At 49.0% G+C, this 72,089-nt stretch overlaps 2 protein-coding genes and 2 pseudogenes across 2 annotated transcripts; 2 read left to right on the top strand and 2 right to left on the bottom strand.

Annotated features, from left to right (window-relative positions):
- Positions 1-22,686: 22,686 nt before the first annotated feature.
- LOC134222054 (histone H2B-like) lies at positions 22,687-27,952 on the bottom strand. The gene is made up of 2 exons (XM_062701203.1): positions 27,632-27,952; positions 22,687-23,371 (listed from the first exon to the last, which is right to left on the bottom strand). Exons 1-2 carry the CDS (start codon positions 27,950-27,952, stop codon positions 23,036-23,038), a joined length of 657 nt encoding a protein of 218 aa, XP_062557187.1. The 3' UTR covers positions 22,687-23,035.
- Positions 27,953-28,043: 91 nt separating this feature from the next.
- Positions 28,044-28,444, top strand: LOC134227391 (histone H2A-like; annotated as a pseudogene).
- Positions 28,445-44,237: 15,793 nt separating this feature from the next.
- Positions 44,238-44,645, bottom strand: LOC134222053 (histone H3.1-like). Its single transcript, XM_062701202.1, has one exon. It carries the CDS (start codon positions 44,643-44,645, stop codon positions 44,238-44,240), a length of 408 nt encoding a protein of 135 aa, XP_062557186.1.
- Positions 44,646-44,845: 200 nt separating this feature from the next.
- Positions 44,846-65,523, top strand: LOC134222052 (uncharacterized; annotated as a pseudogene).
- The last annotated feature ends 6,566 nt before the right edge of the window (positions 65,524-72,089 follow it).

Here is a 72,089-nt window from a genome sequence, read left to right as displayed (position 1 = left end):
CCAGTTAAGTAAATCTGACTAAGCTGTTTTCGACGGTTTCGCCAAACCGTGATAAGGGTATGCGATATTTCACATAGCTTTTAAATTGATGAAAAGTAAATTAACCCAACAATTCCTACATGCAACATTTTTAATTTATGTTGATTGCTTAAATTACTTTGCGTTGAGTAATTGAATATATTCGGCCTTGTTTTTACAATATCTCACTACCATCGGTATTTAAAATTGTTTTAGGAAGGTGTCGGCACATAAGGCTGTGCATATCCTTCCATCCCATCGAGTTGAGCATATATAGTAGATTATGCTCAATTGTTTGCGCCGGAAAATCCGAGTAAATATATCGACCATTTCAATTTAACGGTCAAAAGTAACATGAATTATACTGTCAATAGTGATTTTATGTCACATTGACCCTTAATAACGTACTTGTCGTTCCATTACGTTAAGAAAGGTAATGAACGTTTTCCCTGCGTACAATAATTGCCACTAATAAAATTGAAATATGATGCTCCGTATGTGAATCGAAGGTGTCGGCACATAAGGCTGTGCACGCGGAACTACTACGGTTAGTATATCAGGCGAACTATACCGCGAACCGTCACACCGTTCTACACTCCTCCGGACTGTATTCAAAAAAAGAGACCTCACCCTATTCGGGGAATGGTATTTATATCTTTTTCCCACGGCATATGACTCGACAAAATTGAGCAATGACAATGACGAACCACAGCAATAGAAGACTACGACGCATGGTCCAATGCACCGAGTTCATCATTGACGTTTGAGACGGGCGCTGTTTACTCAGAATGAATACTTTTTCATTCATCGAGTTCATGCAAGTGTTCATTTTTAGTAAACAGCGCCCGTCTCAAACGTCATTGTGTTCATTCGGTGCATTGGACCATACGATGATCTGATGATGGACGAACGACGATAACACAGGCACAAATCTTATATCTACGCTCACGTATTGAGCTGGCTGATGTCCCATACTACTTTAAATATTCACTCCGACACTGGCTGCATGCTAAGCCTTAACAATTAGGTTCTGCAGCGTCTGTATCTAACCTCAAACTGATGACTGATTAGTAGTACTGCGGGTTGGACTCGGGGGCAGCCAACCAATCACGAACTCGATCCTTGTCGGAGTCAGTGGAAAGTACTACTGAACTGTCAAAAAAGTTCATTCGACGAGGACCAAATTCATTCGTGACGTCATGCTGCAGAACCTAATATGGTTTCACAGTGTGACGTCACACGTATGTAGCCACGGCTGCGTCCTGGTGAATTCATTCGATTAAGTTGCGGGAGATAGGATGAACCTCATGAACCTACCACCGATAAATGTCAAATTGAATTCATTCGATTAAGTTTTTGAGGTTATGTTTGTTTGGTGTAAAACCTTATGCACCGAATGAACACAATGACGTTTGAGACGGGCGCTGTTTACTAAAAATGAACACTTGCATGAACTCGATGAATGAAAAAGTATTCATTCTTAGTAAACAGCGCACCGCTCAAACGTCAATGATGAACTCGGTGCATTGGACCATACTCGTTTTACTCGCTCGTAGTGTTCGAAAAAAAAACAGACAGTGAAAATTTAGTCAAACGATTTGTTTACTATCTATTTACTATGCAATTATCCTGGTTTGAGATGGGCCGCAGGCCAGATACCTAGATTTTTACCGTTCATGTCCTCCAACTCATAAGAGGACGAGCCAATTTTGTTTTTAACGCGACAGGGAAGAAATTGTGGGCCGTATTTCGAGTTGTAGTGCTCTCCAGCATTGGAAATCTTCATATTTCTACGATACACGAATTGACCTTCTGCGAACGACTTAGCGAACGAACGATGACGTAGATTATAATGTTGACGAGATGTTTGATGTGCTTTTACCAAGTTTTGGCTGACTAACTCGTAGATTCTGGCAAACATTTTTTTTCTACGCTCGTTTTGCTCGTCGGACGTGAGATTGTTTTCGTGACGTGTCATTTTGTGATCGATTCCAGACTCCGAAAGCTCGTGTCCGTGCGTGACGAAGAAAGGTGTGAAACCAGTCGAAGCGTGCACACTTGTATTGAGCAGCATCTCTATTTCAGCAGTTCGAGTATCCCAGAGCCGTTGGTCCTCTTTCACGTAGGTGCGGATGGCACCGTTAATCGTACGATTTACTCTTTCCACAGGATTTGCCTGAGAATGGTACCTGGAATTGAGCCAATGCGTGATTTGGAACTGGTCCAGGAGCTCTTTGAACTCCTTAGAGGTAAAACAGCTACCGTTATCGGTGATTATTATCTCCGGCGCCGAGTTTCGGAGGATCCATTGCTCTTTGAGGATAGTGCAGAGACTCGAACTGCTGATGCTTCGAACTGGTTGGATCAGCACCCACTTTGAAAAATAGTCGGCCACTACAAGGATGTGCTGATTTCCTTTGCGACTTCGCGGGAGTGGACCGACATAATCAGCGGAAATGATCTGCCACGGACCACTAGCCATTCTCATATTGCCCATCTCAGGTGCAAGCGGTCGTGAAGAGAGTTTTACCTCTTTGCAAATCCCGCACTGCTGGACGTAGGTACGAATTTCTCCCGCCATCTTTGGCCAATAGTACCTTTGACGGATTCTGGAAAGGGTTCGCTCATATCCTGGATGAAAACAAGTGTCGTGGCAGTCGTTCAGTATTCCGGGAATTTCCGACTTTTTCCGACTATTTTCCACTCGAAACGGGAATCGCACGGGTAATCGCACACGGAGACGAACTTAAATAAACGATCGTTTTCAACCTTAAAGTCCACGTAATCTTCTGGCTGACTCAACACTTTGTCCACCATGGTGGAGTACCAGAGCGAATCGATGGAATCTACTGCGGCAATTAGACTTCTGGACAACGCGTCAGCAACGACATTGTGTTTGCCTTTGCGATGCATTACAGTCATATCGAACTGTTGCAGATTCAACGACCATCGACTGCATCTGGACCCTACTTTCCATTTGGTTTTCAAAATGTGAGTCAGCGCAGACTAAGGTGAGTGAAATGGTACCCCTCGATATAGCCGCGGAAGGCATCGATTGCCAGGATTGCAGCAAGCGCTTCTTTTTCTGCGGCGTGGTAATTCTTCTGCGGCGTCGTGAGTTTGTGCGAGAAGTACGAGATGACTCACTCGCCGCCCTCATGTAGCTGCGTGAGAATTCCTGCCACAGCGACATCACTTGCGTCGGTTTGAATTACGTATTCCTTCGTGAAATCCGGGCTCTCCAAAATTGGAGAGGAAATCAGAAGTTCCTTGATCTGAAAGAAGGCTTCTTCGGCGGCATCGTTCCAGTGAATCACCTTTGAATTGGTTTTCAGTAAATCACTCAATGGAGCAGTCACTCCGCTGAAGTCCACGATGAATCTCCGGTAGTAGTTCACCATTCCTAGGAATCTCCGGAGCTTTGTAATTGTTGTTGGCCGCTCATATTCGACAATGGGGCGTATTTTGTCTAGATTAGTTCGCAGACCGTTAGTGCTCAACAGATATCCTAGGAATGGGACCTCAGAGACTACAAAGCGAGACTTCTCCAGATTGATGCTTAGGTTGGCTTGGCTTAGACGACGTGCAATTTCAGTGAGGAGCTGTACGTGATGCTCAAACGTTTCTGTGCCCACGACGATATCGTCGAGGTACACAAAAACGTAAGGTTCCAGTATACCATGGCCAAGAACGCTATCCATTAGTCGAGCCAGAGTGGCGGGACTGTTTATGAGACCAAATGGCATTCTGGTATACTGGAACAACCCTTTGCCCTGCACACTGAACGCCGTGTATTTTCTCGATTGTGGATCGAGAGGGACTTGTAGAAAGGCCTCGGAAAGATCGATCGTCGAAAGGAATTTCGCTTTTGGGAGCTGGCCAAGAATACACCTGAGTTCAGAATAATAGCAGCGGAAGCCGTTTTTCATACAAAATGGTCAACTTTGGCAAGCTGTAACTGTCACCGATTGAGCTGAAATTTTGGCAGTGAACTACAAATATGATGAATTTTACACATAGTAAGTATCAATTTTTTCGAATGACGCGTTCAAAAATTACGCACTAGGTCAAATTGTTCAAAATAATAGCAGTTTTCGTTTCGGAAATATCAATAAAACAATTGATTGGAATGTTATCAATTTGAATTCAGGTGCTGCGAGACACTAAGTTTAAAATTTAAAAAATATAAGTTGTTGAATTTGACATTTGAATTGGCCAATATAACAAAAATGAAAACTGCTATTTTTTTTAACAATTTGACCTAGTGCGTAATTTTTGAACGCGTCATTCGAAAAAATTGGTACGTAGTATGTATAAAATTCATCATATTTGTAGTTCACTGCCAAAATTTCAGCTCAATCGGTCATCGGGGTACAAAGTTACAGCTTGTCAAAGTTGACCATTTTGTATGAAAAACGGCTTCCGCTGCTATTATTCTGAACACAGGTGTACGTCCAGGGTGGGGCAAAGGGTATGCATCACGCACAGTTCACTCATTGATTCTGCGCGCGTCTAAGCAAAGCCTTACCTTGTTTGGTTTGATTACTGGAACGCAATTGAGGGACCAATCCGAATTGCTCCTCTCGAGGATCCCAATGTCTAGCAGCCTTTGCAGTTCGACCGCCACCAGCTCTTGGGTTTTAGGCGACATGCAATATGGAAACCGCCGAACGGGTGGTTGATTTTTCCATTCCTCTTTCAGAACTATTGTGTGTGTTTTTTTTTTCTTGAGCAAGGGTAAACGGAAATCTGCAACCAGACACCTGAGGAGGTACTCAGGTAGTGTGGGGATGGGTATGTCATGTAACTCTTACCCGACCCACTAAAACCAAAACCCTTTCCCCTTTCGTACCCCCGGCCCGCAATTAAGCAATACATCAGGGGGGGACTATTGAGAACGCTCACGCCTATGCTAACGCACTTGACGTCAATACACACAACATCGACTTCAAGGGTGGCTACCTCACCACCCGTCGATCGCAAGCTATGATAGTAACCTAACGGTCCGTATCATAATCTCACGTTGGAGACGAGCACCCCGACAACAGCCACCGCACGTGAACCGCAATGACCTCTATATCTACATACTGAGGTCCCCGCAGCCCACCCGCGACATGTTGGTTGTCGGGGTGAGCAAAGTGTTCACTGCATCACAGGTGCCCTTACTGCACTCGTTCGTTTTGTTCAAGACGCCACCACCGCTGCAGTTTCGACATAATCTGTTGAAATGCTGTGTTCACCGCATTCCATATAGCTTCTTCCCGGCACATCCTCTCGACGAGGTTGTCCGGGGTTGTATCCATACCACTAATAAGCAGCATGGTATTGCGTTCTACCTCGAATCGCGGGCATGCGAACATCACATGCTCTGCCGATTCTACCGCACCTACACATTCAGGACACTCCGCAGAATCTGCGAAGCCAAACCTGTGTAGGAATTTCTTAAAGCAGCCATGTTCAGACAACACCTGTGTTAGGTGGAAGTTGACTTGACCATGGTTCCTATCAACCCAGTTGGACACATCTGGAATCAGTCTGTGGGTCCAACGACCTTTGACTGCGGTGTCCCATGCTCTTTGCCATTTAAGCAACGAAGCTGCTCTCTTGGCACGTCGCACTTGCACCGAGTCCCTTTCGTTGTAGCACTCCACATCCTCCTCTAAGAGTATGTCGATCGGCATCATTCCAGCTATAACGCACACCGCCTCATATGATATGGTGCGATATGCGCTCGCGACACGTAAACACATCAGCCGGTGTACTCTGATCAATTTCTTTACATTGTACTCGGCTTTTAGTGCTACGGCCCATGCCGGCACGCCATAACGGATGATAGACAATGCTACGCCAGCTATCAGCCTACGCACTTGACTATGCACCGCCGATCTGTTGGACATCATTCGTGATAAAGATTTTATCGCCAATGAAGCCCGCTGACATGCATAATCGACGTGGCTCGTAAAATTGAGCTTATCATCGATCATCACGCCCAGATGCTTGAGAGACCTCACGGAGTTAACTGTGCAGGTCCCTACTCTTATCCTCGCCTGTTGCAGCCCATGACGGTTATGCACTACCACGACTTCCGTCTTGTGATGTGCAAGGGACAACCGCCTCGAGTTGAGCCATTCCTCCACTCTGCCAATCGCGTATGAAGCCTTCAGTTCGACTTCGTCGAGAGTGTCACCTGCTACTTCTAGCATTACGTCATCCGCGAAGCCTTCTATCTTTACTCCGGCCGGGAGACTTAAGCGCAATACTCCGTCGTACATAATATTCCACAGAACCGGTCCGAGGATCGATCCCTGTGGAACACCCGCGGACACTACGATCGACTTTTGACCGGCATCAGTGTCGTATAACAACACCCTATTCTGAAAATAGCTTTTCAGTATCCTGCACAGGTAATCCGGAACTCTCAATCGGTGCAGGGAGTCAGCAATTGCTGCCCAGCTAGCATTGTTAAACGCGTTTTTTACATCAAGTGTAATCAACGCGCAGTACCTAATACCTCTTCTGTTTAAACCTCTCGCTATCTTGGCCGTATCCGTTACCGCTCGAATTGCTTCGATGGTAGAACGGCCCTTACGGAAGCCATACTGGTTGCTAGATAAGCCACCAGCACACTCTGTATAGGCCGACAATCTATTCAGAATGACCCTCTCTAGCAGCTTTCCAGCTGTGTCGAGTAGACAAATTGGTCTGTATGCCGAAGGATCCCCCGGCTGTTTGCCAGGCTTCAGTAATAGCACCAATTTCTGCCGTTTCCATCGATCTGGGAAGTTTCCTTCATCCATGCATCTCTGGAGGCAGCTCCTGAACATATCTGGATTGGCAAGAATGGCGTGTTTAAGGGCCAGGTTTGGAATACCATCCGGGCCTGGCGCCTTATTGAGCTTAAGTTTTCTTGCGGCTACGATAAGCTCTTCGTTAGTCACTAGCGGTACCACGTCAACTGACTCGTACGGAGTAGCGGGCCAGTTCGATGATTCATGCCTCGGAAACAACCCGTCGACTATTTTGGCCAACATCCCCGGAGATTTCTCAGGTGGCGTGGTATTGGTCCTAGCCATCACCATCCTGTATGCATCTCCCCATGGATTGTCGTTTGCCATCCTGTACAGCCGCTTGAAGCAGGCTCTCTTACTACATTTGATCTCGTAGTTCAGAGCTCTGCTCGCTGTCTGGAACACCCTGCGTCTCTCGACCTTTTCAGCGTCTGTTCTGGCACGTCGCAGCCTTCTCTTTGCTCTGAGGCAGGTTCTACGAAGGTCTGCAATTGTGTCAGTCCACCAGTACGCAGGTTGCCGGTTTCCGGGAGGTTTGGTCCTCCTAGGCATCGTCACATCGCATGTACGGGTTAGTACATCGATTAACTCGTCGCCACTTAATCCCGTTGTTCGCGTCTCCCATCGTAGTGATTCCTCCAAGAGTTCTGGGTTGAACTGCCATCCTAGATCGGCTTTGCCGATCCGCCTTGTGGTTGCTACGGGGGTATACCGGATCATAAAACGAATTTCCTAATGATCGCTGGAGGTATGCCCCTCATGAACCTCCCATTCTGGCTCCACCGTCCATCCCGCGCTGCAGAAGGTCACATCGATGCATGAATCACCGCTCGGTCCCCTGAACGTTGGCACTTGGCCTTCGTTCAGCAGGACTACGTTTAATACCGCTAACGACTCTAGCAGGGTATGACCTCTGGCGTTTGTGGACCGGGATCCCCAGTCCACTGCCCACGCATTGAAGTCGCCTGCTACAACTAACGGTTTTAAGCCAGTTAGTTTTGCTGCAAGAATATCTACTACCCTAGTAAACTGCACTATACTCCACCTGGGAGGACAGTAGCAGCTACAAAAGTAAACACCGTTTACCTTTGCTATAACGAAACCCTCATCGTCAGGTGATGATATTATCTCCTGGATGGGATATCGCCCGCAAGTCCAGATGGCCACCATCTGAGACTTATCCGCAATCCAACTACCGTTACCGGCAGGGATGCGGTAAGGATCGGACAGCAAGGCTACATCAGCTTTACACTCAGTAACCGACTGTTGTAGCAGCAATTGAGCCGCCTCGCAGTGGTTCAGGTTAAGCTGTGTTACCTGCGTGTCTGGATCCTTCTAGAGGCCGGACAAGCCTGGACACCGGTGAGGTGTCTGTTGTCTGTACCCGGGGGACAGATCAGACACCTTGGTGCAGCCTGACAGGTGCGAGCTTGGTGGCCTTCAGCTCCACACCTACGGCATAGCTTACTGCGATCAGGTCCTTTACAGTCATAAGACTTATGACCGTTGCCAAGACACCTGAAACAGGTCTGAAGCGGTTGGCTTATACTTAGCGGACATACCGACCAACCCACTTTCAGTTTAGCCTTATCCATTACCTTTTTGGCCTCAGCCTGAGGTACTTGGAATGAGGCAACCGAAGCTTTTGCGTAACCGAACCGTAGATTCCTGGATCTCGACATTGCACTGATCTCTCAGTGCGTCGACCAGGTCTCTAGCCTCGGTTACTTCATCCAGGCCCTTGCACTGGATGTTCGAAACTGGACATAGGGCTCTTACTTGAACCCCATCGCCCAGGACTTCCTCCGTCAACTTTTGTACTCAGAACTCTTCTGAGCAGCATCCCGCTTCAAGACGAGAATCATCTCGCCTCTCCGCGTCCTTCGGATGCAGTTGACATCCTCTCCTAGGCCAGCGAGTTTGTCATTAACTCTCATGGCCTTCAAGACTTCGGCGTAGCTCTTGTCGTCAGTACTGACGATAATCGCCTCACCTCTATCTTTACGCTTACCACTGACATTGTAAGGCTCACCCGTCGTCTTCTGGGCTCTACCCTTCTTAACAGTGGCGCGTATCGCTCCGCCTGCCGCTTTCTCTGCGGTCTGCTGTCGTTGTCGTCTCGCCTTCTTGGGGTTCACGACTTCCCTCCAGGGTAGATCTTCCTCCCGGCGAGCTTCAGTGGTCCTCACTGGTGGAGGCACTGGGTTCAACGGCTTGGGATGGCCATCCTTCTGCTCGACCTTCTTCCTTTTCGCTGACTTCGGGGCTGCGGAATTCTCGACAGCTGCTTTCAGGTTCGCCTCCTGCGTAACCTTACTCAGCTTCGGGGTCGCTCCCGTTACAGCCATCCTTTTGCGGAGTTCCTCGACCTGGCTCTCCGCCAGTCGTTTGCCCTCGGACAAGAGACGAATTTTCAATTCTGCCTCCTCTTTGTCCTTATCCGCCTGCTTCCGCTCCTTGACGAGTTTGCGGAGCTCTTTCTACGCACTCTTACTGGCCTCTAGTAGGGACCTCCACTCCGTTTTGGCCTCAACTACTAGGGCACAGAGTCTTTCTCACTTATTATCGTGAAATTGCTTCCGCTATCAAGCAGTGCGTGGATGTGGAGACCATAGATTCTGACTGACACATGCGGACGGCTATCGCCTTCGTATGGGTATGTGATTTGGCAAACATCGGTGGAATCTGCGTACAGATTGGGTGGAGCGGGCTCCCAGAAAAACGCTGGAGTACGCGCATGGTTAGAATGGGGAAGCTTTACGCTTGTGGACCTGGCGGACGGCGATTTTGGTTCGCGGCCGGCCCGTTTTTTAAACAATACGGGCAGAAGTCCGTAGGTTAACCTCGAAGACCACACGTACTACAGAAAGTTCCACGGGGTTCACATAACCGTGTGATGGCCGAATCTACCACAATTGTAGCAGGTGTTATCCGGTGGAGGAGAATGGTTATTCACTACCTCCTCCAGAGTAAGTGATGGGCGTTGCTGTGCCCTGGACGATCCTGCTACGGGGGAGCTAGAAGCGATATTCCGCATTTGAGCATTTGAAGACTCAGAGTGCTGATTGTTTGAACGTTGGGGCTTGGTGGTAGAGATATATGGAGGATTGGATGGACCGCGATTGTTCCTGTTTGGGTTAAACGATACCGAAGACCCGACGCTCGCTGTCTGACTGGATCCATGAGATTCAGGCTGGCCAGAAACGCTCTTTTGTTTCTTTTTCCCGCCTGTTTCTTTGTTGCTTACCGCTTGGACGGTTTTCTCCGTGCCGAAGACTTTGTTGTAAGCGGAAAAGTTCAAAGCGTCGAGTTTCTGACCAGCCGCTACTAGGGTCTCCAAGTCAGCGATAGGGAGGAAGGTCATCTGTCGCTTGTAATCCATCCTCATATTTTGTTGAAGAATTTGCATCTTTTCCACGTCCGAAATTTGACCACTCATCGTGCGAAATAGCTTCTCCATCTCGAAATAGAATTCGTGGAACGACTCGTATTTCTGTTGACGTCTCTGATAGACTTTCATCTTAATCAGAGCGTCAAGATCAGGATGCATGTACGTTCTACGTAGTTCGAAAACGAGATGTTCCCAGTTCATGAGCCGACCAGTGGAACGCTGGGACATGTACCATTTCAACGCTGATCCAGTGAACAAGTGTACCGCAGACTCGAACAACTCTCTTTCCGAAATACACTCCGCTTGCGATAATGCCTGAACATGCTCCAGGAACTCATTCAATTTCAGACCTTGGTCATCCCCGCTGTACTTCGCTATGTTCCACTTGGAAACTGGCAGAGTATGGCGAGTTTGGTATGGCACTGAATATTGATGCACAGGATAGGGATTAGGAAATCGTGTTTGGCTAGGAACAGCTTCTGATGTTTGTGCGAACTGGGGGTGAAGGGAACTAATTGCTGGTCTGTTGGGATCTTGATTATTGGGAATCATGTGTTCATAGGAGCATGGTTAAACGTATTGGCAGAGCTAGTTGCTAGCGATGCTGTCCTATAATTTTGACCGCAATTACTAACTGATGGAAAAGGAATTTGGGGGTGTGAATGAGGCCAGGAGAATGAACTAAGATGGTGGATGGGATTTGGGTTATTTCCTCTGGAATGTTCTAAAGGCATATCACTCTCAAGCGAAGTTTGAGTTCCCACATCCCTTCCGTTCCTGCGCTGTAGCTCAAATTCAAGATCTGCGATTCTGGCCTGCAGGAGTGAATCCAGTCTAGATCGTCTTGACTTAAAACAGTCATACGACGAGTCGATGTGTTCTGTGTTTCGTCTGGATCTTTTCACCCACCTGCGTTGTATCAAAACATTCCTCACTCCCTTCTAAATTCTCAGTTACTATCGTTGACTTATTGTGAAGTGATTTAGTGCACTCTGGCTGAAGAATACTCACCAACTCTACCAGCACATTTTGTAGATTGCTGTGGAGATTTGGTGAGTCTTTAGCTGAGCTCAAAATCACTACTATACGAGCTCCCACGTGGAGTAAACGAGCAAGATACAACTCCCTATCATTTTCACTGCTAATCATTCCCCATTTTGTTTTCAGTTCGGTGAATTTCTTCATGCATGTCTTGATTTCCTGTTTCACCTCACCTTTTACAACACCTACTGTACCAGTACCTGACGTTTCCTTCTCTTTCTTGAGACTGTCTCGTAGCCATTTTCTTTTCTGAGTCAAACTCAGATTGTCGTCTATTGCAATTGATCGAGATTCAAGCTCCCAATCGAGTTCATCAACTTCAAGAAAGTCTACTCGCATGGTATGATACCATCCAATTAGTAGTTCGCTAGCTTGGTCAAAAGTAGGACAAGCAAAAGCCATTTTTGCTTTCTTTATTAAATATGAAAAAATAACTTTTGCAATAAATAATAAGTGTAAATAAATAAATCTGTAATAAATAAATAAATAAGTTGTAAATAAACGTATCTAATAAATAAATAAATCTATAAATTAATAAAGTTATAAAAAAAAAAAAAAAAATCTATAAACAACAAAAATAAATATGCAGAAATATGTTTACACTATACTAAATAATTAAATAAAAAGCATCTGAATAAATATATCACAGGAAACACACAAAAAACACAAATAAAGTAGACTAACACTGTTGTTTCCTTTTGATAAATACGAAAATAATATAATTTAACACACTATTTACATTGAAAATAGAAAAAATAAGAATTTATTGCTAGTTGACAACTTGTAACACTTGAAATGTACGAAGTTCCAGATAAAGTACTCAACAATAAAGTGGCTTGAATTTTTAATTTGCAACTCAACTCAACACTTGAAACATGCAGCATTTACGTATTTGGTTATCATCACTCGCAACAATCCTCAATTTTTCAATCTTTGAGAACAAATTTTTGTCCACTTATTCCACCTGACGACCACGCGATTATTGAAATTAATTTAATTAATTGAAATTCTCCGGGAGACCGATTAAAAAAAAGGGTTTTATTTCAGGCCATGAAAGAAAACACTTTTTTTTAACTTATAAATTTTTAACGTTGAGCGCCAATCCAGCTTTCCACGCTCGGTAATGGCTGCTTGTCGGTGTTTTTTTTTTTTTTTTTTTTTTTACAAGGGAGAATGCATTTACACACTAACCCAGTACACGTGCATTGTAGTTGCCAAACTACCACACGGAAGTGTACTGGAGTGTCGGACTCGACCATACCGGTAATACCGACTAAACTCCCTTGGGCTCCACCATCGTTTCCCCCAGGAACTACCTCTCAGTACTACTTCTGGGGGATGGCAGTACTAAACGTACTCGCTCGTTCTCGCTCACACAGGCACCCGTCCCGTGCGAGACTGACTTGGGTGCTCGCTCTATCGCACCCTCAAACACACCCTACATACTCTGTTGCACCTCTGTCATGCCGTGCGGGTCTAACTTGTGTGCCCACCCTTCTCATGCCATGTGGGTCTAACTTGTATGCCCACCCAAACCCTTGATTCATGCTCATACACTCCATGCTTGCACACACGCTAACGCTCCTATGGGTCTGACTTTTTGACTTTTTTTGACTTAAATTCGATTTATTTTCATTTTCTTTTTGTGTTCATACAATAGTGTATCAGTTTAAGTGTTTGGCCACCTGGCCCTTCATCTTCATTTGGTTTTTCTTGCTTGTTTTGTAAGAGTAATTGTTTTGTGTTCAATTTTTACATGTTAACCTTGAGGAGGCATTAGTTAATTTTAAAATTTGATAACCTAACTAACTATTTACACTAATATTTACAATAATAATTTGATAACCTAGATTGGAACTAGCGCCCTAATTGCACCCTGATCCGAATGCAAGCAACGGACCCTAAACTTTTCTTTACACTCACCAAAGCGTTCATGTAAGGTTTTTATTCCGGCCAGACGGTGGACCTCGGATGTTCTTGTCCTGGGAGGGGTGTTGAGGATCATCCTCAGGAATTTGTTTTGGACCCGTTGAAGTTTGAGGTGGTGGGTTTTAGCGCAGCTCTCCCAGACCGGCATGCCATATTCGATCACAGGGAGGATGATTTGCTTGTAGACAGCAAGTTTATTTTTCAGGGACAATGACGACCGGCGGTTGATCAAAGGGTACAGTAGTTTCAACAAGACGTTACACTTTGTCACCGTTTTGTCAACCTGCTGCCTGAAAATAAGCTTGCTGTCGAGGGTCAAGCCAAGGTAGTCGGCCTCATTGGCCCATTCCACAGTCGTGCCATTGAGGATGATTTTACAGTCCCCAGGCGGAACAAGTTTAGGGATTTGGAGTGGGGAAAATGATGACCTGGGTCTTCGCCGCGTTGATACAGATCTTCCAGCTGGTGAGGTACTCTGTCAGGGCATCCAGGCCTCGTTGGAGTTTTGCCACTAGCGCTCTGATCACTCTACCGTTGTAGACGATGGATGTGTCATCTGCGAACAGAGACAGAATGCCGCCTTCTGGAGGTTCTGGCATGTCGGAGGTGAACAGATTGAAAAGCAGGGGCCCGAGGATACTGCCCTGGGGAACGCCTGCGACGATGTTGTGCGCATTGGAACTCGCTCCGCTGATTGAGACCCGGAATGTCCTTGCCGACAGGTAATTGTTGATGATTTTCACCAGGTAGCTGGGAAGATTGTAGCGTTGTAGTTTGTACACCAGGCCATCATGCCATACATTGTCAAATGCCTTCTCGACATCGAGTAAGGCCATGGCGGATGTTTTCGAGACAAACTTGTTCCGTCTGAGGACGTTGGTAACTCGGGTCAGTTGGTGTACAGTTGACCGACCGCGTCGGAAACCAAACTGTTCCTCGAGCAAGATGTTGAGATTTTCGGCAGACTCAAGTAACCGATATGGGTCTGACTTGTGTGCCCACCCTTCTCATGCCGTGCGGGACTAACTTTTGTGCCCACCCTTCTCATGCCGTGTGGGACTAATTCTATGCCCACCTTTATCGTACCATGTGAGACTGCTCACCTCTTTCATTCGGTTCGCGCTGACACATACTACTCGAGTCATTCGACCTAACACTCCCTCTGGCATCCCTTGTGGGACTCTTCGCTTAGGTTCCCACTTCTGACATACCATGTGAGTCTGACTCACCTCATTCATGCCATATGAGACTAGCTCAACACGACTCAACTCATTCCTTTCGTACCATGTGAGACTGACTTGGATGCTCCCCCACACTCCTCTGCCACGCCGCGGGGTATCAGTAGTCGTAGGAACCAACATTCCTGCGCTACTCCCAGCGCGGCGTGTGCAGTCCATACATACACCTATTCATTCACCCTTCTGCCATGCTTCGAGGCCTCTCGCACTCATCCAGTCCGCCACAGTGCTGATCGCGTGTTCTGCGGTTAGCTCTACTTCGGGGATTGACTCCCCGTAGACCTCTAGGGTTACATCGTCAGCAAAGCCGACGATCTTCACACCAGGAGGGAACTTTAGCTTCAGAACCCCGTCATACATCAGGTTCCATAGTACCGGACCCAGGATTGACCCTTGTGGGACTCCTGCGGTAATAGGAACACTTTTCTGACCGGCATCGGTCTCGTATAGCAGCACACGGTTCTGGAAGTAGCATTCCAAGATCCGGTACAGTCCCACCGGCAGGCTAAGCCGGTGTAACGAGAGCGCGATGGCATCCCAGCTTGCGCTGTTGAATGCGTTCTTCACGTCCAGTGTCACCAACGCACAGTATCGAATTCCTCGCCTTTTCCGTTGGATCGCTACCTCTGCAGTCTTGAGGACTGAATTGATAGCGTCCACCGTGGACTTACCCTTCCGAAAACCAAACTGGTTATTCGACAGGCCATCCGTACCCTCTGCGTACGGGGTGAGCCTGTTGAGGATGATCCTCTCGAGCAGTTTACCCGTCGTGTCGATCAGGCAAATTGGTCTGTACGCCGATGGGTCACCCGGAGGCTTCCCGGCCTTCGGCAGCAGTACCAACTTCTGCCTTTTCCATCTCTCAGGGAAACAACACTCATCCAGGCATCTCTGCATAACTAGCCTGAACATGTTCGGGTTCGCTATGATCGCTGCCTTAAGTGCACTGTTTGGAACTCCATCGGGGCCTGGAGCTTTGTTCATCGCAAGGGTGTTAGCCACTGCGAGTAACTCTTCGTTCGTCACCGGAGCCACCATTTCGGCCACACTCCCAGCGCCTTGCAGCGCAGGAGGAGGCCAGGGACTTGTGGCTCGGGACGGGAAGAGTACTTCGATAATCCTCGCCAACCGGTCCGGTGACCGTTCGGGGGGTGAAGAGCCCCCTTTGGTCTTGGCCATCACGATCCTATAGGCGTCACCCCACGGATTCGCATTGGCACCCTCGCACAGGTTGTCGAAGCACGCTCTCTTGCTGCTCTTGAAGCCTTGTTAAGGGCCAGTCTCGCAGCTTGAAACACTTCCCGGCGGACCGCTCTTTCCTCCTCGGTGCGGGCTCGTTGCGTCCTACGTCTAGCCTTGAGGCAGGCTGATCGTAGGGCTGCAATTTCGGCACTCCACCAGTATACCGGGCGTCTGCCATTTCTTGGCAGGGCTTTCCTCGGCATAGTAGCGTCGCACGCGCGTGATAGGACAGCTATCAGCGCATCCCCGCTTAGACTGTCGGTGTTGGCCTCCAGTCCCAGGGCCGCGGTGAAAACTTCGCTGTCGAAGTGAGTGGTCTTCCACCCACGGACCTGACAGGGATCACCCGCCCTCGGACGCTGCACACCATAATTGATCTTGAAGCGAATTGCTAGGTGATCACTATGGGTGTAGCCCTCGTCTACCCTCCAGTCTAGGTCCGAGACCAGACTAGGGCTGACAAACGTTACATCTATCCATGACTCGACCCCATTCCTACGGAATGTGCTACTGGCTCCGTCATTGACAAGCACTGCGTCGAGTTTTGCAAGTGCCTCGAGTAACGCTTGTCCCCTCTGATTGGTGCAGCGGCTGCCCCATTCCACTGCCCAAGCATTAAAGTCTCCCGCTATAACGAACGGGCTCCGACCTACTAGGTCGGCCGATAGCCTGTCGATCATCTGGTTGAACTGTTCCATTGGCCACCTTGGTGGGGCGTAGCAGCTACAATAGAACACCCCGTTGATCTTGGCTATCGCGACACCCTCCGCGGAGGAGTGTACAACCTCTTGAACGGGGTACCTTCCCGTTGTGCAAATTGCCGCCGACCTAGACCCGTCCGCCACCCAGTTGCCGTTGCCGGCAGGGACGTTGTACGGGTCGGACAGGAGGGCGACATCGATCCTCGACTCCGAGACCGCCTGCCACAGCAGCTGCTGGGCAGGTGCACAGTGATTCAGATTCAGCTGTGTTACTTGCACGGCTTTTTCCGATTGGCTTCTCCGAAGGGACACGCAGGCCCGACCATAGCATGGTTCCGGGCCTGCTTCTTACTGGCGCAGATAAGGCACCTAGGTGCCTTGTCGCATTCCTGTGCTTTGTGTCCCTCCTCGCCGCAGCGACGACACATCTTGCTTCGGTCTGGGCCCTTGCAGTCATAAGACTTGTGCCCGGACTCAAGGCACCGGTAGCACCTGTCCACTGAAGGTGGCTGGAGCACGCTTACTGGGCATACTGACCAGCCGATCTTCAGCTTCCCTTTCTCGATGACCTTTGTGGCGTCAGCCACCGGTAGTCTGAGATAGGCTACCTGCGTACCAAAGAATCCCCCTCTTAGACGTACAGAGGACCGCTCAACCTCTGTGCCGCACTGCTCTTTGACGGCAGAGACGACGTCTTCCGCGGTCGTGACCTCATCCAGCTGCTTACACTGGAGGGTCACTTCCGCACCCAACGACCTAACCTGAGCGCCGTCACCCAAGACCTCCTGGGCAAGCTTTTTGTAAGCCAACCCGCTGGATTGCGCGCCACGCTTCAGTACCAAGATCATTTCACCGTTCTTGGTACGTCTAACGCTGCGCACGTCCTGGCCCAGGGCCGATAGGCTATCGGCCGCTCGCAGCGATTTAAGGACATCGGCGTATTTGTCCTTGTCGGTTTTCACCAACAAGGCCTCGCCTCTGTCTCTCACTTTCTTCATTGGTCGAGGGTGTTCGACTTCCGCCCCTACTGACCAGTTGCCAAGGATTCGCATCCCCTTCGGCGGGTACCGATGGCTGGCTGGGGCCAGCTTGTGGCTCAGCAACTTGTGCCTGTCTAGTGCCTTTCGCCTTCTTGGGCATACGCCCTTCAGGCTCCGGTGCACCATCCAGGCGACGCTTCGCCTTAATGGTAGCGCGTTTGGGTCGCTTCTTACTTGGCGTTTTCTTTCCCTCGCTGGCCGTAAGGGCGGTCGCCTCTTTCGCCGCAGTAACACCGCTAGGGGAGGAGAGGGCCTTGGTCTGCGTACCTTTGGCTACCCTCTCTGCTTCCGCTACACGCCTGATATAAGCGACCTGTTCTTGTCTTGCGACACGAACAGCTCGCCGGAGCACCAACAGGCTCTGCTTAAGCTCCTTGTTGGTGTTCTGCCTGCCGCTTACGAATTCGATGATCTCATCGAGTTGCTCGGCCACCACCCGTATCCCGGGTAGTGGCTCGTCAGGCGCGCAGGCAGGGCTACTCCCCACCACCGCTGGATACTCTTCGGTGCTGCCAATAGCAGCAGCCGTCACTCCACTTGCCCCCTCTTTAATAGGGGACCTCGCTAGGCCCCTTTTGGCAAAGGGGTCCGTCACCTCCAACTCCAAAGATAGGTTTCGTTCAATACTCATTTCTTATGGGTCCCCCTTGCGGCTGCCGCCGAATCCTACTGGAGTAGTCGCCTTTAGTGATCCCATGGTTATCTATGCCTGCCTTGCGGCAAGCAGGGAGGCCATGCGAGGGTTGACACTTGCGTGTTCAGAGCCAGATCAGCGCAAGTCAGGAAAGGGCATCTGAGCCTACTCTCACCCAGTAGGCAAAACTGGATGGCAGGATTGGGCAGCGTGCTACAAGGCCCGCCACGGTTTTATGGGACGGAAGACAGCCTAGCCATTAGCCCACTCGCCGTTTCGAGTCAGTGTCACCCGACCCTACTAAGAGAGTAGAATGTCAGACTGCCAGCCCTCACTTCACAATATAACAATATCCAAATACGAAACCAGTACACGCAACCAGTATGCCATAATCAGGGTCTTACTGATATCAACCCTGATGTGCCAGTGGCACTCTCTGGGCTTGTGCTTTTGAAGCGGCACACAGTCGCTTTGATAGAGTCTGCTTACGGGCACTTGTGGTTTTTTGGGAGGGATTTTAGCAGAGCCCACTGCTAAATCCCACCACGGCCTAGGCAGTTCTCCCTGACTCACAGACAGCTGGGGAGGGGTCGTCAAGCCCTTGGACATGGTCCATGCTGTCCCTGCTGTCCCTGCTGCCCCCTGCTGTCGGTGTGCGAAAATCAATCGGTCACTGTACTGTTTGACACTAGCTGGAGGAAAACTCACTGCCGAAAAGGCCTTTTTTCCCTTCCCCTCACCCAGGAACGCCAGAGGGCTTTCCTCCAGCTAGTGTCAAACAGTACAGTGACCAATTGATTTTTTCCCACCGATAAGCCGCCATTACCGAGCGTGGAAAGCTGGATTGATACTAAGTGAAACTTTGTGGAAACCGGTTAAGAACCCCTGTAACGGTTTTACCATAGGAGCAGTGGTCCTCAACACGGTTTCACTTCAGGGTTGTTTTCCAACTCGATTCTCCCGGATATTTCTTCCTATAATTGGTGGCAAGGCGGACTATACAGAACAAAATGGCGGAGAACAAGATTTCTTTTAAACAATAAAATTAACACAACAAAGTTAGGATTTAGCAGGCCATACAAATTTAATTAAACTAATTTGGACACATTTACAATTTGGGGTTTATGCTTTATTTAATTTCTTTTTGTTTGAGCTCACTGTTGCGGCCGATGCAGGAACCGTTGGCATGCTTGCTGGTTGGTATACAGGACCATGTTGCGGGACTCCTTGTAGAATATCTGCTTCAAATTTCTTCTTCTGTTCTTCTTTTCTTTTCTTACATTCCCACACTGGACAAGGGAATCACTATACTGACGGTTTGGCTGTCATAGCGTTAGCCACAGTTCCGAGTCCGGGGGGTGGTACGAATTTTGCGCGCACTATTAGTGGTCGTATCAAGCGAGCTCGCACCTTTAGAAACGAACAATCACAGTCTTTACGGAATACCACTAGTATTGTTCGTTCGACCACTGTCCTTTGTGTCACTTTGTCACTGCAGTTTAAATGTTCACCACTGCTCGCTTGATTTCATGGGTACGTTGTATGGCCAAAACGAAAAAAACGCGACTAGGATTAACTTTTTACATTTGGTGCAAATTCCTAATCGTTTGTGGTGGCTTTCGAAATTGACCCGTACTATTTAGCTATTTAAGGTATTTTTAATTTAGTGGTATTTTACTATTTTAGCTTCACCTTTTAGTTCGTAAGTTTTATCTAGTTTAAACTTTAGCTGTTAAGTTCTCAAAACTAGTCACTAACTTACGCGGAACTACTACGGTTAGTATATCAGGCGAACTATACCGCGAACCGTCACACCGTTCTACACTCCTCCGGAATATATTCAAAAAAAGAGACCTCACCCTATTCGGGGAATGGTATTTATATCTTTTTCCCACGGCATATGACTCGACAAAATTGAGCAATGACAATGACGAACCACAGCAATAGAAGACTACGACGCATACGATGATCTGATGATGGACAAACGACGATAAAACAGGCACAAATCTTATACCGTGGACCCCCGATAATTTGAACGGTACCTCATTCAAATTAACGGGGTTCATTTTTAATTTGAACTTCTGGTTACTCTATTTCCATAAGAAAAACTGGTTTCTGGCCGCTCTCTTTGCTGGTTTGTTTTGATTCTGCGTTCCGTTTTACGATGTTCAATTTTTCTTTTCTCGATTCCACGTGCTAAATGACGTTTGAACCATTTTTAATTTGAACGATGTTCAAACTAACGGGGTTCAAATTAAAAAGTGTTCAGATTAAAAACGGTCATATTACCGGGGGTCCACGGTATCTACGCTCACGTATTGAGCTGGCTGATGTCCCATACTACTTTAAATATTCACTCCGACACTGGCTGCATGCTAAGCCTTAACAATTAAAAAGTCCCTAACACTTGTTTCCGCTTATCAATTTAAATAAATATCAAAATAAAAATTAAGAAAAAACTATGCCTGAATAAATAAGTAAATAAATATCAAAGTGCAAACAAAATAAATATATAAATAAATAAACTTTTTAATAAATAAATAAATAAGAAATAAATAAACTTTTTAATTAATAAATAAATAAGAAATAAATAAATAAATAAATGAATAAATAAATAAATGAATAAACTAAAGTTGGAGTGAACGAAACAAACAAAATAAATAATAAATCTGGAGACATCAACCAAAAGCTACTGAACACAAAATAAATATCACTCAAACACTACAAAAAGTGGAGACAGACATTTATTTAATATTCAGACATTTATGACAACACAAAACATTTATAACAATTTTTTTTGGAGCTAAACCACTAATTGGCCTTCCCACCAAATATTTAATTGTGACCCGAAAATGAACGGTCACAAGTCTGCCGAAAATCTCAACATCTTGCTCGAGGAACAGTTTGGTTTCCGACGCGGTCGGTCTACCGTGCACCAACTGACTCGAGTTACCAACGTCCTCAGACGGAACAAGTTCGTCCAGGTCATCGTTTTCCCCCACTCTAAATCTCCTAAACATGCTCCGCCTGGGGACTGTAAAATCATCCTCAAAGGCACGACTGTGGAATGGGCCAACGAGGCCGACTACCGTGGCTTGACCCTCGACAGCAAGCTTATTTTCAGGCAACGGCAACGGTGACGAAGAGTGTAACGTCTTGTTGAAACTACTGTATCCTTTGATCAATCGTCGGTCGTCGTGATCGAATACGGCATGCCGGTCTGGGAGAGCTGCGCTAAGACCCACCATCTCAAATTACAACGGGCCCAAAACAGGTTCCTGCGGATGATCATGCACACCCCTCCCAGGACAAGAACATCTGAGGTCAACCGTCTGGCCGGGATTAAAACATTACATGAGCGCTTTGGTGAGTGCAAGGAAAGGTTCAGGGTTCGTTGCGCCTTCTCGGACCAAGAAGCGATTAGGGCGCTTATAGTCAATTAGGTTATCAAATTTTATGTAAATATTAGTGTAAATAGGTAGCTAGGTTGTCAAATTTTGAAAATTAACGAATGCCTACATAAGGCTATAATGTAAAATAGAATTTCAAAACAAAACAGACACTGTACAAATAATAAATAAAAATCAAAGCTAAAGGGCCTAAAGGCCAACCACTTCATAATTGTACACCGATGTAAAACACAAAAATACGATACATAAACGGAAATTTAATTGAGTCCTAAAGCCTTACCTCGTTTATGGTTGCAAACGATAGTGCATCGGTCAAGAATACTTGAACCGATGTTATAAAAAATCTGGTAAAAGTCTAAATCAGTTAAAATATTATTTTTATGTTTAATATATTTTGAGGGAAATATTGGCCTGTGCAACATTTCAGAACGAATCAACCATCAGCCCAAAACGTCAGGCCCATATATTAACTGTCAAAGGTTGAGTCAAGTGCCCTGCGGTGTTTTGCTAGTGCGTTTGAATCCTTACGTCATACAGGACCGAAAATGTCGAGGAAGCATTTTTCAGCTATTTTCAAATTAAACAATGTTCCTTTCAATTTTGAGTCAAAATAAAACTGACGCGTTCAGGATGATTAACTTCATCGTTCCCTGAAAGAATATCGAAGATCGGCACTTCATTCTGGGCGCCAATGTAGGTTAAAAAAAAAAAACAAAAGTTAAGTGTCAACCTTGTTTGTGACTTTAGGCGGACTGAAGCTCTTTCGAATTTATTGTTCAACGTTGCACTCGAGGGCGCAGAGGAACGGCACTATCATCACACAGCCGCATATGTTCCTGGGCTTTGCGGACGATATGGAGGCTGTTGTCCCACTGAAGAGGGAAACGGCGAGGATAGGCTTAGCCATTAACGCTACCAAGACAACGTACATGGTGGGAGGTAGAGATAGAGAAAGACCTAGTGGTGTTGGTGCAGAGGTTGTGCTTGATGGGGATGTGTTAGAAGTAGTTGAAGCATTTGTTTACCTTGGCACGCTTGTGACATGTGCCAATGAAGGCTGCTGCGTATAGGGCCTTCTACGTAACCAGCTTAGGTCCTGCAACATGCAGACGGAAACGAAATTTGCTCTATGTAAAACTTTGATTCTACCAGTGGCCCGGCCCTTTTCTGGACATGAAGCATGGACGTTAAAAGCGGCGGACCGGAGAGCTTTCGGGTTTTTCGAGCGAAAAGTGGTGCGCACAAAAAAAAAAAACGAAAAAAAACTTGACTTGCCTTGGCGCCGAATCGTGAGCTGTAGCAAGTATACAAAGAAGAAAATACTGTGAATCGTATAAAACACTACAAAATACTACACGGCAGACCTCAGTGGGCTGGTCACTCAGTGCGAATGTCGGAAGAAAAAGAATAGCGAAAATAATATTCCAACAGAGAACCGGATAGGGGCCAGTAGGTCGGAAAGGAAACGTCACAATGTCAAAACATCGTTCTCTCTCTCTCTCTCTCTCTCTCTCTCTCTCTCTCTCCTCTGTGAGTGCCGCTGGGGCCCTGAAAAGGGCCGTTTTGGTATCTGTGGGGGTACGTCTCCGAAAACCTCGCTTGTTCACTTGGAGCTGGTGTACTTGGTGACGGCTTTGGTGCCCTCCGAGACAGCGTGCTTGGCCAGCTCGCCCGGCAGCAGGAGGCGAACGGCGGTCTGAATCTCGCGGCTGGTGATCGTTGAGCGTTTGTTGTAGTGCGCCAGACGGGAGGCCTCGGCCGCGATACGCTCGAAGATGTCGTTTACGAAGCTGTTCATGATGCTCATCGCCTTCGACGAGACGCCAGTGTCCGGGTGGACCTGCTTCAACACCTTGTAAACGTAGATGGCGTAGCTTTCCTTCCTCCGTAGTTTCCGCTTCGGTTGTTTGTCGCCCTTGACAGTAGTAGTAGTAAAATTCTTCTTTATTTACACAATTTTTGTTCTACAATTATTTTTAACATGTACAGGGATCGGCCGGCTTGGCCCTCCAACTTCAATTTTAATTATTATTATTATTATTATTTTTATGTTTCTACTTAATTTTTAAAATATAATGTATCATGACGGCCTTCAGCAGGCGCTAGTGTGTTTTTTAAAATTTGATAACCTAACTACTATGTACACTAATATTTACAATAAAAATTTGATAACCTAGATTGGAACTAGCGCCCTAAGCGCTTGTTGGTCCGAGTGCAAGCAACGGACCCTAAACTTTTCTTTACACTCACCAAAGCGTTCATGTAAGGTTTTTATTCCGGCCAGACGGTGGACCTCGGATGTTCTTGTCCTGGGGGGGGGGGGTGTTGAGGATCATCCTCAGGAATTTGTTTTGGACCCGTTGAAGTTTGAGGTGGTGGGTTTTAGCGCAGCTCTCCCAGACCGGCATGCCGTATTCGATCACAGGTGATTTGCTTGTAGACAGCAAGCTTATTTTTCAGGGACAATGACGACCGGCGGTTGATCAAAGGGTACAGTAGTTTCAACAAGACGTTACACTTTGTCACCGTTTTGTCAACCTGCTGCCTGAAAATAAGCTTGCTGTCGAGGGTCAAGCCAAGGTAGTCGGCCTCATTGGCCCATTCCACAGTCGTGCCATTGAGGATGATTTTACAGTCCCCAGGCGGAACAAGTTTAGGGGATTTGGAGTGGGGAAAATGATGACCTGGGTCTTCGCCGCGTTGATACAGATCTTCCAGCTGGTGAGGTACTCTGTCAGGGCATCCAGGCCTCGTTGGAGTTTTGCCACTAGCGCTCTGATCACTCTACCGTTGTAGACGATGGATGTGTCATCTGCGAACAGAGACAGAATGCCGCCTTCTGGAGGTTCTGGCATGTCGGAGGTGAACAGATTGAAAAGCAGGGGCCCGAGGATACTGCCCTGGGGGACGCCTGCGACGATGTTGTGCGCATTGGAACTCGCTCCGCTGATTGAGACCCGAAATGTCCTTGCCGACAGGTAATTGTTGATGATTTTCACCAGGTAGCTGGGAAGATTGTAGCGTTGTAGTTTGTACACCAGGCCATCATGCCATACATTGTCAAATGCCTTCTCGACATCGAGTAAGGCCATGGCGGATGTTTTCGAGACAAATTTGTTCCGTCTGAGGACGTTGGTAACTCCGGCCAGTTGGTGTACAGTTGACCGACCGCGTCGGAAACCAAACTGTTCCTCGAGCAAGATGTTGAGATTTTCGGCAGACTCAAGTAACCGGTGATGAATAGCTTTTTCGAATAGCTTGGATAACCCTGAGAGAAGGCTGATGGGTCGATAACTTTTGGGAGAGGAAGGATCCTTCCCAGGCTTCCGGATGGGGATGACTTTCGCTGACTTCCAGGACGATGGGAAGTAGCTGAGCCGGAGACACTGATTAAAGATCAGTGAGAGGTGCTCAAAGAACGGAGCACTCATGTGTTTGAGCTCGAGATTCAGGATGCTGTCGAAGCCTGGGGCCTTCATGTTCTTCGACGATTTGATATAGGCCGTCAATTCGCCAGCTGAGATCTCCAACTCCTCCGAGAAGTCGTTGGGAATCAAATGGATGTTGTTTGCATGCTCGTTGACGGCTGCTTCGTGAGGACTGGTGATGTTCTGCCCAAGATTGTGTGAGCTGACGAAGTGACGACCTATTTCAGCGACCTTCTCTGCAGGAGTTATCAAGCGATCCTTCGAGCCATTATTGTCTAGTGGGATCAAAGGTGGAATGGGCCGAGGCTTGGATTTTAGAATTTTGGTCATTTTCCAGAACGGCTTAGCATAATCTGGGAGAGTGCGGATCTTATTCGAGAAGTCGTTATTTTGAGGTCCACCATTCTGGCCTTGATAATTTTGTGATTCGATTGCAGCGTGCCTTAAGCTCAGGCAGTTCAGTACGCTGAAACTGCCTGCGAGTGACATTCCGCAATCGAATCAAATCTTTGGTGAGTGTATCGATGTTTAAGGAGTTGCTTACCTGCCGAGCCGTCGGTACGTGTTGCTCTCGGGCCGCCGTGATCGCCTCCTCGATAGCGCACAGCTGGCGGTCGATACTTTCCGGCGTCTCCGGACGCACCTCGTAGTCAACGGTGTTATCGACGCACTGCTGGAAACGCTGCCAGTTCACTCGGTGGTAGTTCCGCCGTAACTGCTGGTGCCGATTGACCGAGGAGCCCAGTTCCGCCACCACCGGATAGTGATCCGAACTGAGCTCCTGGTATACAACCGGCTGCGAGACGTGGTCACTCAGGTTTGTTACGTAGAGGTCGAGCGTTGCGTGGGCACCGGACCGACTCAGCCGAGTGGGGAATCCGGGCTCAGGATCGTGTAGTGGCCTTCCTCCATGTCGTTGCTCCAGATGGTGCCGTTTCGATTGCCGCGACTGTTGCCCCAGGCTTGATGTTTGGCATTCAAGTCGCCGGCAATGATATACTGGCCTTGCCTCCGCGTCAGCTTGACGATGTCCCTCCGAAGGGCAGCCGATGATCCATCGCCGGCTTTGGCTTGCGTTGGACAGTACGCCGCGATGAGCGCGATTGTGCCGACCGAAGTGGTGATTTCGACACCGATGGCCTCGATGACACTGAGCTGGAAGCTTGGAAGCAGACGACAGTTGATGTTGTAGCGAAGAGCGATGGCCACACCACCTCCCTGGGCGGCCGGTCGAGTCGCACGATGCGGAAGTCCGGGATGTTGATGTTCACCTCCGGTTTTAGGTGCGTTTCGGTGATGAACGCCACGTCTATTTCCTTCTCCTCAAGGAAATCCTTCAGCTCGATTGTTTTGCTCTTTAGCGAGCAAGCGTTCCAGTTGACCAGGCCCACCCTAGCAGCCATTTTCAATGATGAACATGCCAAGTGTGAAGACCTGGTCGAATCGGGTTTTGCAGCCGCGCAGTCGAGTGGCGAGCTGCGCGAAGATCGGCATCAGTTGCTCCGGAGTGTACAGCGGGGCAGATTCTTCCGGTGGGACGGCTTCGTTCTCCGACTGCCGACGGAACCCAGGAGGAGGAAGCGGGGGCCATTCGCTGGTGGATGGTGACGACGATGTTGGAGCTTGGACCGATGCAGCTGCCGCTGCCAGTCGCTTATGCGGCTGTAGCGGTGGGAGTATTGGAATCACACGACGGGGAGCAGGTATGGCTGGAAAGTTCACCTCGTTGATTACAGGAACACGGTTCTTCTTCGGCATGGTCCTGGTGGAAGCCTTCTTCCGGATTTCCAGGAACTCGGCTCGCTTTGGGCAGCCCTTTGTGGTGGCCCGATGTTTGTCGCCACAGTTGGCGCACTTGGGATCGGCCACCTCCATTTTGTCGCACTCGTCAGTCGGATGGGGTTCGCCACACTTGTTGCAGCGCGGCTTCATGCGGCAGTTCCTGGTGCCGTGCCCGAAATTGAAGCAGTTGGTGCATTGCGTTACATCGCGGTGCACTGGCCGATATCGCTCCCAGTCAACGACGGTGTAATTTATAACGCCAACCAGCTTCAGGTCCTTCCAGGTAGTGGAGCCGTGCTCCAGATGGATCAGGTAAAGCTGGTCGCGATATTTCCTCGCCTTGTCGTGACGAGCGATCTTGTGGACGGCTACTGGCTTCAGTCCGCAACTTTCAAGCTCTGCTTGGAGCTCTTCCTCCTTCATGTCGTGAAGTCCTCGCAGCAAAGCCTTGAGCGGCTTCGTGCCGGGATGGTCATGAGTGTAGTACTCATACTTGTGGACCTCGAGGAACTCCACGACGGATTGATGATGGTCCCGGTTGGCCGGCATCACTTTCACGCCCTCGCTGCAGAGCCGAAAAGTACATTTCAGCCCCTTAGCGATCAGCTGGCGAATTTTTGGGCGTAAATCCGGCGGATCGCCCTTCACAAACACAGGCGGGCACTTCTCCTTCCGCTCCGGTTGCACCTGCGGCAGCTGCGATTGCTGCTTCTTCCTCTTTTTCGGCGGATTGCCGGCATCATCAAGCGGCAACGGCGAGAACACGTTGCTCTGCAAAAGCTGCTTGGAGGGGTTACCCGCGCCTCCAAGAGCAGTGCGCTTAGGCACTTTTCCAGCGACCGAATCGGCCACCGTGTCTCCCATGACGGGTCCGGGAGAAAATAACGCCAACGCGACAAGCGAAAACGTAAACAGCGAAAGAACGAGAAAAAACACTTAGAAAAAATGCGCGAGCAAAAAACACGTCCGTACGTGTTGCTGTCTCGAACTGGAATGTCGCCCTTGACGATGTTTTTCTGAGCCTTGGTCCCGCTCCCGCTGCCGCTGCCCGTTGCAGCCGTTGCCGCCTTTTTCGCTGCCTTTCCGCCGCCGCCGCCGCCGGTTTTCGGTGCCATGCTTGGGTGGTACTTCGGTGCGTCGTTCGTTCTTTCGAACTGCCATCGGCTTGCCAGTATCCCAGCGCAATGCAGACCGAGGGACCGCCCCTTCGGTGTTCGGTACCATTGGTGACCGCTTGCTGGCACCGCCTTTCGTTCGCTCGATGCCAGTGCTGTTGCGCAAAACCAGTGCCAAGGCATCTTTTCCGGCATCTCTCTCATCCAGTCAGTCATCCAGCCACCAACTGAGCGCGGCGATCATCAAATCAGGCGCAACCAACCAAACAACCAACCAACCAAAACGATGTCTGGCCGTGGCAAGGGAGGCAAAGTCCGGGAAAGCCGAAATCCCGCTCCGTACGCGCTGGGTTGCAGTTCCCGGTTGGTCGCATCCACCGTCTGCTCCGGAAGGGTCACTACGCCGAACGTGTGGGTGCCGGTGCCCCGGTCTATCTGGCCGCCGTGATGGAGTACCTGGCAGCGGAAGTGCTCGAGCTAGCAGGAAATGCCGCTCGCGATAACAAAAAAACTCGCATCATTCCCCGCCATCTGCAGCTGGCTATCCGTAACGATGAGGAGTTGAACAAGCTGCTTGCTGGCGTAACTATCGCCCAAGGTGGCGTCTTGCCCAACATACAGGCGGTTCTGCTGCCGAAGAGGACCGAGAAGAAGTCGGCCGCCACCACCTGAACACAACAGCCCAAACCCAACCCAACCCAACTACCTGAAAGAAACCGTCCTTTTCAGGACGACCAGTGGCCAATTTCCCAGAAGGAAAGGAAGTGCGAACGCATCCGGGACTTTTGTTATATGTTTTGTGACTATCTTCATTACAGGAGGCGCAATCATTGCAGGGCTGTTACGTTTTACCAGACACCTGAGAAGGGGGCAGCAGGGACAGCAGGAACAGCATGATGTCCAAGGGCTTGACGACCCTCCCCAGCTGTCTGCGAGTCAGGAGAACTGCCTAGGGCGTGGTGGGATTTAGCAGTGGGCTCTGCTAAAATCCCTCCCAAAAACCACAAGTGCCCGTAAGCGGACTCTATCAAAGCGACTGTGTGCCGCTTCAAAAGCACAAGCCCAGGGAGGGAGTGCCAACTGGCATGTGGAGTGTCCCTACTTCGGTAGGGTAGTGCGTGAGCTGCTTCGGCAGGGAGTGAGTGATCTGTTGTGCTGAGGCAGGAGTGTCATAGCGAGTCGCCGCCGCTATGGCCACCTCGAAGCGCAGCAGAAGTCTGAGTATGGACTGCACATGCTAAGGTAAGAGTGTCGTAGCGTAGTATCGTTGATTAGTCCCCACATACCGCTATCGACACCTCGAGGCATGGCAGTGGAGTGTTAGAATAAGTTGTGGAGTGTACCTACTTCGGTAGGGTAGCGCGTGAGCTGCTTCGGCAGGGAGTGAGTGATCTGGTTGTGCTGAGGCAGGAGTGTCATAGCGTGTCTCCGCCGCTATTGTCACCTCAAAGCGCAGCAGAAGTCTGAGTATGGACTGCACATGCTGAGGCAGGAGTCGAGGTATCCCATCGACACCTCGAGGCATTGCAGTGGAGTGTTAGAGTGAGCACCCGAAAAGGGTCACATGGAGCGAATGGTCTTTGGAGAAGCTGCTTCGGCGGCAGGGTAGCAGTGGGTTGTACCCACACACCTACAGTTGTGCACATGTGGTGCATGGGGAGTGTCCCTGCTTCGGCAGGGTAGCGTATGGTCTGCTTCGGCAGTTTTGTGATTGATCTGCTCGTGCTGAGGCAGAGTGTCGTAGCGCAATATCTGTAGGCCCAGGCAGTTACCGCTATTGACACCTCGAGGCATGGCAGCGGAGCGTCCGGGAGAGCATCCAAGTAAGACTCAAATGGAGTGAATGGGGTGCGAGCACCCAAGTCAGTCTCGCGTGGGACGAGTGCCTGTGTGAGCGATAATGAGTGAGTACGCTTAGTACTGCCGTCCCCCCAGAAGTAGTACTGCGAGGTAGTTCCTGGGGAAACGATGGTGGACCCAAGGGAGTTTAGTCGGTATTACCGGTAGGGTCGAGTCCGACACTCCAGTACACTTCCGTGTGGTAGTTTGGCAACTACAATGCACGTGTACTGGGTTAGTGTGTAAATGCATTCTCCCTTGTAAAAAAAAAAAGACACCTGAGAAGGCAACTCAGGTAGTGTGGGGATGGGTTTGTCATGTAACTTTTACCCGACCCACTAAAACCAAAACCCTTTCGCCAGTCCGTACCCCTGGCCCGCAATTAAGCAATACATCATGGCGAGTTGTGGCGCCTGCCTAGGATGTGGTGGGGTTTGACAGTGGGCCCTGTTAAACCTCTATAAAAAGCTGCATGCATCCGCAAGTAGGCTCCGCCAGAGCTACCGTGTGCCGCTCAAAGCGCACAAGCCCAAGTCCTGGTGTTAGGTGGGACAAAAAACAGCCCTGACAGCCGCCTTTAAAAACGGAAAGCGGAACAGACAAAACTCGATTTTCCGGAGGAAAAAGCGCCAGCAGGAAGATCGAGACCGTGGAGAGACGGAGGAACTGTACCGCGCTAATAACGCACGAAAGTTCTATGAGAAGATGAACCGTTCACGTAAGGGCCACGTGCCACAGCCCGATATGTGTAAGGACACAAACGGGAACCTTCTTACAAACGAGCGTGAGGTGATCCAAAGGTGGCGGCAGCCCTACGAAGAGCACCTGAATGGCGATATGGCAGACAACGATGGCGGTATGGTAATGAACCTAGGAGCACGCGCGCAGGACATGCGACTTCCGGCTCCGAATCTCCAGGAAATCCAGGAGGAGATCGGCCAGCTGAAAAACAACAAAGCCCCTGGAGTTGACCAACTACCAGGAGAGCTGTTTAAACACGGTGGTGAGGCACTGGCTAGAGCGCTGCACTGGGTGATAACCAAGGTTTGGGAGGATGAGGTTCTGCCGCAGGAGTGGATGGAAGGTGTCGTGTGTCCCATCTACAAAAAGGGCGATAAGCTGGATTGTAGCAATCCCCAGTTCGAGACAGCAACACGTACGGACGTGTTTTTTGCTCGCGCATTTTTTCGAAGTGTTTTTTTTTTCTCGTTCTTTCGCTGTTTTTCGTTTTCGCTTGTCGCGTTGGCGTTCTTTTCTCCCGGACCCGTCAGGGGAGACTCGGTGGCCGATTCGGTCGCTGGAAAAGTGCCTAAGCGCACTGCTCTTGGAGGCGCGGGTAACCCCTCCAAGCAGCTTTTGCAGAGCAAGGTGTTCTCGCCGTTGCCGCTTGATGACGCCGGCAATCCGCCGAAAAAGAGGAAGAAGCAGCAATCGCAGCTGCCGCAGGTGCAACCGGAGCGGAAGGAGAAGTGCCCGCCCGTGTTTGTGAAGGGCGATCCGCCGGATTTACGCCCAAAAATTCGCCAGCTGATCGCTAAGGGGCTGAAATGTACTTTTCGGCTCTGCAGCGAGGGCGTGAAAGTGATGCCGGCCAACAGGGACCATCATCAATCCGTCGTGGAGCTCCTCGAGGTCCACAAGTATGAGTACTACACTCATGACTGATGTATACCCACCTTTATAGTATATACTGTGGTATTCAATGTATCTACGAAACTGAGGAATATAGATTTGGGTCGATCTGAACGAGCGAATCAGTTTTAGATCAGACTGCCTAGAGTAAAGAAGTGTCTTCATCTCTAATATACCGAACCTCCTAAACTTCCAAACTGATACTTAATAGTGGCGACGAGACGAAGGCATTTTACCATTGTTCGCGTGTGAAGTTCAGTTTCGTCATTGTACTAAGTACAAGTGGTCATCACATTGTCTTTAATTGAATTAGCAGCCATACTACGAGTGCAGTATCCATAGGCCGAGAAACAATAGAAGCGGCTGCTGAAACACGTGCTACGTGGCTATCGTTCGTTTCGCGCCAACGGATTGATTGGATCAAGGATAATACTGCAGAGTGCGGATAAAAAAAAAAGTTGAGCAGTGTAAGCTTAAAAGTTAACTTTTCAATATAAATTATTAAAAAAAAAAAGTGTTAATACTAACTAGTACTAATGCGATATTAACAGACATACATTTATACAACCTTACGTAACACCATTTTGGAAAAAGTGTGATATATAGGTATATTCAATAGAGAGCGAGTGTAAAGAGCAAAGTGATCAAGCTAAACCAAAAAGTTGATTTAGCTGTTGAAAGAAAATTGCTAGTTTCTATTATTAACGGTTTCTTCTCTAATTCATCTAGGTACTGAAATCAAATTCAGGAGTATTGTTGGTGGTCCGTAAATCATCACGTTTAACTTCCAATCCAATCCAAGTGCTCACACCATTGAACCATCTCTGCCAGAAGGTAGATTGTCCTGCTGTTTGCGGCGAAGGTCGACAGCTTCTTCAACTCCGGTAAGCTCATTCCACTTTTTCCCTTTATTGGCCCTACCGTTGTAGAGAAATCAGATTGAAATCAATATGGCACAATCCAATGTTTCTTTAACAATAGAGCCATTTCGTAAAGGTAATTCCTTCGCTGATTGGATTGAACGCCTAGGATATTTTTTTGTGGTAAACAATGTGGCAGAAGATATGAAAAAAGCACATCTTATTACAATGAGTGGCCCAACCGTATTCTCCGAACTAAAACTTTTGTTTCCCAATGGTGAATTAAACAATGCGTCTTTTGAAGAATTAGTGAATAGATTGAAGTCGAGATTTGATAAAACAGAAACAGATTTAATTCAACGATATAAATTTAATAACCGTTTTCAGCAGCCTGATGAATCGATTGAAGATTTTATTCTATCTATCAAATTGCAGGCTGAATTTTGCAATTTTGCCGACTTCAAAAATTCAGCCATTAGAGACAGAATAGTAGCGGGTGTAAGGGACAAACTACTCCAACAACGTTTATTCAATGAAGAAAATTTAACTTTAGCGTCAGCTGAAAAAATTTGTACAACGTGGGAAATGGCTGGGACTAATGCACGAAGGCTACAAGATGGTGTAAATTTCGCTCAAATTGCTCCGATAAGATCTCCTAACGGCTCCGCTCTAGAAAAGCTGGCGGCAGTTTATCGCTATAATAATTCTGGACAATCTGGTTCAAATAGAGGACCCGTGAAAAGTAGGTTGGGTTTTAATAGATCTTTTCGTGGAGCACAAACAGGAAGAGGTTTTTTGGGCAGAAATGAACAAAGGCATATCAGGAGTTACAATAGTGTGAAGCCTATGGAGTGGAAGAGGAACATTAGTCGGCCTCATGCAGATCTAGTGTGTGATTTCTGCGGTGTGAGAGGTCACATTAAACGAAAATGTTTTAGGCTGAAGAATATGAAGCGTGATGCAGTTAATTTTACGGGGACAGTTGACGAAGACGATTACCAGCAATCTAATCAGGATCTTTGCGAACGGATGCAGTGTATGAGGACGGATGACGACGATAATGACAATTCAGGTGAATTACAGTGTATGATGATGTCTTGTGTTAACAAACTTACTGACGCCTGTTTTGTACAGGTTGAAATTGACGGGAAATTATTTAAAATGGAGATTGATAGTGGGTCATCCGTTACTGTAATGAGTGAAGATCAATATTATGCAAATTTCAGAATACCTTTGAAGACTAGTGATAAAAAATTAATTGTTGTGAATGGTTCAAATCTAAGTGTTGAAGGAGAAGTAGAGGTCATTGTCAAACTAAGGGATAAATTGGCCAAATTACAGTTATTGGTGTTGAAAGGCAACTATGCTTTTGTGCCATTGTTGGGAAGAACTTGGTTAAATATTTTCTTTCCAAATTGGAAACAATATTTTAATGGTTCAAGTAATATCAATTGCATGATTGATCTTCAAGGCGGTGACTTAGTGGCACAAGTTAAGAGGAAATTTACAAAAGTTTTGCGAAAGATTTTTCGACACCTATTAAAAATTTTGAGGCGGATTTGGTCATGAAGGAGGGTTCTCCTATTTTCAAAAAAGCATACGATGTCCCATATAGATTGAGGGAAAAAGTTTTAGAATATTTGACTAAATTGGAAGAGCAGAAAGTTATCACCCCTATTAAAACTAGTGAATGGGTTTCACCAGTGGTAATAGTTATATAAAATGCAGATATTCGTCTCATAATTGATTGTAAGACTTCGATAAATCAACTGATTGTCCCAAATACGTATCCTCTACCAGTACCCCAAGACATTTTTGCTAAATTGGCGGGATGCCGGGTATTTTGTGCATTGGATTTAGAGGGGGCGTACACACAGTTGACATTGACTGATAGATCGAAGAAATTTATGGTGATTAATACCATTAAGGGTCTATATATATATAATCGTTTACCACAAGGCGCATCCGCGAGTGCATCCATTTTTCAACAGGTAATGGATCAAGTGTTAGATGGAATTGAGCTTGTTTCGTGTTATTTAGACGATGTTCTCATCGCAGGTGTGGACCTGGAAGATTGTAAAAAAATTACATATGGTTCTGCAAAGGCTAGAAAAATTCAACATTAAGGTGAATCTGGAGAAATGTAGTTTTTCTTTTCGGAATTACCTTATTTGGGACACATACTGAGCGAGAGAGGGCTAATGCCGAGTCCGGATAAAATATTGACTGTGAAGAGTGCAAAAGTGCCTACTAACGTAACTGAACTAAAATCATTCCTTGGTTTAATAAATTTCTATAATAAGTTCATTCCTCATTTATCCACAAAATTGCATCCTTTATCTTTTTAAAAATAAAGTTAAATTTGATTGGGATGGAGCATGTGAAAAAGCTTTAAAGTTAGTAACAAATCCTTGTTGGAAGCCAAGCTTTTAGAGTATTAAGATCCAAAAAACCCATAGCTGTTGTTACAGATGCTTCTGGATATGGACTGGGGGAGTGAGAGCTAATACTATAGCCGGTGTACAGAAACCAATTTCGTTTACTTCGTTTTCGTTGAATGACGCACAAAAAATACCCTATCCTTCATTTGGAAGCATTGGCACTCGTTTGCACTATCAAGAAATTTCATAAATACTTATACGGTAAAAAGTTTGATGTTTTTACGGATCATAAGCCACTAGTTGGTATTTTTGGAAAAATGGGCAAGCACTCTATTTATGTCACAAGGCTTCAACGTTACATATTGGAATTATCAATATATGATTTTGAAATTCAATATCGACCTTCGGATAAAATGGGTAACGCGGATTTCTGTTCGCGTTTTCCTTTAGAACAAAGTATTCCTGAAAGTTTAGATGTAGAACAGATTGGTAGTATCAATTTTTCGAAGGATTTTCCGATAGATTTGAATGTGGTGGCCAAGGCAACGGAAGCGGATGAGTTTTTACAAAATATTATTTCATACACATTACAAGGTTGGCCAGAGAAAGTTGATAAGAAATTAGCAGATGTATATGCAAATCAACATGATTTAGAATTTATTGATGGCTGTTTATTATATAGGAACCGAGTTGTCATTCCATATACATTGCAAAAAGCTGTGCTTAAACTTTTGCACGCAAATCATTCGGGCATCGTAAAAATGAAAAGACTGGCTCGTTTTTCCGTATTTTGGTTTGGAATTAACTTGGATGTAGAAAACTTTGTAGCTAAATGTGACATATGCAATAGCATGAGAATAGTGCCGAAGCAGAAAATTGAATCTAAATGGATACCCACCACAAGGCCTTTCAGTAGGATTCATATTGACTTCTTTTATTTTCAAAGACATACATTTTACTAATTGTTGATAGTTATTCAAAATGGATTGATGTGGAATGGATGCGTAACGGTACAGATTATGAGAAAGTATTGAGGAAGCTAATTGGTTTTTTTGCACGATTTGGATTGCCCGACGTGTTGGTATCTGACGGAGGCCCACCATTCAATTCCTATTCATTTGTAGACTTTTTGGAAAGACAAGGCATTAAAGTGTTTAAAAGCCCTCCTTATAATCCGTCAAGCAACGGACAGGCGGAAAGGTCCGTAAAAACAGTTAAGGAAGTTTTGAAGAAATTCTTATTAGAACTGGAAATTTCAGAATTAAATTTAGAGGACCAAATCAATCTTTTTCTTATCAATTATAGGAACTACAACTTGACAGATGATGGAAAATTTCCATCAGCAAAGATATTCTCGTACAAACCAAAGACCTTAATTGATCTATTACACCCTAAAAGTAATTATAAAATCAGCTCTCTTTATTACCCGACAATGACGAATCAAATTTAAGGAACGATACTTTGGCAAATTCCAAAGTTGATCCTTTTGACAAACTGATGGCCGGAGATGAGTTATGGTATAAAAACCATAACCCGCACCATCAAATTAGATGGCTAAAGGCAGTTTTTATAAGAAAATTTTCTCTGAACACCTTCCAGGTACAGCTTGGAAGCGCGGTCACTATGGCTCACAGGAGCCAACTGAGGATTGCGAAAGACTCTGAGACGAACGACAGACCCAACGTAACAATTTCTACACGACGACAATTGCAAACGATAACGAGGCAAAGGCCGGGAATCGAAAACGGATCGAATGGGTCGGGGAACGCGATGGCCAGGAGTTTGAAGAAATGGTGGTGGACTCAGGAGCTTCGCCGTTGCCAGTCAGACGGAACAGAAAGCGAAAGCAAGTTGCAAGCGACCGGAGCGATTTGAATTTGAGACGTTCCAAACGTCTACGCAAATCGACTAGACAGGAAGAATTTTGGTACCCAAGGCCATTGGACAAGGACAAGTAATGTTTAAATAAGTGAACTATTATGGTGATTAATGTCACCTTCGAATTATAAGATGTTTGATGTTTTCTATTATTTTGAGTTTCATGCTTTCGAGCATAATATTAAGTATAGATCCTAGGTAAAAAAAATGAAATGAATGAAGTTTAACTTGAATGAAGTTCTCTGCTTTCCAAAGGGGAAGATCTGATGTATACCCACCTTTATAGTATATACTGTGGTATTCAATGTATCTACGAAACTGAGGAATATAGATTTGGGTCGATCTGAACGAGCGAATCAGTTTTAGATCAGACTGCCTAGAGTAAAGAAGTGTCTTCATCTCTAATATACCGAACCTCCTAAACTTCCAAACTGATACTTAATAATGACCACCCCGGCACGAAGCCGCTCAAGGCTTTGCTGCGAGGACTTCACGACATGAAGGAGGAAGAGCTCCAAGCAGAGCTTGAAAGTTGCGGACTGAAGCCAGTAGCCGTCCACAAGATCGCTCGTCACGACAAGGCGAGGAAATATCGCGACCAGCTTTACCTGATCCATCTGGAGCACGGCTCCACTACCTGGAAGGGCCTGAAGCTGGTTGGCGTTATAAATTACACCGCCGTTGACTGGGAGCGATATCGGCCAGTGCACCGCGATGTCACGCAATGCACCAACTGCTTCAATTTCGGGCACGGCACCAGGAACTGCCGCATGAAGCCGCGCTGCAACAAGTGTGGCGAACCCCATCCGACTGACGAGTGCGACAAAATGGAGGTGGCCGATCCCAAGTGCGCCAACTGTGGCGACAAACATCGGGCCACCACAAAGGGCTGCCCAAAGCGAGCCGAGTTCCTGGAAATCCGGAAGAAGGCTTCCACCAGGACCATTCCGAAGAAGAACCGTGTTCCTGTAATCAACGAGGTGAACTTTCCAGCCATCCCGGCTCCCCGTCGGAGAACGAAGCCGTCCCACCGGAAGAATCTGCCCCGCTGTACACTCCGGAGCAACTGATGCCGATCTTCGCGCAGCTCGCCACTCGACTGCGCGGCTGCAAAACCCGATTCGACCAGGTCTTCACACTTGGCATGTTCATCATTGAAAATGGCTGCTAGGGTGGGCCTGGTCAACTGGAACGCTTGCTCGCTAAAGAGCAAAACAATCGAGCTGAAGGATTTCCTTGAGGAGAAGGAAATAGACGTGGCGTTCAAAAACCCGGAGGTGAACATCAACATCCCGGACTTCCGCATCGTGCGACTCGACCGGCCGACCAGGGGAGGTGGTGTGGCCATCGCTCTTCGCTACAACATCAACTGTCGTCTGCTTCCAAGCTTCCAGCTCAGTGTCATCGAGGCCATCGGTGTCGAAATCACCACTTCGGTCGGCACAATCGCGCTCATCGCGGCGTACTGTCCAACGCAAGCCAAAGCCGGCGATGGATCATCGGCTGCCCTTCGGAGGACATCGTCAAGCTGACGCGGAGGCAAGGCCAGTATATCATTGCCGGCGACTTGAATGCCAAACATCAAGCCTGGGGCAACAGTCGCGGCAATCGAAACGGCACCATCTGGAGCAACGACATGGAGGAAGGCCACTACACGATCCTGAGCCCGGATTCCCACACTCGGCGGAGTCGGTCCGGTGCCCACGCAACGCTCGACCTCTACGTAACAAACCTGAGTGACCACGTCTCGCAGCCGGTTGTATACCAGGAGCTCAGTTCGGATCACTATCCGGTGGTGGCGGAACTGGGCTCCTCGGTCAATCGGCACCAGCAGTTACGGCGGAACTACCACCGAGTGAACTGGCAGCGTTTCCAGCAGTGCGTCGATAACACCGTTGACTACGAGGTGCGTCCGGAGACGCCGGAAAGTATCGACCGCCAGCTGTGCGCTATCGAGGAGGCGATCACGGCGGCCCGAGAGCAACACGTACCGACGGCTCGGCAGGTAAGCAACTCCTTAAACATCGATACACTCACCAAAGATTTGATTCGATTGCGGAATGTCACTCGCAGGCAGTTTCAGCGTACTGGACTGCCTGAGCTTAAGGCACGCTGCAATCGAATCACAAAAATTATCAAGGCCAGAATGGTGGACCTCAAAAATAACGACTTCTCGAATAAGATCCGCACTCTCCCAGATTATGCTAAGCCGTTCTGGAAAATGACCAAAATTCTAAAATCCAAGCCTCGGCCCATTCCACCTTTGATCCCACTAGACAATAATGGCTCGAAGGATCGCTTGATAACTCCTGCAGAGAAGGTCGCTGAAATAGGTCGTCACTTCGTCAGCTCACACAATCTTGGGCAGAACATCACCAGTCCTCACGAAGCAGCCGTCAACGAGCATGCAAACAACATCCATTTGATTCCCAACGACTTCTCGGAGGAGTTGGAGATCTCAGCTGGCGAATTGACGGCCTATATCAAATCGTCGAAGAACATGAAGGCCCCAGGCTTCGACAGCATCCTGAATCTCGAGCTCAAACACATGAGTGCTCCGTTCTTTGAGCACCTCTCACTGATCTTTAATCAGTGTCTCCGGCTCAGCTACTTCCCATCGTCCTGGAAGTCAGCGAAAGTCATCCCCATCCGGAAGCCTGGGAAGGATCCTTCCTCTCCCAAAAGTTATCGACCCATCAGCCTTCTCTCAGGGTTATCCAAGCTATTCGAAAAAGCTATTCATCACCGGTTACTTGAGTCTGCCGAAAATCTCAACATCTTGCTCGAGGAACAGTTTGGTTTCCGACGCGGTCGGTCAACTGTACACCAACTGACCTGAGTTACCAACGTCCTCAGACGGAACAAATTTGTCTCGAAAACATCCGCCATGGCCTTACTCGATGTCGAGAAGGCATTTGACAATGTATGGCATGATGGCCTGGTGTACAAACTACAACGCTACAATCTTCCCAGCTACCTGGTGAAAATCATCAACAATTACCTGTCGGCAAGGACATTTCGGGTCTCAATCAGCGGAGCGAGTTCCAATGCGTTCAACATCGCCGCAGGCGTCCCCAGGGCAGTATCCTCGGCCCCTGCTTTTCAATCTGTTCACCTCCGACATGCCAGAACCTCCAGAAGGCGGCATTCTGTCTCTGTTCGCAGATGACACATCCATCGTCTACAACGGTAGAGTGATCAGAGCGCTAGTGGCAAAACTCCAACGAGGCCTGGATGCCCTGACAGAGTACCTCACCAGCTGGAAGATCTGTATCAACGCGGCGAAGACCCAGGTCATCATTTTCCCCCACTCCAAATCCCCTAAACTTGTTCCGCCTGGGGACTGTAAAATCATCCTCAATGGCACGACTGTGGAATGGGCCAATGAGGCCGACTACCTTGGCTTGACCCTCGACAGCAAGCTTATTTTCAGGCAGCAGGTTGACAAAACGGTGACAAAGTGTAACGTCTTGTTGAAACTACTGTACCCTTTGATCAACCGCCGGTCGTCATTGTCCCTGAAAAATAAGCTCCCTGTGATCGAATACGGCATGCCGGTCTGGGAGAGCTGCGCTAAAACCCACCACCTCAAACTTCAACGGGTCCAAAACAAATTCCTGAGGATGATCCTCAACCCCCCCCCCCCCCCCCAGGACAAGAACATCCGAGGTCCACCGTCTGGCCGGAATAAAAACCTTACATGAACGCTTTGGTGAGTGTAAAGAAAAGTTTAGGGTCCGTTGCTTGCACTCGGACCAACAAGCGCTTAGGGCGCTAGTTCCAATCTAGGTTATCAAATTTTTATTGTAAATATTAGTGTACATAGTAGTTAGGTTATCAAATTTTAAAAAACACACTAGCGCCTGCTGAAGGCCGTCATGATACATTATATTTTAAAAATTAAGTAGAAACATAAAAATAATAATAATAATAATAATAATTAAAATTGAAGTTGGAGGGCCAAGCCGGCCGATCACTGTACATGTTAAAAATAATTGTAGAACAAAAATTGTGTAAATAAAGAAGAATTTTACTACTACTACTACTACTACTACTGTGAGATTGTAGCAACTACCGCGCAATCACATTGCTGAACGCCGCCTACAAGGTACTCTCCCAAATTTTATGCCGCCGACTAACACCAATTGCAAGAGAGTTCGTGGGGCAGTACCAGGCGGGATTTATGGGTGAACGCTCTACCACAGACCAGGTGTTCGCCATACGTCAGGTATTGCAGAAATGCCGCGAATACAACGTGCCCACACATCATCTATTTATCGACTTCAAAGCCGCATATGATACAATCGATCGGGACCAGCTATGGCAGCTAATGCACGAAAACGGATTTCCGGATAAACTGATACGGTTGATCAAGGCAACGATGGATCGGGTGATGTGCGTAGTTCGAGTTTCAGGGGCATTCTCGAGTCCCTTCGAAACGCGTAGAGGGTTACGGCAAGGTGATGGTCTTTCGTGTCTGCTATTCAACATCGCTTTGGAGGGAGTAATACGAAAGGCAGGGATTGACACGAGTGGTACGATTTTCACGATGTCCGTCCAGTTATTTGGTTTCGCCGACGACCTTGATATGATGGCACGTAACTTTGAGAGGATGGAGGGAGCCTACATCAGACTGAAAAGCGAAGCTAATCGAATTGGACTAGTCATCAACACGTCGAAGACGAAGTACATGATAGGAAGAGGCTCAAGAGAGGTCAATGTAAGCCACCCACCACGAGTTTCTATCGGTGGTGACGAAATCGAGGTGGTTGAAGAATTCGTGTACTTGGGCTCGCCGCCGTACCAAACTGACTATCTACAAAACGCTTATAAGACCGGTAGTTCTCTACGGGCACGAGACCTGGACGATGCTCGTGGAGGACCAACGCGCACTGGGAGTTTTTGAAAGGAAAGTGCTGCGTACCATCTATGGTGGGGTGCAGATGGCGGACGGTACGTGGAGGAGGCGAATGAACCACGAGTTGCATCAGCTGTTGGGAGAACCATTCATCGTTCACACCGCGAAAATCGGAAGACTGCGGTGGGCCGGGCACGTAGCCAGAATGTCGGACAGTAATCCGGTGAAAATGGTTCTCGACAATGATCCGACGGGAACAGGAAGGCGAGGTGCACAGCGGGCAAGGTGGATCGATCAGGTGGAGGACGATTTGCGGACCCTCCGCAGACTGCGTGGTTGGCGAAGTGCAGCCATGGACCGAGCTGAATGGAGAAGACTTTTATGTGCAGCACAGGCCACTCCGGTCTTAGTATGTTAATAAATAAATAAATCATGGGGGGACTATTGAGAACGCTCACGCCTATGCTAACGCACTTGACGTCAATACACACAACCAGGCTTGTAAAATGTCATCTGCATGTCATTTGACTAATTTGCTCATAACTTTCTTTAGAAGCAAAATTTATTCCATAATTTTGAATGTACTCATAACGCTTGAGTAGGGTTATATTTTTGTCCAAGGGTACATTGCTCTAAGTATAACATCAAAGGCTGGAGAGTGAAAACTCTCCAAAATGTCACGTGTCATTTGGCATAATGTCATTTGAATGACATTTTGCCTCCCACGCCCCAGATTACATATTTACAGCAAAGTCTCGTTAGACAAAGTTGTAGGCCCATTTAACCGCTATAAGTTCGTCATACAACATGAATTGATAGCTACCTTCTGAAACAAGTTCTGGGAAAATTATACAAACGAATGCAAATGACATTTGACAACACTGCCGACACAACATCGACTTCAAGGGTGGCTACCTCACCACCCGTCGATCGCAAGCTATGATAGTAACCTCGGGGTGAGCAAAGTGTTCACTGCATCACAGGTGCCCTTACTGCACTCGTTGGTTTTGTTCAAGACGCCACCACCGCTGCAGTTTCGACATAATCTGTTGAGATGCTGTGTTCACCGCATTCCATATAGCTTCCTCCCGGCACATCCTCTCGACGAGGTTGTCCGGGGTTGTATCCATACCACTAATGAGCAGCATGGCATTGCGTTCTACCTCGAATCATGGAGCAAGCATGGAGTGCATGAGCGTGAATCAAGTGTTTGGGTGAGCATACAAGTCAGACTCACACGGTATGAGAGAGGCGGGCATACAAGTCAGCCCCACATGGCATGAGAAGGGTGGGCACACAAGTCAGACCCACACGGCATGACAGAGGTGCAGCAGAGTATGTACGGTGTGTTTGAGGGTGCAATAGAGTGAGCACCCAAGTCAGTGTGAGCGAGAATGAGCGAGTACGTTTAGTACTGCCACCCCCCAGAAGTAGTACTGGGAGGTAGTTCCTGGGGGAAACGATGGCGGAGCCCAAGGGAGTTTAGTCGTCGGTATTACCGGTACGGTCGAGTCCGACACTCCAGTACACATCCGTGTGGTAGTTTGGCAACCACAATGCACGTGTGCTGGGTTAGTGTGTAAATGCATTGTGTTGTGTGTTGTTGTTGTGTAACGGTTGTAAACGGTAAAACGTTACTACTGCTACCACTACTACTACTACTACTACTACTACTACTACTACTACTACTACTACTACTACTACTACTACTACTACTACTACTACTACTACTACTACTACTACTACTACTACTACTACTAGGTCGGCGGTCGACTAGGAGGCGTCCCCATGGTGTGTGGACTTCTCCTTTCGCCTAACTGCGTTTTCCCGGTCCAGTCCAGCCCAGGACTCTACTACTAACTATCAGTCAGTCAGCCAGCCAGCCAGTCAGTCAGTCAGTCAGTCAGTCAGTCAGTCAGTCAGTCAGTTAGCCAGTCAGCCAGTCAGTCTACAGAATCAAATTGCAAATCAGTCCCGAAACGATGCAATGCTTTGATGAAGTAAATATTGATTTGATTAAATTTTGGTAATATAATTTTATCATAATTCCTTCAATTAGGTAGTTTCCTAGGTAGTAAGTTTTCACCAATATTTAGCCTCTTTGGATTTTGATAATGACTTATAGTGATGCTAGGTCTTCAATCGATATTTAATAAAGTTTTATCGCTTTTTCTCAAATTCCTGCTTATTTTCAAGTGTTTGTTCAAAAAGTCTTACGAGCTGTAAATAATTTTCTTTAATTTTATCAACAATCCTTACTGCTTTTACAATAAATATTCTGGTAAAATTGCGAAGAATCCAGAAGAATGCTTCCATATTTTCAGGAACTTTTATGAAGTCTATACTGTTAGATCGTTAGAAGGAACAAACAAATTAGACATATGCACATTATTTAGGTAATTTTGTTTTTAAATGGCTCATCAATGAACCATTTTGTAATCTTTTAAATATGTTTTCCTGTATCAACGGTTTCGTGCAATACAGGCACAACTCGAGATCTGAAAATGTTCAGAAACAACGTTAAAAATCTTTCATATTTCGACTTCCATGGATATTTTTGCATGTCTTGGTTCATCAGGATTACTCTTATATGTTTCAATTGAAAAACTAAAAAAAAAACAATAAATTAGAGGTATACAATTTTTTCGAAAATCGACAAATGTTGATGCATTGTGAATATCGACCTGAGTCTTTGTCAAGTGTTACTTCATACCGTTTTCTGTGCTTTGCGAGTTGTGCCAGTATTGCACGAAACCGTCGATATGTGCACTTTTCATTATTTTCCTCCCACATAGCTTCTGGGTGCAATCAATATCTCACAACCTTTCTGATTAAACAGCAGTTAGAACTATCGAAAAGCCTACCGGGAATTTATTTTGTCGACTAGAGTGGTCTGGTCACCCTGCTGTAAGCACCCTCAAAGCAGGCGATTCATTCCCAGTCGTCGGCCCAAGCAATCTCTTTCGTCATGCGCTCTAGTGGCCCTGAAAAGGGCCTTGTTATTGTTTGTCGTCTGCTGCACTGCGCTGCGTTCACCGCTCGCCACGGATCCGACGAGCAAGCTGGATGTCCTTGGGCATAATGGTGACACGTTTCGCGTGGATGGCGCACAGGTTGGTGTCTTCGAATAAACCGACCAGATATGCCTCGCAAGCTTCCTGCAGAGCCATTACGGCCGAGCTCTGGAAGCGCAGGTCGGTTTTAAAGTCCTGGGCGATTTCGCGGACCAAACGCTGAAAGGGAAGCTTGCGGAGTAGCAGCTCGGTGGACTTCTGGTAGCGACGGATTTCACGCAGGGCGACAGTGCCCGGCCGGAAACGGTGTGGCTTTTTGACCCCACCGGTGGCCGGGGCACTCTTGCGAGCAGCGTTGGTCGCCAGCTGCTTGCGGGGGGCCTTTCCACCGGTTGACTTCCGGGCGGTTTGCTTGGTGCGAGCCATAGTCGGTTACTTGGTTGGATGACTCTGCGGCGTGCTGTGCTCCTGTTCAGAAATACCCCGCTGACAGCTGGTTTTGTGCAAATTCCTTACCCTACCAAGCCCCGCCCCGCTCGTAACGGGTGCGTAATCGGTCGACTACGAAAAAAGAAATCACCTGGAAAATATGCTAGCAGACACGCACACACGCACACCACAGCATTATGACCGGTCGCGGTAAGGGTGGTAAGGGACTCGGCAAAGGAGGCGCCAAACGCCATCGGAAGGTGTTGCGCGACAACATCCAGGGCATCACCAAGCCTGCCATCCGTCGGCTGGCTCGCCGTGGGGGTCAAGCGTATCTCCGGGCTTATTTACGAGGAAACCCGCGGTGTGCTAAAAGTGTTCCTGGAAAATGTCATCCGGGACGCTGTCACCTACACCGAGCACTCCAAGCGCAAAACGGTCACCGCCATGGATGTCGTCTATGCTCTGAAGCGCCAGGGACGCACGCTGTATGGCTTCGGTGGCTGAGCGCACCCGTCCACGCCCGACAATAACCCAACGGCCCTTTTCAGGGCCACCGAACAGCTAGGCCAAGAAGAAAGGGATTGCGCGGTCGCAAGAGAGAGAGAGCGTGTCATAATAATAAAGAATTATTGGCAGTGGCTGGTTCTCGACCCGCCGCTACCAGCATCCGGGCGCTATCGTATATACGCAAACAGCCGGCATGAGTTACCCGCCTGTATGGCCGAAAGACGATCTAACGCGGGTTTGCTCAAAATTAGGAACTTCTTATGGAAAACTATTTGGTACCGATGAAGGTGCCTAATTTTGGGAGATCGAACCTTAGACGCCTTTCGCCGTACTGATTTCAGAAAGTTAACTCCTGGTGTGCCGCTGTAAGTACGCTCAAAGCAGGCCATTCATTGGTATTGCATGCTAGCCGTACTACAATGCTACCGTATCTTCGATGGCTCGCAACTGCTGGAACATGGGGCTTTTCTATGCCTGCCCCATTGCACACAAATAGGATACAGTGTGCTGTATCCTAGAGTCGAACTCCAGCCAGCGGTTGGGATCCAAAGTGGTAGCCCTGAAAAGGACTGATTGGTTTGTGTTTGTATCGGGCCTCTACCTCTTCTTACCATCAGCGGCGGTGGCCTTCTTCGGCACACACACACACACAGCCCGAACAGGTGTAATGGTGTGCAGCTGCTGGACTGCCTGACCCGGTCGAGACTGACAGTAGTCCTGGACTGGGGAAAAGGAAAAGTCCACCAACGAGGAGACACGCGCACAAGCCGGTCTCGTTCATCGTTGGCGCGCACTCTCTGGCCAGGCGCAGCGCACGGAACAGCCAGAGCTGACTGACTGATTGACCGGTGGCAATCCCAAAGGATACAGTCATGCCCAAAACATCCTCGAACCGGGCCGAAAATCAAACTGGAAGATGATTTCGTTCGCGACAGCGGTAAATACCTCTCCTCTTGGGATCCAAAGTGGTAGCCCTGAAAAGGACTGATTTTGCTTGCGGTTCGCGATTGATGATCATGATCATCGACGGTGTCGGGCCTTTACTTCTTCTTACCACCACCAGCGGCAGCCTTTTTCGGTACAGCAGCGGGAGAAGAAGCTTTCTTGGCGGCGGAAGCAGCTTTTGGTGGCGGCGATCTGGTTTTCGCGTGTTTGGTGGCCTTCTGCTTGACGGTAGCAGCCTTTCCCACGCGTCCACTCGCGGCGGTGGCGCTTTTCTTGGGCACTGCCACCTTCTTCTTCTTCCTCTGTTTCGCTGCCGTCTTCATGGTGGTGTCATCTTGGACTTTTGCTTTCCGGCTGGTGTGACTAGCAGCGTCCGCAGCCGCCGTTGCCTTCACCAGCTTGAACGATCCGGAAGCACCCGTTCCCTTGATTTGGACAAAGGTGCCCTTCTCGACACCGCCCCGGAGAGCCTTCCGGAGGAATGGAGCCAGCTTGACGACATCGCACTTGTAGTTGGCCCCGATATACTTCTTGATGGCCTGCAGGGACGATCCGTGGCGTCCACCTTTCAACGTTTCGATGGCAGTGGTCACCATTTCCGACATCGGTGGATGGGTCCGTGGTAGTTTCGGCTTCGGTTTAGCTTCTCCCGACTTTTTCTTCGTACCAGCGCGTGGTGAAGCAACGTTGGATGCGATTGCGTCGGTCGTCGTGACAGCGGCAACTTCAGACATCTTGCTACTGTGATGCGGCGGGTAGTCGTACGTGGTCGATCGAAATCAGCAGAATGAGTGCTGGCAACACATTTTCGAAGGTGGTGCGCGATTTATGATGTCTGTGTTAGGGATGGGCAATCACGAATCCGTGAATGGCTCTGGCCATTTCGGACCGTTCCAGCAAATTGAAATCGACCCATTCGCCGGTTACGAGAGGCTTCCGATCGGTTTGGTCAACCAGTGGTCAAGCTCTGTCGGTACACTCGCCGCCCAGCGGACTCCGTCCGGGTTTGTTGTTCGAAATGGTCCCATCCAAATCGATTCTCCGCGCAGTGCGATGAAATTCCAAACCCCGACGCATAAGAAATCCGGCTCATTTATCGACATTTCAGAGTTTCACACACAAACACACACACACACACACACACACACACACACACACACACACACACACACACCTCGAGGCATTATGTAAAAATATGTTAATAACGAAAAAATGGAATAAAATTATTGTATACGAAATACGGAATGACAAAATCGAAATACGGCCCGTCAGCTTTAGTATTAACTCGGAAATAAAAGGAGTAATTCGAAAAATGAAGCTAGTTTGACATGGGCGCCTTCGAGGAGGCATGGATTAATTTTGAAATTTGAAAACCTAACTACTTATTTACACGAATATACGCAATAGTCAGAGATCCTTGTAGAAACTCGGGCGCAACTTTCCAGCGTCACGAATTCACGAACCAACAGCACGATGCGTTTCAATATCTTGTCCATCGCTTGTCAGTTGAAGGAGTTGCCGAACAGTACCACCAGAAGCTGGACGGGCGGACAGATTGTGGGAAAATATCCACGAAGCTGTGAGTACAACAGCGCAGGAAGCGTTAGGCACTGCACAGCGACGCCAACGAAATGGTAGCAAGGGTCTGAAGAGAAACGAATCCACCGCAGAGAAAAAAGGCAACACGAAGAGAGTGTGTGATAGGTGATGCGCAGGAGAGCATGGATAGAAACGATATGCGGAGGTTTTACGCAACTGCCAATGGCGCGGGGCATTGCGGACGAAGTGTCATTCTTGTCGACTATAGTTCGAGACAGCAGCACGTACGGACGTGTTTTCTTTCCAAGTGTTTTTCTCGTTCGTTCGCTTTCGTTCGTTTTCGCTTCGTCGCGTTGGCGTTATGTGCTCCCGGACCCGTCATGGGAGACTCGGTGGCTGATTCGGTTGTACTGCTCTTGGAGGCGCGGGTAACCCCTCCAAGCAGCTTTTGCAGAGCAACGTTGCCGCTTGATGGCGCCGGCAATCCGTTGAAAAAGAGGAATAAGCAGCAATCGCAGCTGCCGCAGGTGCAACCGGAGCGGAAGGAGAAGTGCCCGCCCGTGTTTGTGAAGGGCGATCCACCGGATTTGCTGCCGAAAATCCGCCAACCTATGGGAAAGGGCCTCGAGTGCACGTTCCGGCTTTGCAGCGAGGGAGTCAAGGTGATGCCTGCTGCTAATCAAGATCACCACAAGTCTATCGTGGAGTTTTTTTTTTCCTGTTCGGGTGTGCCACTGCGACCAATTATTAGATCTATTGTAGCGTTACCCGTATCCTTAGTGTTTAAGTGCATGTCGAATTACTCCAGCGCTATTGAGAAGCAATGCAGTATCGGTTTCGATACAGTTGTTGTTTTGTTTTCTCAAGACCACCATGACAAGGTCCCGCTATGTAGACCCTTCATAGAGAGCAAAATCCCATTGAAGGCGCGCCCCTTATCAATATGAAATCAATCCTGTCTTGAGAAAACAGAACAGTAATACTGTTTTTGGCCATGCATCGGAGCCCTAGCCACATCCTTGTCTTGCTTCTAGAATATCACCAGTGAAACAATGAAAACCCGGATTTAGCTCTGTCTACAAGACCATTTCAAGCAAGAGAATTTGTTCAGTAATGAGAACTTCCGTGTGTTCCTCTCACTACCATTGTTCACCAGTTAAAGCAGAGTTAGTACGTATTTAAACCCCTAACTCGATTTTTCCAGCAGTCAGTTCAGCCTAGGACCGGGTACCCAGGGTTTTTAACTAATTGCTTGAAAAGTTGTTTCCACTGCATACAATTTAGCCTCAAACAAGAGGAATTCGAGTCTTTCAACTGTCTGCAAGGTAACATTAATTATGTTTTTTTTCTGAGACTGCTGTTGGTAGCGAGGACTAAATACGATGAATCCTTAATTACCACAACTTATTGCCCTAGGCTAGGGCTCTGTTTGGTAGATCTTACACCGCAACACACTACGTCAAAGTGATCTACCGTGTTACGGAGTTCCGTGTTACCGTGTTCGTGGAGTTCCTACAGGTCCACAAGTATGAGTACTACGCTCATGACCTCCCCGGAATGTACCCGCTCAAGGCTTTGCTGCGAGGGCTCCACGATATGAAGGTGGAAGAGATTATCAACGAGCTAGACAGCAGGGGCCGCAAACCTGTCGCCGTCCACAAAATCGCTCGCCACGACAGGGCGAGAAAATACCGAGACCAGCTTTACCTGGTCCATCTGGAGCATGGCTCCATCACCTTCAAGGATCTGAAGCTGGTCGGAGTAATTAACTACACCGTCGTCGGCTGGGAGCGATACCGGCTCGTGCACCGTGACGTGACACAGTGCACCAAATGCTACAACGCTGCAACAAGTGTGGCGAACTGCACCCGACGGATGAGTGCGACAAGATGGAGGCGGCCGATCCAAAGTGCGCCAACTGCGGCGAAAACATCGGGCCACTACGAAGGACTGTCCCAAGTGCGCCGAGTTCGTGGAGATCCGGAAGAGGACTTCCACCAAAAATCAGCCTATGCGTCGAGCAGTTCCACCCCCGGCGCTGAATGAGAGGAATTTTCCGGCCATTACGCCTCCCCGTCGACCGATCCCGGTTCTTCCGCCGCTGCAGCCACACAAACGGCTTACTGCTGCCGCTGGATCGGTTCCATCCGCGACTCCCAATGGATTCCGTCGACAGGACAAGGACAGGACGAGCCCCTTCTGGCTGAACGTGATCCACCGTTCTACACATCAGAGCAGCTAGTTTCAATTTTCACACAACTGGCATCGCGACTACGCGGGTGCAAAACACGCTTCGACCAGGTCTTCACCAGTCATCACCCTCATCGTGGCATACAGCCCAACGCAATCCAAGGAGATCGATGGGACATCGGCCGCCCTCCGCAGAGACATCGTCAAACAAACGCGGCGCCAAGGGCAGTACATCATCGCCGGTGATCTGAATGCAAGACATCAAGCCTGGGGAAACTCAAGGAGCAATCGGAACGGCATGATCTGGAGTAGCGATCTAGAAGAAGGCCATTACACCATCCTGAACCCGGACTCACCCACCCGTTCGTTTCAGCAGATCCGGGGTACATTCGACGCTCGATCTGTTCATCACGAACATGGATGACCAAATATCGCAGCCGGTCGTCTATCAGGAACTGAGCTCTGATCACTATCCGGTGGTGGCCGAAATCCACTCTTCGATCAACCGTCTCTCCACTCTCCAGGAGGAACTATCACCGAGTGAACTGGCAGCGGTTTCAGCAGTGCGTCGACAACTCCATCGATTACGAGGTGCGTCCGGAGACGCCGGAAAGTATCGACCGCCAGCTGTGCGCCATCGAAGAGGCAATCTCGATGGCCCGGGAACAACTCGTCCCGGCGGCTCGACAGGTAAGCAACACCCTGACCATCGATACACTCACTAAAGATTTGATTCGATTGCGGAATGTCACTCGCAGGCAGTTTCAGCGTACTGACTGCCTGAGCTTAAGGCACGCTGCAATCGACTCACAGAAATTATCCAGGCCAGAATGGTGGACCTCAGAAGTAACGATTTCTCGAATAAGATCCGCGCTCACCCAGACTGTGCTAAGCCGTTCTGGTTCTAAGCCGTTCTCCGGCTTAGCTACTTCCCATCTTCAGCCTTCTCTCAGGATTATCCAAGCTATTCGAAAGAGCTTTTCATCACCGGTTACTTGAGTTTGCCGAAAATCTCAACATCTTGCTCGAGGAACAGTTTGGTTTCCGACGCGGTCGGTCAACCGTGCACCAACTGACTCGAGTTACCAACGTCCTCAGACGGAACAAGTTCGTCCAGGTCATCGTTTTCCCCCACTCTAAATCTCCTAAACATGCTCCGCCTGGGGACTGTAAAATCATCCTCAAAGGCACGACTGTGGAATGGGCCAACGAGGCCGACTACCGTGGCTTGACCTCGACAGCAAGCTTATTTTCAGGCAACGGCAACGGTGACGAAGAGTGTAACGTCTTGTTGAAACTACTGTATCCTTTGATCAATCGTCGGTCGTCGTGATCGAATACGGCATGCCGGTCTGGGAGAGCTGCGCTAAGACCCACCATCTCAAATTACAACGGGCCCAAAACAGGTTCCTGCGGATGATCATGCACACCCCTCCCAGGACAAGAACATCTGAGGTCAACCGTCTGGCCGGGATTAAAACATTACATGAGCGCTTTGGTGAGTGCAAGGAAAGGTTCAGGGTTCGTTGCGCCTTCTCGGACCAAGAAGCGATTAGGGCGCTTATAGTCAATTAGGTTATCAAATTTTATGTAAATATTAGTGTAAATAGGTAGCTAGGTTGTCAAATTTTGAAAAATTAACGAATGCCTACATAAGGCTATAATGTAAAATAGAATTTCAAAACAAAACAGACACTGTACAAATAATAAATAAAAATCAGCTAAAGGGCCTAAAGGCCAACCACTTCATAATTGTACACCGATGTAAAACACAAAAATACGATACATAAACGGAAATTTAATTGGGTCCTAAAGCCTTACCTCGTTTATGGTTGCAACGATAGTGCATCGGTCAAGAATACTTGAACCGATGTTATAAAAAATCTGGTAAAAGTCTAAATCAGTTAAAATATTATTTTTATGTTTAATATATTTTGAGGGAAATATTGGCCTGTGCAACATTTCAGAACGAATCAACCATCAGCCCAAAACGTCAGGCCCATATATTAACTGTCAAAGGTTGAGTCAAGTGCCCTGCGGTGTTTTGCTAGTGCGTTTGAATCCTTACGTCAAACAGGACCGAAAATGTCGAGGAAGCATTTTTCAGCTATTTTCAAATTAAACAATGTTCCTTTCAATTTTTGAGTCAAAATAAAACTGACGCGTTCAGGATGATTAACTTCATCGTTCCCTGAAATTAAATCGCATACCGGTTCTTCATTTTACACTCTAATTTAGGTTAAAAAAACACACAAGAACAAAAAGTTAAGTGTCAACCTTGTTTGTGACTTTAGGCGGACTGAAGCTCTTTCGAATTTATTGTTCAACGTTGCACTCGAGGGCGCAGAGGAACGGCACTATCATCACACAGCCGCATATGTTCCTGGGCTTTGCGGACGATATGGAGGCTGTTGTCCCACTGAAGAGGGAAACGGCGAGGATAGGCTTAGCCATTAACGCTACCAAGACAACGTACATGGTGGGAGGTAGAGATAGAGAAAGACCTAGTGGTGTTGGTGCAGAGGTTGTGCTTGATGGGGATGTGTTAGAAGTAGTTGAAGCATTTGTTTACCTTGGCACGCTTGTGACATGTGCCAATGAAGGCTGCTGCGTATAGGGCCTTCTACGTAACCAGCTTAGGTCCTGCAACATGCAGACGGAAACGAAATTTGCTCTATGTAAAACTTTGATTCTACCAGTGGCCCGGCCCTTTTCTGGACATGAAGCATGGACGTTAAAAGCGGCGGACCGGAGAGCTTTCGGGGTTTTCGAGCGAAAAGGGGTGCGCAAAAAAAAAAAAAAAAAAACGAAAAAAAACTTGACTTGCCTTGGCGCCGAATCGTGAGCTGTAGCAAGTATACAAAGAAGAAAATACTGTGAATCGTATAAAACACTACAAAATACTACACGGCAGACCTCAGTGGGCTGGTCACCCAGTGCGAATGACGGAATAAAAAGAATAGCGAAAATAATATTCCAACAGAGAACCGGATAGGGGCCAGTAGGTCGGAAAGGAAACGTCACAATGTCAAAACATCGTTCTCTCTCTCTCTCTCTCTCTCTGTGAGTGCTGCTGGGGCCCTGAAAAGGGCCGTTTTGGTATCTGTGGGGTACGTCTCCGAAAACCTCGCTTGTTCACTTGGAGCTGGTGTACTTGGTGACGGCTTTGGTGCCCTCCGAGACAGCGTGCTTGGCCAGCTCGCCCGGCAGCAGGAGGCGAACGGCGGTCTGAATCTCGCGGCTGGTGATCGTTGAGCGTTTGTTGTAGTGCGCCAGACGGGAGGCCTCGGCCGCGATACGCTCGAAGATGTCGTTTACGAAGCTGTTCATGATGCTCATCGCCTTCGACGAGACGCCAGTGTCCGGGTGGACCTGCTTCAACACCTTGTAAACGTAGATGGCGTAGCTTTCCTTCCTCCGTAGTTTCCGCTTCGGTTGTTTGTCGCCCTTGACGATGTTTTTCTGAGCCTTGGTCCTGCTCCCGCTGCCGCTGCCCGTTGCAGCCGTTGCCGCCTTTTTCGCTGCTCTTCCGCCGCCGCCGCCGCCGCCGGTTTTCGGTGCCATGCTTGGGTGGTACTGCGGTGCGTCGTTCGTTCTTTCTGAACTGCCATCGGCTTGCCAGTATCCCAGCGCAATGCAGACCGAGGGACCGCCCTTCGGTGTTCGGTACCATTGGTGACCGCTTGCTGGCACCGCCTTTCGTTCGCTCGATGCCAGTGCTGTTGCGCAAAACCAGTGCCAAGGCATCTTTTCCGGCATCTCTCTCATCCAGTCAGTCATCCAGCCACCAACTGAGCGCGGCGATCATCAAATCAGGCGCAACCAACCAAACAACCAACCAACCAAAACGATGTCTGGCCGTGGCAAGGAGGCAAAGTCCGGGGAAAGCCGAAATCCTGCTCCGTACGCGCTGGGTTGCAGTTCCCGGTTGGTCGCATCCACCGTCTGCTCCGGAAGGGTCACTACGCCGAACGTGTGGGTGCCGGTGCCCCGGTCTATCTGGCCGCCGTGATGGAGTACCTGGCAGCGGAAGTGCTCGAGCTAGCAGGAAATGCCGCTCGCGATAACAAAAAAACTCGCATCATTCCCCGCCATCTGCAGCTGGCTATCCGTAACGATGAGGAGTTGAACAAGCTGCTTGCTGGCGTAACTATCGCCCAAGGTGGCGTCTTGCCCAACATACAGGCGGTTCTGCTGCCGAAGAGGACCGAGAAGAAGTCGGCCGCCACCACCTGAACACAACAGCCCAAACCCAACCCAACCCAACGACCCGAAAGAAACCGTCCTTTTCAGGACGACCAGTGGCCAATTTCCCAGAAGGAAAGGAAGTGCGAACGCATCCGGGACTTTTGTTATATGTTTTGTGACTATCTTCATTACAGGAGGCGCAATCATTGCAGGGCTGTTACGTTTTACCAGACACCTGAGAAGGGGACAGCAGGAACAGCATGATGTCCAAGGGCTTGACGACCCTCCCCAGCTGTCTGCGAGTCAGGGAGAACTGCCTAGGCGTGGTGGGATTTAGCAGTGGGCTCTGCTAAAATCCCTCCCAAAAACCACAAGTGCCTGTAAGCGGACTCTATCAAAGCGACTGTGTGCCGCTTCAAAAGCACAAGCCCAGGGAGGGAGTGCCAACTGGCATGTGGAGTGTCCCTACTTCGGTAGGGTAGTGCGTGAGCTGCTTCGGCAGGGAGTGAGTGATCTGTTGTGCTGAGGCAGGAGTGTCATAGCGAGTCGCCGCCGCTATGGCCACCTCGAAGCGCAGCAGAAGTCTGAGTATGGACTGCACATGCTAAGGTAAGAGTGTCGTAGCGTAGTATCGTTGATTAGTCCCCACATACCGCTATCGACACCTCGAGGCATGGCAGTGGAGTGTTAGAATAAGTTGTGGAGTGTACCTACTTCGGTAGGGTAGCGCGTGAGCTGCTTCGGCAGGGAGTGAGTGATCTGGTTGTGCTGAGGCAGGAGTGTCATAGCGTGTCTCCGCCGCTATTGTCACCTCAAAGCGCAGCAGAAGTCTGAGTATGGACTGCACATGCTGAGGCAGGAGTCGAGGTATCCCATCGACACCTCGAGGCATTGCAGTGGAGTGTTAGAGTGAGCACCTGAAAAAGGGTCACATGGAGCGAATGGTCTTTGGAGAAGCTGCTTCGGCGGCAGGGTAGCAGTGGGTTGTACCCACACACCTACAGTTGTGCACATGTGGTGCATGGGGAGTGTCCCTGCTTCGGCAGGGTAGCGTATGGTCTGCTTCGGCAGTTTTGTGATTGATCTGCTCGTGCTGAGGCAGAGTGTCGTAGCGCAATATCTGTAGGCCCAGGCAGTTACCGCTATTGACACCTCGAGGCATGGCAGCGGAGCGTCCGGGAGAGCATCCAAGTAAGACTCAAATGGAGTGAATGGGGTGCGAGCACCCAAGTCAGTCTCTGCGTGGGACGAGTGCCTGTGTGAGCGATAATGAGTGAGTACGCTTAGTACTGCCGTCCCCCAGAAGTAGTACTGCGAGGTAGTTCCTGGGGAAACGATGGTGGAGCCCAAGGAGTTTAGTCGGTATTACCGGTAGGGTCGAGTCCGACACTCCAGTACACTTCCGTGTGGTAGTTTGGCAACTACAATGCACGTGTACTGGGTTAGTGTGTAAATGCATTCTCCCTTGTAAAAAAAAAAAAAAGACACCTGAGAAGGCAACTCAGGTAGTGTGGGGATGGGTTTGTCATGTAACTTTTACCCGACCCACTAAAACCAAAACCCTTTCGCCAGTCCGTACCCCTGGCCCGCAATTAAGCAATACATCATGGCGAGTTGTGGCGCCTGCCTAGGGATGTGGTGGGGTTTGACAGTGGGCCCTGTTAAACCTCTATAAAAGCTGCATGCATCCGCAAGTAGGCTCCGCCAGAGCTACCGTGTGCCGCTCAAAGCGCACAAGCCCAAGTCCTGGTGTTAGGTGGGACAAAAAACAGCCCTGACAGCCGCCTTTAAAACGGAAAGCGGAACAGACAAAACTCGATTTTCCGGAGGAAAAGCGCCAGCAGGAAGATCGAGACCGTGGAGAGACGGAGGAACTGTACCGCGCTAATAACGCACGAAAGTTCTATGAGAAGATGAACTGTTCACGTAAGGCCAAGTGCAACAGACCGATATGTGTAAGGACATAAACGGGAACCTTCTTACAAACGAGCGTGAGGTGATCCAAAGGTGGCGGCAGCCCTACGAAGAGCACCTGAATGGCGATATGGCAGACAACGATGGCGGTATGGTAATGAACCTAGGAGCACGCGCGCAGGACATGCGACTTCCGGCCCGAATCTCCAGGAAATCCAGGAGGAGATCGGCCAGCTGAAAAACAACAAAGCCCCTGGAGTTGACCAACTACCAGGAGAGCTGTTTAAACACGGTGGTGAGGCACTGGCTAGAGCGCTGCACTGGGTGATAACCAAGGTTTGGGAGGATGAGGTTCTGCCGCAGGAGTGGATGGAAGGTGTCGTGTCCCATCTACAAAAGGGCGATAAGCTGGATTGTAGCAATCCCCAGTTCGAGACAGCAACACGTACGGACGTGTTTTTCCTCGCGCTTTTTTTCGATGTGTTTTTTTTCTCGTTCTTTCGCTGTTTACGTTTTCGCTTGTCGCGTTGGCGTTCTTTTCTCCCGGACCCGTCAGGGGAGACTCGGTGGCCGATTCGGTCGCTGGAAAAGTGCCTAAGCGCACTGCTCTTGGAGGCGCGGGTAACCCCTCCAAGCAGCTTTTGCAGAGCAACGTGTTCTCGCCGTTGCCGCTTGATGACGCCGGCAATCCGCCGAAAAAGAGGAAGAAGCAGCAATCGCAGCTGCCGCAATTCGCCAGAAATTCGCCAGCTGATCGCTAAGGGGCTGAAATGTACTTTTCGGCTCTGCAGCGAGGGCGTGAAAGTGATGCCGGCCAACCGGGACCATCATCAATCCGTCGTGGAGCCCTCGAGGTCCACAAGTATGAGTACTACACTCAGAACCACCCCGGCACGAAGCCGCTCAAGGCTTTGCTGCGAGGACTTCACGACATGAAGGAGGAAGAGCTCCAAGCAGAGCTTGAAAGTTGCGGACTGAAGCCAGTAGCCGTCCACAAGATCGCTCGTCACGACAAGGCGAGGAAATATCGCGACCAGCTTTACCTGATCCATCTGGAGCACGGCTCCACTACCTGGAAGGGCCTGAAGCTGGTTGGCGTTATAAATTACACCGCCGTTGACTGGGAGCGATATCGGCCAGTGCACCGCGATGTCACGCAATGCACCAACTGCTTCAATTTCGGGCACGGCACCAGGAACTGCCGCATGAAGCCGCGCTGCAACAAGTGTGGCGAACCCCATCCGACTGACGAGTGCGACAAAATGGAGGTGGCTGATCCCAAGTGCGCCAACTGTGGCGACAAACATCGGGCCACCACAAAGGGCTGCCCAAAGCGAGCCGAGTTCCTGGAAATCCGGAAGAAGGCTTCCACCAGGACCATTCCGAAGAAGAACCGTGTTCCTGTAATCAACGAGGTGAACTTTCCAGCCATCCTGGCTCCCCGTCGGAGAACGAAGCCGTCCCACTGGAAGAATCTGCCCCGCTGTACACTCCGGAGCAACTGATGCCGATCTTCGCGCAGCTCGCCACCCGACTGCGCGGCTGCAAAACCCGATTCGACCAGGTCTTCACACTTGGCATGTTCATCATTGAAAATGGCTGCTAGGGTGGGCCTGGTCAACTGGAACGCTTGCTCGCTAAAGAGCAAAACAATCGAGCTGAAGGATTTCCTTGAGGAGAAGGAAATAGACGTGGCGTTCAAAAACCGGAGGTGAACATCAACATCCCGGACTTCCGCATCGTGCGACTCGACCGGCCGACCAGGGGAGGTGGTGTGGCCATCGCTCTTCGCTACAACATCAACTGTCGTCTGCTTCCAAGCTTCCAGCTCAGTGTCATCGAGGCCATCGGTGTCGAAATCACCACTTCGGTCGGCACAATCGCGCTCATCGCGGCGTATCGTCCAACGCAAGCCAAAGCCGGTGATGGATCATCGGAGGGACATCGTCAAGCTGACGCGGAGGCAAGGCCAGTATATCATTGCCGGCGACTTGAATGCCAAACATCAAGCCTGGGGCAACAGTCGCGGCAATCGAAACGGCACCATCTGGAGCAACGACATGGAGGAAGGCCACTACACGATCCTGAGCCCGGATTCCCCACTCGGCTGAGTCGGTCCGGTGCCCACGCAACGCTCGACCTCTACGTAACAAACCTGAGTGACCACGTCTCGCAGCCGGTTGTATACCAGGAGCTCAGTTCGGATCACTATCCGGTGGTGGCGGAACTGGGCTCCTCGGTCAATCGGCACCAGCAGTTACGGCGGAACTACCACCGAGTGAACTGGCAGCGTTTCCAGCAGTGCGTCGATAACACCGTTGACTACGAGGTGCGTCCGGAGACGCCGGAAAGTATCGACCGCCAGCTGTGCGCTATCGAGGAGGCGATCACGGCGGCCTGAGAGCAACACGTACCGACGGCTCGGCAGGTAAGCAACTCCTTAAACATCGATACACTCACCAAAGATTTGATTCGATTGCGGAATGTCACTCGCAGGCAGTTTCAGCGTACTGGACTGCCTGAGCTTAAGGCACGCTGCAATCGAATCACAAAAATTATCAAGGCCAGAATGGTGGACCTCAAAATAACGACTTCTCGAATAAGATCCGCACTCTCCCAGATTATGCTAAGCCGTTCTGGAAAATGACCAAAATTCTAAAATCCAAGCCTCGGCCCATTCCACCTTTGATCCCACTAGACAATAATGGCTCGAAGGATCGCTTGATAACTCCTGCAGAGAAGGTCGCTGAAATAGGTCGTCACTTCGTCAGCTCACACAATCTTGGGCAGAACATCACCAGTCCTCACGAAGCAGCCGTCAACGAGCATGCAAACAACATCCATTTGATTCCCAACGACTTCTCGGAGGAGTTGAGATCTCAGCTGGCGAATTGACGGCCTATATCAAATCGTCGAAGAACATGAAGGCCCCAGGCTTCGACAGCATCCTGAATCTCGAGCTCAAACACATGAGTGCTCCGTTCTTTGAGCACCTCTCACTGATCTTTAATCAGTGTCTCCGGCTCAGCTACTTCCCATCGTCCTGGAAGTCAGCGAAAGTCATCCCCATCCGGAAGCCTGGGAAGGATCCTTCCTCTCCCAAAAGTTATCGACCCATCAGCCTTCTCTCAGGGTTATCCAAGCTATTCGAAAAAGCTATTCATCACCGGTTACTTGAGTCTGCCGAAAATCTCAACATCTTGCTCGAGGAACAGTTTGGTTTCCGACGCGGTCGGTCAACTGTACACCAACTGACCTGAGTTACCAACGTCCTCAGACGGAACAAATTTGTCTCGAAAACATCCGCCATGGCCTTTACTCGATGTCGAGAAGGCATTTGACAATGTATGGCATGATGGCCTGGTTTACAAACTACAACGCTACAATCTTCCCAGCCACCTGGTGAAAATAATCAACAATTACTTGTCGGCAAGGACAGTCCGGGTCTCAATCAGCGGAACGAGTTCCAATGCGCACAACATCGTGGCAGGCGCTCCCCGGGGCAGTATCATCGGCCCCTGCTTTTCAACCTGTTCACCACCGACATGCCAGAGCCTCCAGAAGGCGGCATTCTGTCTCTGTTCGCAGATGACACCTCCATCGTCTACAACGGTAGAGTGGGCAAACTCCAACGAGGCCTGGATGCCCTGACAGAGTACCTCACCAGCTGGAAGATCTGTATCAACGCGGCGAAGACCCAGGTCATCATTTTCCCCACCCAAATCCCCTAAACTTGTTCCGCCTGGGGACTGTAAAATCATCCTCAATGGCACGACTGTGGAATGGGCCAATGAGGCCGACTACCTTGGCTTGACCTCGACAGCAAGCTTATTTTCAGGCAGCAGGTTGACAAAACGGTGACAAAGTGTAACGTCTTGTTGAAACTACTGTACCCTTTGATCAACCGCCGGTCGTCATTGTCCCTGAAAAATAAGCTTGCTGTCTACAAGCAAATCATCCTCCCTGTGATCGAATACGGCATGCCGGTCTGGGAGAGCTGCGCTAAAACCCACCACCTCAAACTTCAACGGGTCCAAAACACATTCCTGAGGATTACCCTCAGGACCCCCCCCAGGACAAGAACATCCGAGGTCCCCCGTCTGGCCGGAAGAAAAACCTTACATCAACGCTTTGGTGAGTGTAAAGAAAGTTTAGGGTCCGTTGCTTGCACTGGACCAACAAGCGCTTAGGGCGCTAGTTCCAATCTAGGTTATCAAATTTTATTGTAAATATTAGTGTACATAGTAGTTAGGTTATCAAATTTTAAAAACACACTAGCGCCTGCTGAAGGCCGTCATGATACATTATATTTTAAAAATTAAGTAGAAACATAAAATAATAATAATAATAATAATAATTAAAATTGAAGTTGAGGGCCAAGCCGGCCGATCACTGTACATGTTAAAAATAATTGTAGAACAAAAATTGTGTAAATAAAGAAGAATTTTACTACTACTACTACTACTACTACTGTGAGATTGTAGCAACTACCGCGCAATCACATTGCTGAACGCCGCCTACAAGGTACTCTCCCAAATTTTATGCCGCCGACTAACACCAATTGCAAGAGAGTTCGTGGGCAGTACCAGGCGGGATTTATGGGTGAACGCTCTACCACAGACCAGGTGTTCGCCATACGTCAGGTATTGCAGAAATGCCGCGAATACAACGTGCCCACACATCATCTATTTATCGACTTCAAAGCCGCATATGATACAATCGATCGGGACCAGCTATGGCAGCTAATGCACGAAAACGGATTTCCGGATAAACTGATACGGTTGATCAAGGCAACGATGGATCGGGTGATGTGCGTAGTTCGAGTTTCAGGGGCATTCTCGAGTCCCTTCGAAACGCGTAGAGGGTTACGGCAAGGTGATGGTCTTTCGTGTCTGCTATTCAACATCGCTTTGGAGGGAGTAATACGAAAGGCAGGGATTGACACGAGTGGTACGATTTTCACGATGTCCGTCCAGTTATTTGGTTTCGCTGACGACCTTGATATGATGGCACGTAACTTTGAGAGGATGGAGGAGCCTACATCAGACTGAAAAGCGAAGCTAATCGAATTGACTAGTCATCAACACGTCGAAGACGAAGTACATGAAAGGAAGAGGCTAAAGAGAGGTCAATGAAGCCACCCACCACGAGTTTCTATCGGTGGTGACGAAATCGAGGTGGTTGAAGAATTCGTGTACTTGGGCTCGCCGCCGTACCAAACTGACTATCTACAAAACGCTTATAAGACCGGTAGTTCTCTACGGGCACGAGACCTGGACGATGCTCGTGGAGGACCAACGCGCACTGGGAGTTTTTGAAAGGAAAGTGCTGCGTACCATCTATGGTGGGGTGCAGATGGCGGACGGTACGTGGAGGAGGCGAATGAACCACGAGTTGCATCAGCTGTTGGGAGAACCATTCATCGTTCACACCGCGAAAATCGGAAGACTGCGGTGGGCCGGGCACGTAGCCAGAATGTCGGACAGTAATCCGGTGAAAATGGTTCTCGACAATGATCCGACGGGAACAGGAAGGCGAGGTGCACAGCGGGCAAGGTGGATCGATCAGGTGGAGGACGATTTGCGGACCCTCCGCAGACTGCGTGGTTGGCGAAGTGCAGCCATGGACCGAGCTGAATGGAGAAGACTTTTATGTGCAGCACAGGCCACCCCGGTCTTAGTATGTTAATAAATAAATAAATCATGGGGGGACTATTGAGAACGCTCACGCCTATGCTAACGCACTTGACGTCAATACACACAACCAGGCTTGTAAAATGTCATCTGCATGTCATTTGACTAATTTGCTCATAACTTTCTTTAGAAGCAAAATTTATTCCATAATTTTGAATGTACTCATAACGCTTGAGTAGGGTTATATTTTGTCCAAGGGTACATTGCTCTAAGTATAACATCAAAGGCTGGAGAGTGAAAACTCTCCAAAATGTCACGTGTCATTTGGCATAATGTCATTTGAATGACATTTTGCCTCCCACGCCCCAGATTACATATTTACAGCAAAGTCTCGTTAGACAAAGTTGTAGGCCCATTTAACCGCTATAAGTTCGTCATACAACATGAATTGATAGCTACCTTCTGAAACAAGTTCTGGGAAAATTATACAAACGAATGCAAATGACATTTGACAACACTGCCGACACAACATCGACTTCAAGGGTGGCTACCTCACCACCCGTCGATCGCAAGCTATGATAGTAACCTCGGGGTGAGCAAAGTGTTCACTGCATCACAGGTGCCCTTACTGCACTCGTTGGTTTTGTTCAAGACGCCACCACCGCTGCAGTTTCGACATAATCTGTTGAGATGCTGTGTTCACTGCATTCCATATAGCTTCCTCCCGGCACATCCTCTCGACGAGGTTGTCCGGGGTTGTATCCATACCACTAATGAGCAGCATGGCATTGCGTTCTACCTCGAATCATGGAGCAAGCATGGAGTGCATGAGCGTGAATCAAGTGTTTGGGTGAGCATACAAGTCAGACTCACACGGTATGAGAGAGGCGGGCATACAAGTCAGCCCCACATGGCATGAGAAGGGTGGGCACACAAGTCAGACCCACACGGCATGACAGAGGTGCAGCAGAGTATGTACGGTGTGTTTGAGGGTGCAATAGAGTGAGCACCCAAGTCAGTGTGAGCGAGAATGAGCGAGTACGTTTAGTACTGCCACCCCCCAGAAGTAGTACTGGGAGGTAGTTCCTGGGGGAAACGATGGCGGAGCCCAAGGAGTTTAGTCGTCGGTATTACCGGTACGGTCGAGTCCGACACTCCAGTACACATCCGTGTGGTAGTTTGGCAACTACAATGCACGTGTGCTGGGTTAGTGTGTAAATGCATTGTGTTGTGTGTTGTTGTTGTGTAACGGTTGTAAACGGTAAAACGTTACTACTGCTACCACTACTACTACTACTACTACTACTACTACTACTACTACTACTACTACTACTACTACTACTACTACTACTACTACTACTACTACTACTACTACTACTACTACTACTACTACTACTACTAGGTAGGCGGTCGACTAGGAGGAGTCCCCATGGTGTGTGGATTCTCCTTTCGCCTAACTGCGTTTTCCCGGTCCAGTCCAGCCCAGGACTCTACTACTAACTATCAGTCAGTCAGCCAGCCAGCCAGTCAGTCAGTCAGTCAGTCAGTCAGTCAGTCAGTCAGTCAGTTAGCCAGTCAGCCAGTCAGTCTACAGAATCAAATTGCAAATCAGTCCCGAAACGATGCAATGCTTTGATGAAGTAAATATTGATTTGATTAAATTTTTGGTAATATAATTTTATCATAATTCCTTCAATTAGGTAGTTTCCTAGGTAGTAAGTTTTCACCAATATTTAGCCTCTTTGGATTTTGATAATGACTTATAGTGATGCTAGGTCTTCAATCGATATTTAATAAAGTTTTATCGCTTTTTCTCAAATTCCTGCTTATTTTCAAGTGTTTGTTCAAAAAAGTCTTACGAGCTGTAAATAATTTTCTTTAATTTTATCAACAATCCTTACTGCTTTTACAATAAATATTCTGGTAAAATTGCGAAGAATCCAGAAGAATGCTTCCATATTTTCAGGAACTTTATGAAGTCTATACTGTTAGATCGTTAGAAGGAACAAACAAATTAGACATATGCACATTATTTAGGTAATTTTGTTTTTAAATGGCTCATCAATGAACCATTTTGTAATCTTTTAAATATGTTTTCCTGTATCAACGGCTTCGTGCAATACAGGCACAACTCGAGATCTGAAAATGTTCAAAAACAACGTTAAAAAATCTTTCATATTTCGACTTCCATGGATATTTTTGCATGTCTTGGTTCAACAAGATTACTCTTATATATTTCAATTAAAAAACTAAAAAAAAAAAAAAACAATAAATTAGAGGTATACAATTTTTTCGAAAAATCGACAAATGTTGATGCATTGTGAATATCGACCTGAGTCTTTGTCAAGTGTTACTTCATACCGTTTTCTGTGCTTTTGGAGTTGTGCCAGTATTGCACGAAACCGTCGATATGTGCACTTTTCATTATTTTCCTCCCACATAGCTTCTGGGTGCAATCAATATCTCAAAACCTTTCCGACTAAACAGCAGTTAGAACTATCGAAAAGCCTACCGGGAATTTATTTTGTCGACTAGAGTGGTCTGGTCACCCTGCTGTAAGCACCCTCAAAGCAGGCGATTCATTCCCAGTCGTCGGCCCAAGCAATCTCTTTCGTCATGCGCTCTAGTGGCCCTGAAAAGGGCCTTTTATTGTTTGTCGTCTGCTGCACTGCGCTGCGTTCACCGCTCGCCACGGATCCGACGAGCAAGCTGGATGTCCTTGGGCATAATGGTGACACGTTTCGCGTGGATGGCGCACAGGTTGGTGTCTTCGAATAAACCGACCAGATATGCCTCGCAAGCTTCCTGCAGAGCCATTACGGCCGAGCTCTGGAAGCGCAGGTCGGTTTTAAAGTCCTGGGCGATTTCGCGGACCAAACGCTGAAAGGGAAGCTTGCGGAGTAGCAGCTCGGTGGACTTCTGGTAGCGACGGATTTCACGCAGGGCGACAGTGCCCGGCCGGAAACGGTGTGGCTTTTTGACCCCACCGGTGGCCGGGGCACTCTTGCGAGCTGCTTTGGTTGCCAGCTGCTTGCGGGGGGCCTTTCCACCGGTTGACTTCCGGGCGGTCTGCTTGGTGCGACCCACAGTCGGTTACTTGGTTGATGACTCTGCGGCGTGCTGTGCTCCTGTTCAGAAATACCCCGCTGACAGCTGGTTTTGTGCAAATTCCTTACCCTACCAAGCCCCGCCCTGCTCGTAACGGGTGCGTAATCGGTCGACTACGAAAAAGAAAAACCTGGAAATTATGCTAGCAGACACGCACACACGCACACCACAGCATTATGACCGGTTGCGGTAAGGGTGGTAAGGGACTCGGCAAAGGAGGCGCCAAACGCCATCGGAAGGTGTTGCGCGAAAACATCCAGGGCATCACCAAGCCTGCCATCCGTCGGCTGGCTCGCCGTGGGGGTCAAGCGTATCTCCGGGCTTATTTACGAGGAAACCCGCGGTGTGCTAAAAGTGTTCCTGGAAAATGTCATCCGGGACGCTGTCACCTACACCGAGCACTCCAAGCGCAAAACGGTCACCGCCATGGATGTCGTCTATGCTCTGAAGCGCCAGGGACGCACGCTGTATGGCTTCGGTGGCTGAGCGCACCCGTCCACGCCCGACAATAACCCAACGGCCCTTTTCAGGGCCACCGAACAGCTAGGCCAAGAAGAAAGGGATTGCGCGGTCGCAAGAGAGAGAGAGAGCGTGTCATAATAATAAAGAATTATTGGCAGTGGCTGGTTCTCGACCCGCCGCTACCAGCATCCGGGCGCTATCGTATATACGCAAACAGCCGGCATGAGTTACCCGCCTGTATGGCCGAAAGACGATCTAACGCGGGTTTGCTCAAAATTAGGAACTTCTTATGGAAAACTATTTGGTACCGATGAAGGTGCCTAATTTTGGGAGATCGAACCTTAGACGCCTTTCGCCGTACTGATTTCAGAAAGTTAACTCCTGGTGTGCCGCTGTAAGTACGCTCAAAGCAGGCCATTCATTGGTATTGCATGCTAGCCGTACTACAATGCTACCGTATCTTCGATGGCTCGCAACTGCTGGAACATGGGGCTTTTCATGCCTGCCCCATTGCACACAAATAGGATACAGTGTGCTGTATCCTAGAGTCGAACTCCAGCCAGCGGTAAATACCTCTCCTCTTGGGATCCAAAGTGGTAGCCCGGAAAAGGACTGATTGGTTTGTGTTTGTATCGGGCCTCTACCTCTTCTTACCATCAGCGGCGGTGGCCTTCTTCGGCACACACACACACACAGCCCGAACAGGTGTAATGGGGTGCAGCTGCTGGACCGCCTGACCCGGTCGAGACTGACAGTAGTCCTGACTGGGGAAAAGGAAAAGTCCACCAACGAGGAGACACGCGCACAAGCCGGTCTCGTTCATCGTTGGCGCGCACTCTCTGGCCAGGCGCAGCGCACGGAACAGCCAGAGCTGACTGACTGATTGACCGGTGGCAATCCCAAAGGATACAGTCATGCCCAAAACATCCTCGAACCGGGCCGAAAATCAAACTGGAAGATGATTTCGTTCGCGACAGCGGTAAATACCTTCCTCTTGGGATCCAAAAGTGGTAGCCCTGAAAAGGACTGATTTTGCTTGCGGTTCGCGATTGATGATCATGATCATCGACGGTGTCGGGCCTTTACTTCTTCTTACCACCACCAGCGGCAGCCTTTTTCGGTACAGCAGCGGGAGAAGAAGCTTTTGGCGGCGGAAGCAGCTTTCTTTGAGTAGCTGACGATCTGGTTTTCGCGTGTTTGGTGGCCTTCTGCTTGACGGTAGCAGCCTTTTCCACGCGTCCACTCGCAACAGTGAAAGCGCTTTTCTTGGGCACTGCTGCCTTCTTCTTCTTCCTCTGTTTCGCTGCCGTCTTCATGGTGGTGTCATCTTGGACTTTTGCTTTCATTTGGTGTGACTGGCGTCCGCAGCCGCCGTTGCCTTCACCAAAGCGAACGATCCGGAAGCACCGTTCCCTTGATTTGGACAAGGTGCCCTTCTCGAGCTTTGCCCAGAGAGCCTTCCGGAGAATGGAGCCAGCTTGACGACATCACTTGTAGATTGGCCCCGATATACTTCTTGATGGCCTGCAGGGACGATCCATGGCGTCCACCTTTCAACGTTTCGTGGCAGTAGATGCCATTTCCGACATCGTGGATGGGTCCGTGGTAGTTTCGGCTGGTTTGGCTTCTCCCGACTTTTCTTCGTACCAGCGCGTGGTGAAGCAACGTTGGATGCGATTGCGTCGGTCAGTGGCGCAACCCGCTGGCAACTGAACATCTTGCTACTGTGATGCGGCGGGTAGTCATGCGTGGTCGATCGATCAGCAGGGGCGGGTGCTGGCAACACATTTTCGAAGGTGGTGCGCGATTTATGATGTACTGTGTTGAGGATGAAAACGTCACGAATCCGTAGATAGCTCTGGCCATTTCGGACCGTTAGCAAATTGAAATCGCCCATTCGCCGGTTACGAGGAAGCTTACGATCAGTTTGGTCAACCAGTGATTAGCTCATCCGTTGCTCGCCGCCCAGCGGACTTCCGTCGGTTTGTTGTTGAAATAGTTATCCGATCGATTCTCCGCGCGGTGCGATGAAATTCCAACCCGACGCACCAAATCCATTCGTTTATCGACATTTCGAGTTTCCACCTGACACACACACACACACACACACACACACACACACACACCTCGGGCATTGTAAAAATATGTTAATAACGAAAAAAATGAGAATAAAATTATTGTACTTGAAATACGGAATGACAAAAATCAATACAGCCCAAATATTTAGTATTAACTCAGAGTAAAGAATGATTTGAAAATGACGATTTGTGCCTTCGAGGAGGCATGAATTAATTTTGAAATTTGAAAACTAACTTCTTATTTACACGAATACTTGCCAATAGTCGAGATCCTTGTAAAGAAACTCTAAAACAACTTTTCCGACGTCTGAATTCACGAACCTGCTTACGATGCGTTTCATATCTTGTCCGTAACGTCAGTTGAAGGAGTTGCCGAACAATGCCACAGAAGCTGGACAGGCGGACAGATTGTGAAATATCCACGAAGCTGTGAGTACAGCGCGAGGCGACCAGGCACTTTGGCAATGGCGAAATGGTAACTGGTGATCGTTGAGCGTTTGTTGTAGTGCGCCAGACGGAGGCCTCGGATGCGCTCAAGATGTCGTTTACGAAGCTGTTCATGATGCTCATCGCCTTCGACGAGACGCCAGTGTCCGGGTGGCCTGCTTCAACACCTTAACGTAGATGGCGTAGCTTTCCTTCCTCCGTAGTTTCCGCTTCGTTGTTTGTCGCCCTTGACGATTTTTTCTGAGCTGGTCCGCTCCCGCTGCCTGCCCGTTGCAGCCGTTGCCGCCTGCGCCGCCGCCGCCGCCGCGTTTTCTTGCCATGCTTGGGTGGTACTTCGGTGCGTCTTCGTTCTTTCAGCTCCATCGCTTGCCTATCCGCGCAATGCAGACCGAGGACCGCCCTTCGGTGTTCGTCCATTGGTGACCGCTTCTGGCACCGCCTTCTTCTCAATGCCATGCTGTGCGAGACCAAGGCATCTTTTCCGGCATCTCTCATCCAGTCAGTCATCCAGCCACCAACTGAGCGCGGCGATCATCAAATCAGGCGCCCCACACCAACCAACAAAACGATGTCTGGCCGTGCAAGGAAGCAAAGTCCGGGAAGCAAATCCTCCGTACGCGCTGGGTTGCAGTTCCGGTTGCGCATCCCGTCTGCTCCGGAAGGTCACTACGCCGAACGTGTGGTGCGGTGCCCGGTCTTCAGCCGCCGGTGATGTACTGGCGGCGATGCTCAGGCTGGCAGGAAATGCCGCTCGCGATAACAAAAACTCGCATCATTCCGCCATCTGCGGCTGGCTATCCGTAACGATGAGGGAGTTGAACAAGCCCTTGCTGCGTAACTATCCAAAGGTGGCGTCTTGCCCAACATACAGCGGTTCTGCTGAAGAGGACCGAGAAGTCGCCGCCACCACCTGAACACAACAAAACCCACCCAACAACTCCGAAAGAACCGTCCTTTTCAGGACGACCGACATTTCCCGAAGGAAAGAGCACGACGCATCCGGACTTTGTTATATGTTTTGTGACTATCTTCATTACAGGAGCGCAATCATTGCAGGCTGTTACGTTTTGAACACCTGAGAGGAGGGGACAGGAACAGCATGATGTCCAAGGGCTTGACGACCTCCTGCGCTGTCTGCGAGTCAGGAGAACTCCTAGGGCGTGGTGGGATTTAGCAGTGGGCTCTGCTAAAATCCTCCCAAAAACCACAAGTGCCCGTAAGCGGACTCTATCAAAGCGACTGTGTGCCGCTTCAAAGCACAAGCCCAGGAGGGTGCCACTGGCATGTGGGTGTCCTACTTCGTAGGGTGGTGCGTGAGCTGCTTCGCAGGGGTGGGTGATCTGTTGTGCTGAGGCAGGGTGTCATAGCGAGTCGCCGCCGCTGGCCACCTCGAAGCGAAGAAGTCTGAGTATGGACTGCACATGCTAAGGTAAGAGTGTCGTAGCGTAGTATCGTTGATTAGTCCCCACACCCGCTATCGCACCTCGGAGCTGGAGTGGAGTGTTAGAATAAGTTGTGGAGTGTACCTACTTCGGTGGGGTGGCGCGTGAGCTGCTTCGGCGGGGAGTGAGTGATCTGGTTGTGCTGAGGCAGGGTGTCATAGCGTGTCTCCCGCTTTGTCACCTCAAAGCGCAGCAGAAGTCTGAGTGGACCACAGCGTGGGCAGGGTCAGGTATCCCATCGACACCTCGGGCATTGCAGTGGAGTGTTAAGTGAGCACCAAGAAAGGGTCACATGGGCAGATGGTCTTTGGAGAAGCTTGTTCGGCGCAGGGTAGCAGTGGGTTGTACCCACACACTACAGTTGCACATGTGGTGCATGGGGTGTCCCTGCTTCGCAGGGTAGCGTATGGTCTGCTTCGGCAGTTTTGGATTGTCCTCGCGGGGCGGGTGTCGTAGCGCAAATCTTAGAGGCCCAGGCAGTTACCTATTGACACCTCGAGGCATGGCAGCGGGGCGTCGGAGAGCATCAGGTAAGACTCAAATGGAGTGAATGGGGTGCGAGCACCAAGTCGTCTGCGTGGGACGAGTGCCTGTGTGAGCGATAATGAGTGTGCCAGTACTGCTCCCCCAAGTATTGCGAGGTGTTTCGGGGAAACGATGGTAGCAAAGGGAGTTTGTCGGTATTACCGGTAGGGTGAGTCCGACACTCCAGTACCTTCGTGGTAGTTTGGCAACTACAATGCACGTGTACTGGGTTGTTGTAAATGCATTCTCCTTTAAAAAAAAGACACCTGAAGGCACTCAGGTGAGTGTGGGAATGGGTTTGTCATGTAACTTTTACCCGACCATTAAAACCAAACTTCGCCAGTCCATGCCTGGCCCGCAATTAGCAATACATCATGCGAGTTGTGCTACCTGGAATGTGGTGGGTTTGACAGTGAGCCTTTAAACCTCTATAAAAAGCTGCATGCATCCGCAATAGGCTCCGCCAACTCGTGTGCCGCTCAAGCGCTGCCCAGATTGGTGTTAGGTGGGACAAAAAACAGCCCTGACAGCCCCCTTTAAAACGGAGGAACAGACAAACTCGATTTCCGGAGGAAAAAGCGCCAGCAGGAAGATCGAGACCGTGGAGACGGAGGAACTGTACCGCGCTTAACGCGAAAGTTCTATGAGAAGATGAACCGTTCACGTAAGGGCCGACCCACAGCCCGTATGTGGAGACACAAACGGAACCTTCTTACAAACGAGCGTGAGGTGATCCAAGGTGGCGCGCAAGAAGCACCTGAATGGCGATATGGCGACAACGATGAGCGAGGTAATGAACCTAGGAGCACGCGCGCAGGACATACGACTTCCGGCTCGAATCTCAGGAAATCACGGGAGGAGATCGCCAGCTGAAACAACAAAGCCCCTGGAGTTGACCAACTACCAGGAGCTGTTTAACCTGACGGTGAGCACTGGCTGGGCGTTCTTTCTCCGGACCAGTCAGGGGACTCCGGCGTTCAGTTCGCTGGAAGTGCCTAAGCGCACTGCTCTTGGGCGCGGTCCTCAGGCTGCAGGGGTGTTCTCGCCGTTGCCGCTTGATGCGCGGCAATCCGCCGAAAAGAGGAAGAAGCAGCATCGCGCGTGCAGCGGCGGAGAAGTGCCGCCGTGTTTGGGCGATCCGCCGGATTTACGCCCAAATTCGCCAGCTGATCGCTAAGGGGCTGAAATGCTTTTCGGCTCTGCAGCGAGGGCGTGAAAAGTGCCGCCAACAGGGACCATCTCAATCCGTCGTGGAGCTCCTCGAGGTCCGAGTATAATCACTCGCAGCCACCCGGCACGAAGCCGCTCAAGGCTTTGCTGCGAGGACTTCACGACATGAAGGAGGAAGAGCTCCAAGCAGAGCTTGAAAGTTGCGGACTGAAGCCAGGCCGTCCACAAGATCGCTCGTCACGACAAGGCGAGGAAATATCGCGACCAGCTTTACCTGATCCATCTGGAGCACGGCTCCACTACCTGGAAGGCCTGAAGCTGGTTGGCGTTATAAATTCCGCCGTCCGTGACTGGGAGCGATATCGGCCAGTGCACCGCGATGTCACGCAATGCAACTGCTTCAATTTCGGGCACGGCACCAGGAACTGCCGCATGAACGCCATGGCGTTGGCGAACCCATCCGACGGCAGTGCGACAAAATGGAGGTGGCCGATCCCAGTGCGCCAACTGTGGCGACAAACATCAGGCCACCACAAAGCTCCAAAGCAAGCCGAGTTCCTGGAAATCCGGAAGAAGACCGGGACCATTCCGAAGAAGAACCGTGTTCCTGTAATCAACGAGGTGAACTTGCCAGCTCCGCTCCCCCGTCGGACGAAAGCCGTCCACCGGAAGAATCTGCCCGCTGTACATCCGGAGCAACTGATGCCGATCTTCGCGCAGCTCGCCACTCGACTGCGCGGAAACGGATTCGACCAGGTCTTCACCTTGGCATTTCATCATTGAAAATGGCTGCTAGGTGGCCTGGTCAACTGGGCTGCTGCTCGCTAAAAAGACAAATCAAGCTGAAGGATTTCCTTGAGGAGAAGGAAATAGACGTGCGTTCAAAAACCGGAGGTGAACATCAACATCCCGGACTTCCGCATCGTGCGACTCGACCGGCCGACCAGGGGAGGTGGTGTGCTCTTCCGCTACAACATCAACTGTCGTCTGCTTCAAGCTTCCAGCTCAGTGTCATCGAGGCCATCGGTGTCGAAATCACCACTTCGGTCAGCAAATCGCGCTCATCGCGGCGTACTCAACGCAAGCCAAAGCCGGCGATGGATCATCGGCTGCCCTTCGGAGGACATCGTCAAGCTGACGCGGGGCAAAGATATTCATTGCGGCGACTTGAATGCCAAACATCAATCGGGCAGTCGCGGCAATCGAAACGGCACCATCTGGAGCAACGACATGGAGGAAGGCCACTACGATCCTGAGCGGATTCCCCACTCGGCTGAGTCGGTCCGGTGC

This window comes from Armigeres subalbatus, chromosome 3 (genome assembly GCF_024139115.2).
Source record: "Armigeres subalbatus isolate Guangzhou_Male chromosome 3, GZ_Asu_2, whole genome shotgun sequence".
Lineage (NCBI taxonomy): Eukaryota > Metazoa > Arthropoda > Insecta > Diptera > Culicidae > Armigeres > Armigeres subalbatus.
The sequence above is the reverse complement of the archived record's forward strand: the minus strand, read 5'-3'. Positions and strand labels throughout refer to the sequence as shown.

What these genes read in the sequence shown, in the direction of transcription:
- LOC134222054 (XM_062701203.1), bottom strand. Translation starts at nt 27,952, where the DNA reads ATGCCGGAAAAGATGCCTTGGCACTGGTTTTGCGCAACAGCACTGGCA. An exon ending in TCGTCAAGGGCGACATTCCA is followed by an intron (nt 23,372 to 27,631) that starts GTTCGAGACAGC and finishes TAAATAAAGAAG; the next exon opens with AATTTTACTACTACTACTGT.
- LOC134222053 (XM_062701202.1), bottom strand. Translation starts at nt 44,645, where the DNA reads ATGGCTCGCACCAAGCAAACCGCCCGGAAGTCAACCGGTGGAAAGGCC.